Here is a 63,118-nt window from a genome sequence, read left to right on the forward strand (position 1 = left end):
AGTTGCTGTCTATTTACTTCCATCATTGCTGATGCTTCTCCAACAACATGCACGACAAGCTTTTGTCTTGATACTGTATCATGCTCATCAATGCAAACAACTACAACAACGTTTAAATGAAAACTGACGCATAGCCTATGGCGTAGGTCCGACACAGAATTCAAAATCGCCCTTTAAAAGAGTAATATTTAGAGCTTGCTGCTAGAGGGCGCCAAAACAATCAAAACAATAACAATGACGTAGATTAATGACGCTCCGAAGCAGCGTGGAAAAACCCTTCTTGGGTCATTTGGTTGGCCCATACGCTTACTGGAGCTGTCTTTGCTGACACAACCAGCGGCAGACGAGTAATTGTAGTCCATAAACAAGCGCGTAGCCCCATAGGCGCTATACACTAACTTCCGCATTTGTCCACCACACTGTTGTCATGTGGTTTTTACGTCAGTTAAAGCGGTAACAAAGGGTAACATGGATATTAAAGCAACACTAAAAAGTTTTTTTTTACCTTAAAATAAAATTTTTCAAAAAAGTTTCAGTCGTTCATCCACTCGAAACAGGGTGAACGGCACTTTCACATTCTCTTTGCAGCCCTCTATCGGCCAAAACCGCACTAGTTTCCAGCCATCGGGTCGCGGTCCTGTAGTTTGAGTGAAAACTACAGAAACTTGCTTTACGGCAGACCTACAACCCAATCAGAGCCAGCTTTGCTGAAGTAGGCTAAATTATTTACGACAGTGGTAATGGACAATTCCGCTTCCAACCTGTAGGGGGAGCAAAGGGCAAAAACTCTTTAGTGTTGCTTTAACGTCATTGACAGGTGACTGCACTGCCCCATGTCACTGTTTAGAATGGCAATTTTCTCACGATTTACAAGTAGTTGAAAACATTATTGATATTGATAGTAATCAGCTGGACAAAATATATAACACTGGCCCAGTGGTTTTTGGATATTTTACTGCAAATATCTTACAAATTGCACCTTTAATCTAGACATTCAGATTAGCTGGGATATAGTGAGCAATCATGTGTGTGCCAAAGCACAACTTAGAAAAGATTAGAAAAAAAGATTAAAATGTCTAACTTTACCAAATCACAGAAAAATACCAAGAGCTTTTAAAGAGCTTTGAAAACATTGAAATTGATTAAATGCCCAGTAGAGCCCCTGCAGTTAAGATTGTGGAGATTTCACTAAGCTAGCAGATAAAACATCAATTCACCAGATGAGATGTGAACAAAGTACCATTTAAATAATTTGGAACTTTACTAGTTTAACTGAACCTTATTGTACAGTACACACATTTAAAGATAAGGAAAGCTGAAAACATACCTTATTTTAGTAAAAATAAGGAATATTAAAGATGGAGATCTCCTTAATATGCCAAACAGCCACTCCAATGTAAGTCTGTTATATGCTACGAAAACTAGTGAATGCTTTATATATTTCAATATATGCATTTGTGTTCCTTTAGAGCTGTGCATCCATATGACCTTCCAGAAATCATCAGTTTTCCCATTGAGGATGGAAGCCTGCACTATTTGAAGTGGATAGAAGATGCAGTCACTGATATTTGAAATGTGAATGTTTGTATTCAAACGGAGAAGCACCTTTAAACTTCGGGGTGCAAAATAACAAATTGGGGTTGTGGTTAAATGTGTAGTTTTCTCAGCTTAATGAGAATTGTGGTCCAAGAATAAATAACAAGTGGATTTGTTTGGAAGGCAGTTTGTTGTACCCATACCAGAAAGCAAAAATTAGAAATCATCCTGAGATTTTAAAGGATCATTTGCTTCCAAACTGGCCTTTATGATCAACTGGATTAGACTTTGTTCAGATCTGTTTTAGTGACCTTAGGTGTTACAGCATAGTAACTATGCTCAATAGCATATGTTTAAATGTATATATTTATTGACCTTTTATTGACTTGAATAACTTATTTTGAAGAGTATCACAATTTCTAATATGAATTAAATAATTTGTTCAAATAACTTATTTGGTTAGTCATGTTTAAATGGTGATTGGGTCATTTACATGTTTTTGTTTTAAAAATCTGTACTACATTCATTTCAAAATAAAGAATGAAACCATTTTACCTTTGACAGCATTACTTCAGCCTAACACATTCATCTGATGCATCAAATCTACTCACTCATTTTATAGAAATGCACAGATCTGATACAGTGTGCTTACTAGTAAGTCATCTCATAAATTGTGTGAAATATTCATTATCATACTTTGCAAACCAATTTCTTGTGTTGAGCAAACAGGGCTAAACAAAGATTAGGTGAATTTTTTCCCTGTGGACCGAGCTTTAGTAGAGCACCAAGACAAACATTCATGTTCCAGACGTTGCATGTAACAGTCTCTGGACAGTGTATGAGTGCCTACACGTTACAATAATTTTTTTAGGTAAATTAGGGCTTTTTATTTCTACATATACACTTTAAGCACTCCATGCATTCATTTAAACAAATTTTTTTTGATTTAGTAAAATTGCAGTAAAAGGTTGTGGCTTCCATGGGGTAAAATAAATACCTTGTAATGCACTGTAAGTCCCTTAGGATAAAAGTGTCTACCGTACAGTAAATGTACAATGCGAATTGAAATATTAACAATAAAACCATGTCACGTATATTGGAAGCAGGATTATTTAAGAGGTCTAAATCGAAAAAACTTTGAAAAACTTTTTCAATATAAAACAGAAAAATGCATCAAATTTTATAGCTGCACAAAATATTGCAGTTAGTTGAGCTGACATAAAAGGTTCTGAGTCTTTCTGTCCTATCATCATTAAAAAGCGGTTAAATTTTTACTGTGTGTAGCTGAAGGGGAAATTGGTTTGCTGAATGGGTTCACATTTGCTTTGGTCTGGTTTTTGCAGTCGTGTTTCAGACTGTGGAACAACAATTGAAGTGCCGATGTGTGGAAGTGCTTTTGTGTGCCTGGGGATTAAATACAATACAGTCACAATAAAGTCATTAATCTGACCACCCATCCAACCAGCGACACATAGTAACCTACAATGACATACTATCTCTTGTTTTGAAAGTGTCAGGCTTCTGTGTTCTTTCATGTCTTTTCATTTGAATAATTTATTTTGTAATGTGCATTATGTCACTTTTAATTGTAGTCCTTAGTTCATGTATTTTCTAAATAGCCCCCATACCTTTATACACTAATCCCTACATTACTTCACTAATATAGTTCACTCAATTAAGTTAATGAAACTAGTAAGTGAAATCGGACACTTGAGCTCGCTGGAAGTGCCGCTGTGTGGGTGCCATCTTCCATTTCAGTGGACGAGTGTGGCCCTGTCCCAAATAAAACACTTCATGTGGACTTTCGGTCTCGTGGCTTTAAATTGCGTGTGCTCGCTTACAGGGGCAGATCTAGAAAATTATTTATGGGGTGGCAAGGGGGTGGCATGAGAACTACGAGGGGTGGCAATGAAGTAAGCATCCTTGCATGGTTGTCGTGGATACAAAAAATTATATACTGTATATACTATATGCGGTGTATAGACTGGACCTCAAATTTTTATAACATAAAAACAGGCAACAACAAATGTTCCTATAAGTACCCAAGCAGCTACCTTTAGCATCTCTACTGTAGCACCCTTTGTCTTAATACACACTGTTGGAGAAAATGATTTTATTATCATTTATAGATGTGTTTCTTTCTAATAGATGTATTTTTATTAAGGTTTTCTCTGTAATAGAAAACAAACTATGTTTTACATTCTTTCTCTTAGCCACATAGATAGGAGAAGAGCACAAGCTGTACTTTGTGGTTTTGACACCTCCACCTCCAGTTCAGGGTGGTGGAAAGTTGTTTATCTGTTTCAAACTCAGCTCTTACCTATGTCTGTTTTTTTGGATGTTTTCAGATGTGTGTGTGTATGTGTTAAAAATCCATGACATATGTTGTCTTGCACTTATCTTTTTGGGTGTCAACCCATCTTATAAAAAGAGCTTGCAGACAAAGAATCGGAGAGAGACAGCTTGAGTATTTCTTGATGAGAAATCTCTCTGGTTCTTTCCCTCGCGAGTGATTTAAACCTGAATTCTTGGTCTGACGTGTCTTAATTGTTGTTAAGGTAATTTAAATAAACCTAACATTTTGGTCCTTCGAGCCGGATTCCAACATACCCGGAGATCAGCAGTGGAGGAGACAAGCCGAAGCCCGACGTCGGCCGAATTCGTCTAAGAGTTCGAAGCAAAGCCCTGGGAGGTGAGAATTCCTCGCCAGGCCGGCATTTAGGTTTCCTCTGCTGATGATCCCGGATTGACAGAATTCGAAGCAAGACACAAATCAGGCGCAGTGAATTGGGTAAGTTGCTTTATTGGTATTTTAATTGGTGGTTAGAGGCCCCAATAATCGTGGGTTAGAGGCCCCGGGAACTGTTGAACAGCTGAGGGTTAGAGGCCCCAGAAGCTGGATTGGTGGTTAGAGTCCCCAATTTGTATGGGTTAGAGTCCCAGATAACAGTCGAATAGCCAAAAGAGGGTTAGAGGCCCCAAGAGCTAAAATCCCGAAATTCAAATTTACTGAAGAAGTGTTTATCCAATAATCGTGGGTTAGAGGCCCCGGGAACTGTTGAACAGCTGAGGGTTAGATGCCCAAGATGCTGAATTGGTGGTTAGAGTCCCCAATGTTTCTGGGTTAGAGTCCCAAATAACAGTCGAACAGCCAGAGGGTTAGAGTCCCCAAGAGCTAAAATCCCGAAATTTTTTATTTTACTGTAGTGAAGTGGTTATTCTGTTTTTTTTTATTGATTTTGTTTTGAAATAAGACTAGGGGATCCTGAAGTATTGCCCCAAAAGTAAACCCTAAAGTGTTTACTGAAAGAATATACCCTGAAGTGATTATTATGTTTTTTTTTTAAGGGAATCCTGAAGTATTACCATGTTGATAGTAAATCCTGAAGTATTTACTGAGTGTTTTAAACCCAGAAGTGTTTACTGAGAAATTGTTGAGAATAAAAGTGTTTATTCTACTGTATTTTTGCTGTGTTTTTGCTGCGTTATTTGCTGTGTATATGTTTGTGATGCGCTCAGTGTGCTGGAAATCTAGCGGTGTTAACAAACCAGTTGTACGCTGAAGTAGGCACATTGAGTGATTTTTTTATCTGTGAATCGAAAGTTGTATTGCAATTTGAATCCCCGGGGATCGCTAATTGTATGTGTTTGATCGAATAATAGGTTATGATTCTGAATAATTTAGGATCGCTAATGATTTTAGATTGAGTAATAATTTGTGATTGCTAAGAATTTATGATTGCTAATAATTTGTGACTGCGTGGATCGAGTAATAATTTGAGAAAATTAGAAATTGTTGTGGATGTTTTAAGAATGATAAATAATTAATATAGTGTATACTAATATATAATATATAGTATAGAATATTTCAGAATGTAAAATCAGAATGTGAGGTATATGAAGAAGTGCAAAAAGTTTGTTGAAAATTTAGAGATGAAAGCAATGTTTAAAACAGGAAAAGTCAAACCAGAACGAGAAATATTAAGTGCAAGAGAATGGTTTGAAGGAAGTGTTAGAAGACAAGAAGGTATAAACAGAAAAAAGTATAGAATAATGCATAAAAGTTTAAAAATTATGGTGGTGTGTAGACAGGAAAATAATAAAACAACCCCTGTAGTACGCACAACGGCGATGGAGCCAGATCCAATCCCGTCCCCTGAAGCCTTAGCACATGTTATATATCAATCATATGCAGGGGCAAGAGCAGATTTAGACAAAATGATTTATAGAGCTCCCCAGTATTATAATAACATAACAGCGTGGCTCAGCAGAAGAGTAACATGATCAACACCTTTAAAGATGTGAGAAATCTAGAGGAAGCACAAGATCTTTTGCAAATAGTTGCATTAAAAGAGGAAGTTCAGTGGACAATGAAAGCGAATGGTGCTTTCGATAAGATCTAACAAGAATTAGTTTCTTCCACTGTGTTTAGCTTTAATTGATTGCACTAAACAATTTGTTCAAACCGTAGTTTGAAAAATGAAATTAATGGCTTCCATGTTGTTACAAAAACATGGCACAAAGTTAGGACCTGTAGATTTTTATTCTAAGAAGTTAAATATGGTATGGTATACCAGCACTACCACCCTGTACAAGCAGTTTGTGCAGCAGCAATGGGTGTAGAAGTATTAGCTGAAATAATTTTATTTCACCATTTGACATTTTTAATTACATATGTTGTAGATATTTTACTTTTAAAAACCTAAACTGAAGTTCCCTTTCAGTCGGTCACTACGACGTCACGTCGTGACCGACGAATTGGGAACCGCTTCGCGGGTGACCTATCTACTTCGAGAACTATCAAAAACGCCAATGAACTTGGCATGCAGGTATTTGCATAATGCCGGCGCCGCCCCGCCAGGTGCGTATATAAGGCACAGGTGCATAATACCAAATCAGCTTTATTGCTTCGAAGCCGGCAGACATCTGCTCTCGAGAAGCTGTTACTGATCTTCGTAGATCCTGTGCTGTGTGGGAAAAGAATATCTCAGCTTGCTGAAGTTGGTTGGGCAAAGACACCTCAGTGGAGGCTCGCAGTGTTTTTTCCACCCTTTCTCTCTCTCTCTGTCTCTTTAATTTAGGACTTGAGTTCGAGTGAGTGCGTTTGCCTCTCCCTGTGTGTTTCACCAGCTCGCACAAAAGAGTGATTTCCCTAAAAGAGCAGCACGTTTGAGCTTTGTGTCTTTTTAAAGACAGCCACTCATTCGTGTCACGGTCGGGGTCGTCTTTTTAAAGATGGATTTCCGTCCGTGCTCCGTTTCTGGATGCGGTGTGTTTATCGCCCCCCAGGATGGCCACAAGCGTTGTCTCTCGTGTCTGGGGCTCCAGCACGCAGAGGCAGCGTTGCGTGATAGTTCATGCCCCGTCTGCGAGGGCATGACTATAGCGGATTTGCGGAGACGGGTGTCGTTCCTCCGGCAACGGCCCCCGCCTTCCCAGTCTGGTGCTGCTAAGGGCGCAGCTACCAGATTGGCGAAGGATGACCTCCGTATAACGGTGCTGGGTCGGTCTGCTGGTTCGTCCAGTAGCTCCCAGCGCCCTGATCCGTTGCCAGCGGAGGTCCCGATGGAGACGAGTGGCCCGTGTTCTACGGCGTCCTCGCGCTCTGTCGAGCCTCCACCTGACGCGATATCCACCGTAACGTCGGAGGGGGGGTTGTCAGCCTCAGACGTCGATCCGGATCCGCTCCCGCCTTCGGGCCAGGTTGCGGCTTCTGCGTTCGACCCTGAGATGGCAGCCATGCTCGCTCGGGCGGCGGAGGCGGTCGGCTTGGAGTGGACTAAACCTCCCCCACCTGAACCGTCCCGCCTCGATGATTGGTTCTTCGGGGGTGCCAGGGCTTCTCAGTCCTCGCCCCCGGTGCCTTTCTTCCCCGAGGTGCATGAAGAGCTGACGCGGTCGTGGAAAACCCCGTTTTCCGCCCGGAACCGGCCGTATCAGCCTTCACCTCTCACCTCTCTCGAGGGTGGAGATGCCAAGGGGTACACTGGTATCCCGTCAGTGGAGCGCCCGGTCGCGATGCAGTTGTGTCCGGCCGGTGTCGCTTCCTCCTGGCGGGACCAGCCTACTCTCCCCTCACGGGCCTGTAAGCAGTCTTCGGCGCTGTCCGGTGCTGCTTACAAGGCTTGTGGGGAGGCAGCCTCTGCCCTGCATGCCATGGCATTGCTGCAGGTTCATCAGGCTAAGGCTCTGAGGGATCTGCACGCGGGAGGTCACGACTCGGCGGAGTTCTCTGAACTACGTGCGGCTACAGATCTGGCGCTTCGTGCGACCAAGGTCACCGCACGCGCCGTCGGGCGTGCGATGTCTACCCTGGTAGTCCAGGAACGCCATCTCTGGCTGTGTCTGGCGGACATGAAGGACGCCGATAAAACCCGGCTCCTGAATGCTCCGGTTTCCCAGACCGGCCTGTTCGGCGAGACGGTCGAGGAGTTTGCCCAGCAATTCTCCGCGGCCAAGAAGCAGACTGAGGCCATCGCTCAGATCATGCCACGTCGGAAGCGTCCTGCGCCTGCCCCATCCACGTCGGCGCCTCAGCCTGCTCCTCGCCGAGGGCGTCCTGCGGCGGCCGCCTCCGTTCCTCCCCGGGGCTCTTCTAAGAAGCGAGGAACCGGTCGTCAGCAGCCCGCCCCGCCCGCTCAGCCCGCTGCAAAGGGTGGTAAAAGAAGATCAAAGCGGCCCTGAGACGGGCGACCTAGAGATGGAGGGGATCGCTCTTCGGGAGATGGTGAAGGCACCACTCCCCCCACCGGAGGAGGGCCGGTTGGGGAATCTTTTGTTTCATTTTTCTGTTCCGCCGACTTTTCAGTCGGCACCCACAAATCCACAAAAAGAGCGAATTCCACTTCCATCTCTAGGTCTTCAGATGAGCTCCGGAGATACGAGAGGGCTCATAACCCCCCCTCGTTCTCCGACTCATCAGAGGAGAACGAGAGCGACGCACGGGCTCATAACCCCACCGCGCTCTCAGCCGGTGGGAGACAGCTACGGGCTCATAACCCATCGTCTCCCTCCTCCTTCGCCAGAGGGTGCATCGAGTGGTGTGAGGTGTCTTCAGCAGAGCCTCCCTTACTCAACCACCCAGCAACGGACTCAGGTGAGTGTTATCACACACAACACTGCTGTCGGTGCGGCCGTTACGCACACACCGGCGATCACCTCCGTTGCGCCCGCCGCGGGTACACCGATCGTGCCTTTAGTCCCTCTCGCACGGTATCTGGGGGCGTGGGAACAGCTTCCCAGCCCGTCGCGTTGGCTTTTACGCACGATTCGTCTCGGCTATGCGATCCAATTTGCCCGGCGTCCCCCCAAATTCTCCGGCGTTCGGTTCACTACGGTGAGAGCTGCCGATGCGCACGTCCTCCGTGCGGAGATCGCTGTCTTATTGGCGAAAGACGCGATTCAGCCGGTCCCTCCAGCCGAGATGAGGTCGGGGTTTTTCAGCCCTTACTTTATTGTACCCAAGAAAAGCGGCGGCTTGCGACCGATCCTGGACCTGCGTTCGCTGAACCGTGCACTTCACAGAATGCCGTTCAAAATGCTGACGCCCAAACGCATATTTCCATGCATTCGTCCAAACGATTGGTTCGCATCTATCGACCTGAAGGACGCGTACTTTCACGTATCGATTCTCCCCCGACACAGGCCGTTTCTCCGCTTTGCGTTCGAGGGGCGAGCATACCAGTACAAAGTCCTCCCATTCGGGCTCTCTCTGTCGCCCCGTGTATTCACCAAAGTAGTGGAGGGGGCTTTAAAACCCCTGAGAGAGAGAGGTGTGCGCATTCTCGCGTATCTGGACGATTGGCTAATAATAGCTCAAACACGTCAGACGCTGTGCGATCACAGAGATTTAACTTTAAAACACCTCGCTCGTTTGGGTCTTCGGGTCAACTGGGAAAAGAGCAAGCTTTGCCCCGTGCAGAGAATCTCTTTTCTCGGTATGGAACTGGACTCGATCGATTTGACAGCTCGTCTAACAGAAGCGCGTGTACAGTCGATTCTGACTTGCCTGAATACATTCAAGAGCAAGAGCGCGGTCCCGCTGAAACAATTTCAGAGGCTTTTGGGGCATATGGCAGCAGCCGCAGCTGTAACTCCGCTCGGACTGCTTCATATGCGACCGCTTCAGCGTTGGCTTCACGATCGAGTCCCGAGGAGAGCGTGGTTGCGCGGCATTCACCGTGTTATCATTACACCTGCGTGTCGTCGCACTTTCACTCCGTGGTCAGACCGTGCGTTTCTCCGAGCCGGTGTGCCTCTGAGACAGGTCTCCAGGCACGCGATAGTATGCACAGATGCGTCAGACACGGGGTGCGGGGCCACGTACGATGGGCTTGCGGCTTCGGGGGTCTGGACGACACCCCAGCTGCATTGGCACATAAACTGCCGGGAAATGTGGGCTGTATATCTTGCGCTCGTCCGTTTCAGCAACGAGTTACGGGGCAAAGATGTATTAGTTCGTACAGACAACACTGCGACCGTGGCGTACATCAATCGTCAAGGCGGTTTACGCTCGCGTCACCTGTCGCATCTCGCCCGTCACCTCCTCACTTGGAGTCAGAAGAATTTGAGGTCTCTTCGTGCCATTTACATCCCGGGCACGCTCAATGTAGAGGCGGATGCGCTCTCTCGGGCTGCGCGTCCCGGCGAATGGCGACTCCACCCCATTGCGGTTCAGCAAATTTGGAGACGTTTCGGCAAAGCGCAGATAGATCTGTTTGCTTCCCCAGAGACGACCCATTGTCGCCTGTTCTATTCACTAGCCGACGACTCGCTCGGCGTGGATGCATTGGCACACAGCTGGCCGCGAAACATGCGCAAATACGCGTTCCCTCCGGTGAGCCTCATTGCGCAAACCTTATGCAAAATCCGGGAGGACGAGGAGAGCGTGCTGTTGGTGGCACCGTATTGGACAACCAGGAGCTGGTTTCCAGAACTCTCTCTCCTCGCGACAGCCCCTCCGTGGAAGATTCCCCTGAGGAAGGACCTTCTTTCTCAACAAGAGGGCACATTATGGCACCCGCGCCCCGACCTGTGGAACCTCCATGTGTGGTCTCTGGACGGGGCACGGAGGATATGAGTGATTTACCGCAAGAGGTATCTAACACTATTGCTGCTGCGCGAGCGCCGTCTACGAGACAGGCTTACGCGCTTAAATGGAACCTGTTTGTCGACTGGTGTTCTTCCCGAAGTGAAAACCCCCGAGAATGCCCGATTAGTGTTGTGCTTTTATATCTCCAGCGTCGCTTGGAGAATAGGCTGTCACCATCCACTATTAAAGTCGATATAGCTGCGATATCAGCTCACCATTCACCCGTAAACGGTAGAACAGTGGGTCAGCACGACCTAGTTATTAGATTTCTCAGAGGCGCTCGAAGACTGAATCCTTCGCGTCCCCCCTCTATTCCTCCTTGGGACCTGTCCTTGGTGCTGAAATCACTCCAGGAAGCCCCATTCGAGCCTCTGCATAGTGTGAGTGTTAAGTTTCTTACAATGAAAACTTTAACTCTCCTTGCTTTGGCTTCTGTTAAGAGGATAGGGGATATTCATGCATTTTCGGTCGATGAATCGTGCCTTCAGTTCGGGCCGGCTGCATCCAGCGTAACACTGAGACCCCGGCCCGGCTTTGTGCCCAAAGTTCCCACCACTCCTTTTAGAGATCAAGTGGTGAATCTCCAAGCACTGCCTTTGGAGGAGGCAGAACCAGCCATGGCTTTGTTATGTCCTGTTCGTGCACTACGTGTGTATATAGACAGAACGCAAAGTTTTAGGACCTCAGATCAGCTCTTTGTTTGTTACGGTGGTCAGCAGAAAGGAAAAGCTGTCACCAAGCAGAGGATGTCCCATTGGATTGTGGATACTATAGCCCTTGCATATCAAAAGCAGAATGTGCCTTGTCCATTTAATTTACGTGCCCACTCTACTCGCAGTGTGGCATCATCTTGGGCACTGGCTCGCGGTTCCTCGCTAACAGATATTTGTAGAGCTGCAGGCTGGGCGACACCTAATACGTTCACAAGATTCTATAGTGTTCGTGTCGAACCGGTTTCCACTCGGGTTCTTTCTACTAACTAGTTAAGAATGCCGAGGGTCGGCTCGTGTGTCGGCTTGGAGCCTCTATTTTGGTGCTGCACATTTGCACCATTATGGAAGGCCATCGGGGCAAAAACGTCTAAAAAACTGTTTTTGCCTCTCCTCCACCGCCCTGATAGCTGGTGTTGCGGAGCATCCGCTGTCAACCTATCACTGATGTATTCTCTGTAAACCTGTGTAGGCTAGGCATCCACATTTGTCCCCTACGTGGGGTTCATTTGTGTGTATAGTCCGTGGGGTTCTAATCCTCCACGTTTTTCCTTAGCAGAGCCTGCTCTGCATCTCTCAACATACCATGTATTGTTCAGAGACTTTATTTGAGCAACCTGTCGGTTGTTTCATATATTTTATGTCATCCATTTAACCTTCTTAGGGGATGGCTTCCGCAGTGTTCTAGCTCCGCTCAGTTTAGACGCTTCTCCCAGGTCGCTGCTTCACTATCGTGGGTTAAGGAACAGGTAGTGACCGGCCTTCTGCATTTCGCCTTAGGTTCCGCCCCTTATGTGGAGGGCGGAGGGCTTTTGCAGGCACTGGAAGGGTTCAGCTGCAGTGGCGTTTTGGTAGGGATTCCCAATTCGTCGGTCACGACGTGACGTCGTAGTGACCGACTGAAAGGGAACGTCTCGGTTACGTATGTAACCCTCGTTCCCTGAAGGAAGGGAACGGAGACGTCACGTCCCGTCGCCACAGTTTGCTGTTCCATTGCTGTTCAGGCCGGGCACTGTTGCTCGGCTTCTCAGCAATAATATAGCTGATTTGGTATTATGCACCTGTGCCTTATATACGCACCTGGCGGGGCGGCGCCGGCATTATGCAAATACCTGCATGCCAAGTTCATTGGCGTTTTTGATAGTTCTCGAAGTAGATAGGTCACCCGCGAAGCGGTTCCCAATTCGTCGGTCACGACGTGACGTCTCCGTTCCCTTCCTTCAGGGAACGAGGGTTACATACGTAACCGAGACGTTCTTATCACCTGCTCGACATATGTCTTGTATCACCGTGCTAATCTCACAACCACACATTCCCATTCAGAGGTGTAATACACTAAACCCAGCAATTGTAGGAGAACCTCGTTGTTGTATTGAACTAACAGATCAATTGGTTTTGGCCAGACCAGATCTAAAAGACCAACCATTAGAAGAAGGAGAAGTGTGGTTTGTAGATGGTTCGTGTTATAAAGATAGAGCAGGCAAAACTATCACAGGATATGCTGTGGTTAGCTCAGACCGAATTATAAAAGCCAGACAGTTGCTAAATACACATTCAGCACAAGCTGCAGAGAAATAATAGCTTTGAAAAAGAGCATGTCTTTTGGGAAAAAGGAAAATCATTAACTGTCCAACCAGTTGTGAGTAAGCATTTTTAAATTTTTTTGTTTAAATTTTTGTTGTTGTTGTTTTTGTTTGGTTGTGTATTTGTTGTTTTTGATTTGAAAAACAATGGGAACTGAGAGGTAAGAAGACCTCTACGGGAAAGTCAATAACTGATAATTAATTGTTTGAGCCATGGGCTTTGCCAATGTCTCAACAGGAGGGAGTATAAAGTAAAAGATGAACATTTTATAATCTATGGATTTAATTACTACTAAAAAAAATTTTTGTAAAGCATGTACCATATGCATAAAGCATAATGCACAAGGAAATGTTAGAGTACTCAGAGGTAAATTCCCGGAACCAGAATACCCTTTTCAGAATTTTTGTATGGAATACTGATTGCATTCCTGAGAAAATATATAGTAACAATGGTGCCCATTTTGTGAATGAGGTAATAAAGAGCAACAACCTAGATATCATTTTAAAGAATCATTGTGCATATCATCCACAAATTGCAGGACTGGTGAAATAAATAAATGTCACGGTAAAAGAATAGGGAAAAAATAAATAAATAAAATAAATGTATGGATGAAACTGTATTGTTTTAGTGAAGTTATATATCAGAATAACTCTAACTGTGAAATGACGTACTCCATTAGAGATAAGTTTTGGAATGTCCCTGCTAACCTCCCCTTTGCAGAAGAATGAAGAAGAATAAAACTTTAGTGATTATTTAAAAGCAATTTTTTCTAAATGAGAAGTGTTACAAGCAAACATACTGCCAGATTTTCTCCTCTCTCTGTGATACAGGAAGCAGCTGTCCAGCAAGGTGACTACATCTTAATCAAAGTAATCAAACGAAAAACTGGTACAGCTCGAAGTGGGAAGGATCTTATCAAGTTCTTATAACCACACCAACAGCAGTAAAGATTGCAGAAAGACCTTCGTGGATACATCTCAGCCACATCAAGAAACAGTTGGTTTGTTCTGTTCAGGACAGTGAAGTTGTTGTTTAGTTAATCTAGGTAAGAGAAGTGTGGGTAAGTGAGTGGACCCGGAAGACTGTTTTTGTGACCCCTGTTTATTTTTCACGGGAGCAAGGGAAGTTTAACCTAGAAGATATTGTAGGTAAAATTAGTTAGCACTGTCCTGTCTACACAGAACAGAAGAAATGGCTGATTTTCTGAAAATAATCATTGTGTGTGATTCTAGCAACCATGCTGGTGTGTGAGACCCCGCCTGGCTGGATGAAGCAAGAGAAGCAGGATGAGCTTAAGAGGAAGGAGAGAGGCAAGTGGCAGCAGATGAAAGAAGGAAAGTATCAGAACACCTACGAGATCAACACAGAAATCACACAAACTGTTATGTCTGTTCAAAAAAGCCCAAGTCAGGAATGAATCTGCATGTAGTTCCTGAACCCGTGATAGATGTTTCTGGCCGGTTTCCTGAATGTCTGGTATCAGCTTATTCACTGCAGTTTCTTAACATGACTTTGCAAAACCGCCTGCCACCTCCTGTGGATATTAAGAAACTGACTTTTAAGAACTTTATGAGCCTACCGTTTAATGTTAGTGATAAAATGTACGTTCCAGTCTACGTTCCTCCAAGTGCACAATTTATTTGTTATGAGAACACTGTGACTTTGGGAGATGAGATTTATCTTGGAAAAGTGCCCAAACAGAACTGTAAGCGCATATTCATGCCTTGTACTAAAAATCAAACAGGACATTTTAGACAATCGAAGCTAACAGAGGAGTTGTGTGTACAAATTATTTCAACGTACCCAATGCCATGGGAACCACCCCACAGATGAACTTTGTGTGGTTGTGTGGCTTAGACATTTATTATCATCTTTCTACTGGGTGGAAGGGCCGGTGTGCCCCGCCCTACCAACAGATCACTCTTTCATCATCACCGCGAAGGACGCTCAACATCGCACCAAACGAGATCTCTACAAGAAACAGGACTCCCTGTGGGGAATGGATGTACCCAACGACCACAAGCTATGGTCCAACGGTCAGAAAGTTGGACTTGCGCTTTTTCCTTGGCTAGGAACTGGAAAACTTATGCTGAGAATGGAAACCATTGACTGTCGATTTGAGGTATTTCTTAATAGTACCACAGCAGCATTGAAAGATATCAAAGAAGAATTAACAGCCTACGTATGATGGACAAACGGGCCATTAACAACCTCACCATGCTTCGTGAAGCTGTTGAAAAAGACTATGATACAGCTGATGGTGTCTCCAAATGGTTGTTTGGAGGGTTGTCGGGTAAACGCCTTTTGAAAGTGTGTGTTGTTCCTGATTTGCATGTATCTGAGCTGTGTGCTACCCTGTGTTATGAAATTAATGAAAAAATTATTCATTCTATGTTTTCAGACATGTTTTTTATGGGAAACTTTGCAATGGATGATGATTATAAAGTATTTTCACGAGTCATTACTTCTAAAAAGAACTTGCAGACAAAGAATCGGAGAGAGACAGCTTGTGTATTTCTTGATGAGAAATCTCTCTGGTTCTTTCCCTCGCGAGTGATTTAAACCTGAATTCTTGGTCTGACGTGTCTTAATTATTGTTACGGTAATTTGAATAAACCTAACACACACATCTTACCAATATCTAAAAACACTGACTGTAACCATGATGAGCAAGGTTGAACATAATGGTATAAAGACTGTTATATGAATAAAATAGGTTTGCCTAGTTTATATTAATGTAAAACATATTTAAAAGGCACAAATCTCTTTCTCTCATAACCCTCTTCTTTAATCCTTTCACTCACTTCATGATGGATTTCTGTCTTTTCACTTCTTTTAGCTATTTGCCATCCATATGTTTCATTCTTTCATGACTTCATCTACTCCTTTCCCCACAACATATTTTTGTGTTTTATTTGTACCTTCCACTCCCATAGTATTTGATTTTTCTATTATTTTTGGTTAAAAAATGGATATCAGCCTTCTTTTCATAGTATCATTAAGTTTTGTCTTTCAAGCTTTCTAAACATACACAACACTGAATAGTTTTGTCTCCTTAATGAAGACTAAATCATAACGAGTGATTTCATATATGCACGTATGGAATATTTTGATTGCTGCACTAGCTAACAAGACATGACGGGCTAACTAGAAAGAACTGCTTAAAAGATATTTACTGCTTACACAAACGTGCAGTTCAGTTGTTTTTATATATTAATATTAAACAATCAACAGTTTAACTTTTATATTTTTATCCTGATGCAACATTTATCTGTAAAATATGACCGTATTCAGTACTCTGATTTGCTGATGTGATGCTCAACTTAATCACTTAAAGACACTAAAGAGAAACCACTAATGTTTTGCCAGCATGTGATGGTGTGAGGTGCTTTATTAGATCAGAATTACTTGCCCCAGACGTGAAGAGACTCTCTCTTCATGGGCATAAGTTGCACGTTACATACACATTCTTCACCTCAACGATGGAAAAGTAACGTTTGTGCTTTTTATACTTTGTTCTTGCGTCCGCTACCTTTGTTTTGAGCTCGTTGTATTTTCCATCGCTCTGTTGTCGCGGGTTTGTGCGACTCGGATCACGGATGGACTGCAGCGCGAGAACCGGGCTGCATGTGAGTGCCTTGGATGGGGTGATGCATGCTTTCACGGCAGTTTCCAAAAGTTTCCAACCACGCCAGAAAAGATCGCTAGATTTGTCCTAGTCGTTTTAAATAAAGTCGCTAAAGGGGTCTAAAAAGTTTCTTAATATAGCGACCAAGTTGACAAGACTGCACGGACTTTTTTTACACTGTAAAAGACTTTCTGCTCTGACTGACTGTTCATGCTTGTATATGAACTCTGCTGCCTCTGGTTGGCTAACGATGGAAATTAAGCCAATCACAATCAGCTATGTGGTTGTCCCATGCACCCCCTCTAAGACACACACACCAATCATCGTCAGATATGTGTCTCCCACCCCTAAACACACGCAGAGAAAAACTACATTGCCTTTCTGGTTAAAAGAGCCTACTCGGGTATATATTATATATATTCGGATACCAGGCTGGGGTGGCATATGGGGTGGCAATGCTTTTATTTAGGGTGGCAACTGCCACCCCGGTAGATCCGCCCCTGCTCGCTTAGTCTAAGAGTCCGTAGGGTGTCCCATGTGTTATTTTATGCTTCAAAGTGTGCTCAACAGTGCCCCATTGCACCCTTGTTGCGGTCTTCTGTGAAGCTGTCTCCTTAATGAAGACTAAATCATAACGAGTAGTGCAGACTTTAGGGACCCTTAACGCGAGTCCACAAGGGCACACCAGAGTTGTATCTTGGGACCGATTTGAGCGTCATGCCGGAAGACAAGTTGCCCATCAGTGTAAACTCCTTTCATCCATCATCTGATTGGTCTGATTCGTCTGATTGCTGTTTTGCAAGGAATTCTGGGTTGGTAAAATGGGTGAAGCCTGTAGCAGTGCAGGCTTCGTTGAGGACCGCATCAGGGGTGCAGTGGGGGTGCTGATGGGCACACTTCGGAGCTTAAGGGCGACAGATGGGACACCCTACGGACTCGCAGACTATAGCGAGCACACGCAATGTAAGGCCATGAGACCGAAAGTCCTGAAGTGTGCCATTTGGGACAGGGCCAATAATGTGCACTATTATTTTAGACATTAGTAAAAGTGGATGTTCCCTAAAATAGTGCAATAGGGGGCTTATTCTGGACAAAGCCATGAGCTGTCTCATTTTAGAAGGCATCCTTCATGTCCTGTACTGCCAATGCATATTGGGATAAAAGTTCGAAATGGTGCTGATGGATTATTAAGGCTGAGAAAATAAAAATCAAATCTCTTACTTCTTATATGGTAGCCTACTCATACCATAAAGCTAATTACTGCAAAATGTGTGCATAAACAGATGATCATAAATATAGCATGAAAAAAGGAAAGTTACAGTGAGGGACAAGACGTTCTGCCCCTGTCTTCTATAACACTGATGAAATTATGTTGGGTTTACATTTACTGATTATTACAGACTGTACTACACATTTGTAAAACGTGATGTTTTTGTAGATACCACAATCTATAGCCTGGGTTTTTATTTACTGTAAAAATTTGAAATAAATTCTTAAAAAAATTACTAAAATGTTATTAAAAAACACTAACTTTATCCAGTTGTGTTTAATGAGGTGCTGCACAAACCGACAGGCTTATGACGTCAAAATACCGCGAGAGCGATTTGAGGGTAGACTGTTCGTTTGATTTTGAATCGCACTCGCGCCACTTGACTTGATCTCATGTCATGCCTGTCGATTGTTGCTGCCCCTGATGGAGGACGTTGCTATAGTCAAACTCTGAAACATATGATATTTTCAAAGAGCTCACGTCGTCTTTTTAAAAAATTTGACTTAAACGGCGACATGTTCGAAAAATGTGATGATGGATTTGAGTGGTCGGTCGTGTTCACGCAGCAGGATGAACCACAAAATGTAACGAGATAACCGGTTAGTTTGCAATAAAACTTTACATTGAGAGCATTCATTTTTTAACAGCACTTAATCTACACTGGAAATTATTAAAAATAATCAAAATAACAATACAATCTCTAATATATCCTTATCCTCTCACGCTGTCTCTGTCTCACGCTCTCTCTCTCTCTCGCTCTCTCTCTCCAAATGTACTGCAGCTGAGCGCGCGGAGAGCGGAGGACAGATGGATGCGCGATTCTCTCAATACAGTACATTATCCTGACGCATATTGCATATTCAGGCTTCAGGTTACTTACTACAATCATGCAGAAAAGAAGAAACACAATGGAGAACCCTTTATACTGTTCATCTCAAAACCAACACCATGGATGGATTCAAGTCTCAGGTAGGACTGTCCCGTAAAAGAGGTAGAAAGGCTGCGCTTACTTACAGAATGATATCAGGATGAGGAAAACGATACTTAAACAAAAACATTTGGTCGTCATTTTTATGTACTTTTCTTACTGCTTTGCCTTTGTTATAGAATAATGCTTTGGTTTCATGAATAAAGTGCCAGCTAGTCAACTTATATGCATGATGAGAAGGCAGGTAAAAAGATTTATAGGCATTAGCCTATACTGTTGTCTGTTCTATATTGGAAAGATAAGGATCGGTTGAATGAATGAAATTCACAATGCCATAGCAACAAATTTTAAAGCGATTTTAGAACAGACTTGTTAATTGAGGCATGTCTTTTAATGGCACCTGTTGATAGACTTTTTGAGCTAATGTGCTACCAACATGAACTAAAAACACACAAAAAAGAATTTACTGAAGGATTTTGTGATATAAGCCACAGAAAACAGCTGCTTAGCAAGTCTGGGCTTATTTTTCCACTTCTGTTCAGTAATGCATACAGTACGAATAAGACCTTAAATACCAATTTGTCTATTTAATCCTGTGCACATTAATATAAATAACAAATGCTTGTTATTTCAGAATTAGTTGTCATTGCATACTGATATTGTAACTGAGGTATTGTTTGATATGTGTTTTGTGTCAATGCTATAGCACAAAGAGTGATAAAGTTGTTGAGTGTCTTCAAATAGAAGTCATTCCCTGCCACAGACAGAGCTCTTCCTCTTTCATACAGTATTAGTGGCATTTACAGCCAGACTCACTAACACAGTCATCTGCTGTGACTCTCACATACGCTGCTATACAGAACATGTCACATGATCATTTAGTAATACGTGCACATGATTTACTCATGTTGTGCTATAAAATATAGCCTAAGGGCTTTTCATTATGGGTTTCTGTGTACTGTACATTCTCATCATTTAAAATGTGAAAGATTCATAAAGATGCCCTTTAAAATACAGTATTTGAGTGTTCAGATTTGCATTTGCTTGTTAGCATTTTTGTTGATGTTTAAAATATCTGATGGCAGTGAACTTGGTAAAGAGATTGTATTTTACAATATATATTTTATAGTGCATCCTGTAATGGTGAGCCATTCAAGAGACTGTAATTTCAAAAGGATGATCAAAAGGAATCACATGATCAACCAAGCAATTTTGCTTTTAGTGTGGGAATATGTGACTTTCAGGAACAAAATAAGTCTTGGCCACTTAATAGCTTTATTTTTTTAGGTTTACCTTCCAAGATATACCAATTTGATTTCACAAAACTAATTCTGAGAGTCTGAGAAAGCAATCATGTTTTTATGAAAGTGGCAGCTTTGTTTCAGTTGAATTCCATCCTTATTTTTCTTCCTCTTTTCGTTGTTATTCTGTGTTTGATATATCACTGCTCTTCAGGCTTCAAAAAAATTCTTAGTCTTCAATTATAGATCCCCTTTAATTTTCTAAACAGTAGCACATGAATGAATGTACGTATAGGCGTGGGTCAGGATGTGTTTTATTTGTCTGAGATCTTTAATGCGTCTGGTTGAATAGTGATGTGCGCGTGTGTGCCTGCGCATGCATTTTGCTGTGATTTCTCAGTTACAGTTTAGTGCCTGGGGACTCAGTCACACACGGCCTATCTTTAATACCCTGCTAATTGATTTGTCCTCTGGAAAATGTCAGTGGGTGTGAATGGAGCTCTTATTCCCCTCGGCCCCTTTAGGTGCTTCCCCAGAGCAGCCTTCCCTTCTCTTTAAACTAAATGGGCCATGGGCCATCATAAATATCCCAGTATTCTGTTCTTTGCTCAGGTGAACATGCCAATGAATTCCACTTCTGGTTAAATGTCACTGCCACCAAATATTAAAGAATGGGGCTATATTTCCAAATCTGAAAACCTCTTTTCTTTTGATGTTTAGGGGGTATTTATCACTTGGTCACTTTTTTTGTTTTTACTAGTCATATAGCTGGCTGATCATGAAAGCGCCAACTCCAAGCATAAATGCCTTCCTTAATGGATTTTAGATAGATAGGAGGTGATTTGATAAGCATGTACACTCTAAAAATGGCTGGGTTATTTTTGACCCATAATGGGTAATATTGGACAGAAAACGTGCTGGGTTAAAAAATGACCCAATGCTGGGTTATTTTAACTCAACTGCTGGGTTATTATACCCCATGGTTGCATAACAACAACCCAACATTGGGTCATTTTTGACCCAGCATAATTTTTATCCCAACACGTATTCTGTCCAATATTTACCCAATGTTTACCCAGGAACCTAGCCTGGGTTTCCCCATGCTGCCTTTGTTGCAAATTTATTCACGCTGCAAGTCTAGCCTGAAAACTATGGACCTTTTTTGCCCCTGAATTAGCGAACCAATCACAGAACGGGGAGGGGGCAGCAAGACTCTGGAAGACTCTTTTCTTTAAATAAAATGAATACATAATAATTCTACAATGAACATTAACTGAATTTAAAGATTATCTACACTTATCTGAAACTTTCAGAAGCATAATTCTTTGCACCTGTAAAAACTAATGTTAAACTAATGTTCAGGGGTTGTACATCAAAGGGCCTTTTTACACCTGGTTACTTCATGTGTTTTCTCTGATCGGATAGCTATCTGATTTGTTAAAACTGTTCCATTTACATTTGGCCACATAAATGCATCTTGGCAAAACAGATATGAATCCGATCTTTTACCTCCGCCCAAAATGCAAATACACTATTTATTACTCCGCCTTAAAAAACTTAAGATGACGTTTATGCAACAATAGGCGGCACTTGTATGTTGTACTGTATGTTAGGCAGGGGACGCGCGCAGTACAGCGCAGCAGGAGAGTGACAGCGCGGTGATTTCATGTACAGGTCCATGACGGGAAAAGCATTCACAAAACTCTCTCTTAACGTTTATTTCTTTGTTTAATATCATTTGAGTTTGTCATTAGACTCTTGTAAAGCTTCTATGAAGCTTTTTTACCCGCTGTCATCACTCCATAAAGCAATAGGCGTGTCATCTTTGTTTGTTTGGCGCTCTTCCAGCTTACTTGCGCGTGACGTGTTTACGTTTGGGAGGAGTAAAGCGCGACGTATGTGGTTTCATCAACCAGATGCATTTACACTTCTCTGAAATGCGTCCCAGACCACCTTCTGAAGTGGTTTGAGTGATCGGATTTAAATCTGTCTCGAAATCGTTTCAGAGGGCGTTTACACCTGGTCTTTTTACGATCAGATAGCTATCCGATCAGAGAAAACGCATGAAGTGACCAGGTGTAAAAAGCCCCTAATTAACAAAGTTCTTGAGAATCGTGAGAGAATCGTGATCTTAATGCTCCACTGTGTAGGATCTACTCCCATCTAGCGGTGAAAGTCTATATGACAACCAACTGAATATTACTTTCTAGCCCCCCCCATTCGGAACGCCTTTTAACTCGTAAGGTTAACATGGCTTCCAGTAGCTACAAAGCAAAAGCAATGAAAAAAATGAACAATTTGCAATGTCCTTTGCCTGTGATCCATCAAAGCACACAGATTTATGTTTAACATGGAAAAAGTCTGATTGTCATGATATGTCCGCTTAAAATCACATACAAAAAGCAACCATAAACGTAGCTTAGACACTCCTTTTTTTATCGATGCGAGGAAAAATATCACAGGGGCTGTTAAACTTGGTATTAAGATGTGTTTTCTTCGATCAGATCACAAGTGGACGAGAGAGACACAGTACGTTTACACTTGGTGTTTAAATCCGTCTCTTTTTGTCCATTTTCGACCGCTTCTCTCCAGATTACTGAGGAGATGGTCTATGGACGAATCCCTCTCCTGTCATTTAATCATGAGCGGGAGTAATGACGGGTTTAAATGGACGCAAACTAATATTATGTCAAAGTCCAATGCTTATGTTTTAAGTAAACGTTACATGTCCGTGTATATGTAAGAGCTTTCTCTGATATTGGTGAAGTAAGATCGCTCAACTTTCACACGCTTGTAAAATGAAACGAAAGACGCGCAGATCAGACGCTTTTATCAATGAAAGGCTAAAAATAGCGCTGTACACCGTGTCTTTCTGTTAGAGGTCAGAAAAGATGAAAAACATTTATCTCAGTACCTCAGATTATATAAATGGGCGGAGACACGGCGTGTGGCTGTTCGAACACATTAAACCACATGCGTGGTTACACTAACAAGTGTTATGCATAACCATGCTATAGTTAGCCAAAGAACTATAAAACTTTAAGTTTACAACATAGACTGTATATAGATGTAAACGAATACCTGTGGAGAAGATAGAAAGTATGCAACTTCGGTGTCCCTTGAGCCTCATGATCTTGGTAAACTAACATTAACTTACTCCAATATTGACTTTGGTCTTGATGTTTTTCCTGTCGCGTTGTCGTTTTAAATCCCTGTTTAGCTTCCTTGGCGACGTGTTCTAATGTCCTCGAGAATAGTTCTTCAACAGGCTTTCAAAACTGCCTCAAATCAAAGCATTAGATCGCGGGATCATCACGGTGTGCGGCTGTTGTAAAATCCGAAGGATTCCGTCTACGCAGGTCGCATATCCGGGCTGCATACGTCATCAAGCCTGGTTTATTTAAATTAACTGAGCCTTACATTCGCAAGTCATAAGCATATTACATCAATTTACAATTAACTTAGAATAATTGTCAGCTTTATGTAACACTGTAACACTGTACAAAGAAGAATAACTGAATTTGTACTCAAGAGTTCACAGGTGAATTAGGTTCGACTCAAGGAGGATAGAATGACACTGAGCCAAGTTATAAATGAAATTTAACAGCCGGCATTTTAATTGAAAATTCTGAAAAAACTTTAGAGATAACTATTCCCACAATTTAACAGATACTCTTAATACCACAATTAAGAGTGGGAGAGAGTGCTTGATATTGAGCTCAAATTAGAATAAAGAGGAAATAAAAATAAAATTAAATGTCCCAAAGTCTCTTGTATCCTGTGTATATATACGGTCCTCAGATATCCATGTGTGTTGAAACAGTTCTCAAGTATCCATGTGTGTAAATATAGTTCTCAAGGTGAATGTGTGTAAAGGCCTTTTTGTAAATTTTCTACCCGGGTAGTGTGTACAAAGTGTGTGAGATCACAGCTTAGCTGTTATATCCCGTAAATCCACAAGGGGGCGTGGGTTCACTCCACGTGTGTAGATCAAAAAGGGCTCTGGCTCGCCAATCAAAAGTAGGTCACGATGCAGAATCAAATTCCACTCATAAAACCCAATCTGCACAAAATAATGCAGATAACATTAAGCAGATCTCTTCATTTTAACATTTAAACATATATTTACCTTAAGCAACATGAAATGCTCACCAGTACAAATATAAACGCAATGTATGACAATGTGAACACTTAAAACAGCTAAAAGTATACAAATATGTGACAATATTGTTATATAACAACTTTCTTTCTCTCATTTCCGTGTATATACTCATAAATGATGAAATCATTTAACCAACACAGACTTATTAGATTCGTTCACAAATTTAACTCTCTTAATATACATAAAAAATGCTCCTCAAACTTCATAGGTAACTCTGATTGGGTTTTAAAACACATATAGAGAAGGATTGATATTAGATTAACTAAAATAGTTAATAAACAACAAACTCACCAGAGTTCTCATAAAGAAAGATGGTAAATCAACCGAAAAAATCAAATCTTTCATCAGATCTGGGATGCATTTCCAACCTGAATGATTTATAACATACTTAAGTAGAGAATTAACACATTTTAACATAAAAAATATCAAGATTAAATGATTTTTTTTTCTGGAACATCACTCCGACCTCATGGATGCATGTCCAGCTGGCTTCTTCATCTGAACTGAACGCAGCCAGTTCACTCAATACACTTAAGTCAACTGCCCTCTAGTGGGCGGGAATGGTACTGCACCAATTACATGAGTCTCTTTGAAAATGTACAAATAAAAAATGTTTCACAATTAAATTACACATGAAAGTAGTGTTCAATTTAAAGGGGTTACATTTATAATTGTTAATATTCTGAAATAAGACTGTCTCGATGACGTTTACCGCCTACACATGCAACCTCCGGAGGCTTCAGCTAGCGGCTAGCGTGAGTGACTGAAAGCACGAAAGGCGAGGCTTGAATTTCAGGAATGTCCCTCGTCGGCGAATGTATTTCAAAGATGGAGGCACAAAATGGAAGCGACTCGACCGTATGTATTTTAAATAGCAGATTCTACACTTACGAGAATACTTTGATTAGTGGGGTGGAAGTAATTACACATGAATGAGCACATACTTTTGAAAGAAAACATGGGTTTTTGCTAAGAATTAACTCAAAAAAGTACACAGTGGAGCTTTAATTTTAGGCAAAAGAATCGTGATTCTCATTCTATACAGAATCGTGCAGCTCTAACGTCTATGCGACACACCGAAGCAGTTTTGTTTATCCAACACAGCAAACGCAAAGTTACTTTTCAATGCAGCCGTAGATAGTGTTCTAAGTAGTTTTGCAACTTTTGGCATTAAACAATTTCATATCCAAGAAGGATATTTGGATATGGCAAGACATGATATTTAGGACCAACCTGCTAGGCACCATCGTCGACGAAGTACATTTAACTTATAAATGGTAATTGGTATTTTTTAATATCATATTGTCATTATGCCTGTACTGTGGTTGTCACAGTGCCACTAAAATATGTTGCTTTTAAAAACAATATACAGCTACCGGTTTAGTTGCATAGCCTTCAGCTGTGTGCACACGAACCGATAAAAGTTGTTTACATTTGAATTGATGTCGCTTTACATACGTCATCTGGTATAATTGAAATGATTTGCTACGAGCTATGTACAGACGCATTTGATAGACATTCGTAGCGCCCAATAAACGGCTCTGGGCATGAGGAGTTTTTTCAGCCAATGGAATCACGCGGGGGTCCTAAGGGGGCAGAATTGCCAGGGGGGACCGAATTGGTCATGACACCGGCGTATGTTTTCAATTGTTTCCAATGAAAGCTTTGCGTTTTTTCTGCTCTGAAAGCCGGCGCTTGGCGTTTTTTTTTTGGGCTGAGCACCGAGAGTTAAAAAAAATTCTACTTTTGGTGAAACGCTCAGCTCGTTAATGTCACTTCTCACTCAGCCGTCCAATCACAGTGGAGGAGGGGCGGGACAAATATTACAACAACCAACAGGCGCATCGTTCAATGACGGATAAACAAAGCAGAAGTATCATAGCATCCAAAGCGTTCAGCTAAAACAAAGCTGCCAGTTGGTTCATCTTGTGGACAATATTAAACTGAGCCAGAATCAGGGATCATTTTACATTTTATTAAATTAAGGTGTGGTATTCAGAAAGCTAAGGCACTTGTTGAAATACATGCAAGAGCAGTGAATTCATTGAATTGTCTCCCACAACATGAACATTTCTTGGTGCTTGTATGCATCAACACATATGCTTGTTGCAATAAGGTACTGTACACTGGACTAAGTATTAGAGATTACTAGTGTACTTTAAATGCCACATAATCTGAATAATGACTTATGTCATTTAGTAGAGGACACAGCAAATATCTGTAGCCATCAATCATTAATCAAAATGCTTGACAATTGAGAAATAGCAAATTAAATAGCAAACGATTAATACTCCAGTTGTTGTGAATGAGCCTTGTCGTTCAAGGGCATAAGTGTATGCATCTGCATACATCAGTGTGCATATATCAAAAGTGTTATTGATCCATAATTCATAATCTTGCTGTTGAATTACTGTTGAGACAAAGCGTGTGCATGTAACCGTGTGATTAATTTCTGCTCCAGATGCCCGTTTAAATTGTGTGCTTGCAAACATGTACATGCGCAGCGCTGAAACAGCATCAGATTTATTACTTGAATTGTCAGGTTGTAAAGTAAAGCCATACTGTATGTCAGCTCTTAACACAATGAGGATTGGAGACCTTCATCATAGTAAAGGGCAATGACTGTTATAAAAAAGCAATTTATTAACACGGCCATCGGCAGGATATAACTGTAGATGCTCTTCGGGCTAAAACAACAACAAAAACGTTATAAACAATACAGTAGGTCTGTTACAGTTTTTTTTTATACAGTTTTTTAAATCAAATATAGTTTTCACATAACATCAGTATGTTTCTTTTAATGTCTATGGCCGTAGCAAGGCAAATTCACAACCTGATCCTGATCAAGAAATACTGTAAGCATAACAACCATCAATACTATTCTGTTTTAAATATGCTGCATTGCGTAACCTGGCAACTGAACTAATCTTGTACTTAAAGTTTGAAGCCACCAAATATAGCCAAATCTTTAAAACTTCTCCAAATCTGTGACAGTATGTTTTATTCATGTATCTTTCTTTCGCATTTGTCACTGTTTAGGATGTCACTTTCACTATACCAAAGCAAAAGTTGTCTCCCTGAGACATTAATCAAATCTGACAATAGAAGAGTAATATCCCTTCAGCCTTGATCTTCAGATATAACCTGGTGATGGAGAGCTACACTTTTCTCCCCTAGAATTCACATAGCTGTCAGAGAAGACGTCTTGATCAATGCACGAGTCAAGGTTGTTACACACATTGGAAAGAAAGATAAAGTAGAGGCAAACAGCCCGGTGCTCGCTCACACACACCATCAGAGCTGGTGTATATCTGAGATGTTGTGGTCACAGCGAAAGGACAGAGCCTTAATTTAAAATTGGATAATCAAAGTGAGCAAGAGAGCGAGTTGAAGAACCTGATAAAGAGCTGAAAAGAAAAATGAAGATAGAGAAGCGGTGGGATGCAATGAAAGTCATGAGAAATTGATCATGTCAGTGCACTCTGAAATGAGTAAGTCAAGTGTGCATAATACAGTATAGTGCTAATGGGTCAATGACATGACATGAATAGTTTTGTATCTGGGAGCATTATGTAATAAAAATTATTTGAGACATTTAGGACATGTGTCACTTTATTCTATAAAACTTGTAAAGTGGCAGGCATGGCAACTGTTCTTACAAATTAACAGTTTAAGGCACCTGTTAAAAATGGTGTTTAAAGTTGGAGCCACTGGTGTAGTTGGCAGTAGCGCAGACCCGAGTTCAAGTCCCGTTTAGGGGTGCGTTTCCCAAAAGCATTGTTGCTTACCTGTTAGGAACGTACTTGGTTGGCAATGGGAAATTGCATTGCAACCAACAAAGTTGCTAACTTAGTTAGCAACAATGTTTTTGGGAAACGCACCCCAGTTCAGTTCCCTTCTCTCTACCCTGTAAGTTTCCTGTCTTCTCTGTCCATTACTTTCTGTCCATTAAAATGAAAAATGACCCAAATAAACTTAAAATAGGTGTTAAAATTATTACAAATTCAAAATAAAATACTTTGGCATTATTTTATGTTCGAAACCTTTCATATATAAAAAATTCAGGAATACCAGTAGTAGTTGAAAATGGAAATTTATTAGGATGTTCTAATGTCAAGGTAGTACAACTGCAATCATGGGCCTTTTATAAAGAAGTTAACAAATATAAACCGTATAAATGATATTACATCGTTCAGTAAACCTCAGGTGGTCTTTATGGGTGAATAAATATTTTTTATTGGAAAGTTATCACATAGCTGTTTAGAAGTCATATCTTTTGTCAGAATTATTGTGTAAATCTAACAATAGCAACTCATATTAAGGCTATAATCGAGGATATATTTGGGTATAGGAGCTTTTATTGTAAATTCAATGTAAATGGCTGGAGCAAAAAAGTAGGAATTAGCCTGCCAAACGGTATTGGGTATTAGATAAATAAATATTAGGTAAACAAATAGTAATGAATGCACTTCTATTCATTGTACGTTCATTCATTGTGCATTCGATTTTATATTCTTAAATCTACTTTTGAGGTCATGCCATTAATAGAGGACAATACCTCTCGTTGTTACACGGTAGCTGATGACTCCAGGTGCATGTTTAGGATTATTAAATATTATTAAACATTATTACAGTCAGTGTTTTAACTTCAATTGCTTAAAGATGCAGTAATTATCATTATTATTATTATTATTATGTTAATGTAAATGCATCTGTGCAGTGCTGATGAACACTTGAGGAATTTTGATGCAAAACCCTCTAAGTGCATCTAACATATGAGCATTTTATAAGGCTCTTATGTTTAGGATGAGTAATTTTACTTTAATGGCAATTAGATTATTACTCACTTGTTTTCACAAAAGTCACTTCATTTCATTTGTAACAAATCTGACACTCAGTGTCTTTCACTGCAAAAAAGTTAGGTTAGGTGCATGCAAGCTTTTTTGGCAAAAAACTCAACATCTATAAAAATCTACTTCTTTGGACAAGACATAGTAAACAGTAGCAAAATCACTAAAGATGCAACTAAAAACATTGCAAGTGATAAAAGTCAGAATGTAAAAATAAATAAACTGTGCTGTGATCTATATGACTGCCACATTGGTGTGTTTAAAGAGTAACTTAACCCTAATCCAACTTTTTTTAGTTACTGATCTGTAAGAATGATGCTTTATTAGTGCTGTTCATTGATTTCAGTAAGTTTTTTGACATTTGAATATAAAGTGTTTCAATACTATATGGTGTAAAAACGTCTGAGTGCTGCCCTCTTTAGGTTGAACGGTGGCTACTGCAGTTGAATTTTCCTATTGGATGTTGGGTCCAAAAAATGACTCGTGACGTAAGAAGGTTCAAGCTCACCACGCCCTTGTTACAATCTCACTACACACTTGGTACGAGCTTAGTTCGTCCCCTCTATCTCCGTTGGGATCTGCCCACTTTTCTTGCATTTTTCAAATATTGCCAGTGGGTGGAGTCAGGCTCTGACCAGGGGTTTAGTTACGCTTTAAGTAAATTTAAAGCAAATGTATTTGATGAACATATCAGTCATGTCGAGAGTATTGGGTTAATATTATTATCTAATTTTTTTGAGTTGACGTTTAGCGGCTTTTGCATCTTAGCTCCTCAATTTTAATGGCAGTTGAGAAAATTAACCACAAATTTATCAACCGTGTGTAATGTCCACCCCGTTCTTTTATATTAGTCGACCTTAAAGGAATGCTTCACTGAATTTAAATATGAATATATTATTAAACGGGGTCACCTATGTAGTAGAAATGTGAAGTTTTTTTAGAAATTGGTGCCTTCTAGGCCGAGAAAAGCTAGAAAATGTGTTTGTGGCTCATGTAGTTGAAAAACACCAAATCCTAGAATGCATTGCTTCGCTGCTACCGGTTCGAGAGGGCAGGAGGGGGGGACATTCAACTAGGCTAGCTACTAGCAAGTTGACTCGAAAACTGAAATGACACCGGTTAGCGTGAGTCTCTATGACGAGTTAGGTGATAGATTGTTTTAAATACTACCTATTTTTCCATCGAAATTGTGATAAGTTGCTTTGTACCGTGATGTAGAGTCAAAACAAGGAAAGGAAAAGTAGTACGTTTCCATCATTTGCCGGTTTTGACGGTTTATAGATGTAAACATAACAACCATAGCTTAGCTGACAGACGTGAAAAACAAACAAAATACTCACTTTATACTCTGGCCTTCGTTTCTCCCTTTTTTGTATATCATTATGTCAGTATCAATATTTTCTTTCTACCATTCACAAATAAAAATGTCACTGAACTTTTGCGGTGTAATTGTAACAATGAGAACTCAAACACACCAAACCAACAATTACTAAAAACACACACAAAACCAGATTATCCACAGGCACTGGACTAGTTCATAACCTGTATTATGAAACAGCACGTCAGTCAAAACCAAAGGCAAGTTCACGTTGCTGAAATGTCCATGCTAAGCGTTCACAATATAACATCAATTTGTGTATTATATAAATTAATCAGTACGCTCCAGCTCGAGTCTGCCCGGGCTCTGGCCATTCTTCCTGACTGCCAGGCTCGCTCCTCGGCAAAAGCAGCTGCTCCGGCATCCTCTTGTTTCTCGCTGTATTGCGGCTCGTACGTGTAGCCACAAGCATCAGATTTGCACACCAGATTTTCAAAATCCCCTTCTGCCATATCGTCTTCAAAACTAAGATAGCTGACACTGTTTATTGCCTGTTGTTATAAATGTTTACTGCTGAAAAGAGAAAACCTTAGCGAAGATTCAAGATGGCTGACTTTCATTTTGATTCATACTTTCCGAATGGACTCGGCAGTCCAACCCCTATTGGCGGGTTGAAAACATGCAGAAATAGCTCCTACTACTGGCTGTAGTCTTTGCCTCTGGCCAAAAAGTCCTCCGATGACGCAAAAACCGTCATTTTGTGTCATCAGAGGATTTTTTCCAGAACCAAAATACAGATATCTCTCCTCTCAGGGGGACATGAGGGAGGGAAACACGTGCTGAGTCCCAATTCGCATACTATCCGTCCTAAATAGTATTCGAAACGAGAATTAGTACGCCCCAAATCATAGTATGTTGAAATGAGTATTGCAAAAATTCCGGTATTTCCGGTTAGAATTCGAAGTGCAGATCAATGCACACTCTAACGGCTAATTTTGCCCACAACCCATTGCGTGCGGGAGGAAGGAGCTTAACCACACTGACCCTCTTGCTTGTAGTAATACTGTGGCTGTACAAATGTTAACTTTATTAGTCCAACAAAAGAAACATGGTTACTACACTTTTACTATAGTAAAAGCATGGTTCATTTTCATCTGGGTATCTTTGAGTTATATACATGCGTATAAGATTAAATAAAAATAGGTTAAACAATAGTTATACTATAAACTTTAAATATTTTGACTTTAAAATAAGTAGCTTTTATTACACACATTGCACATGAACGTCAGAACCAGCCGCCTCACAAACAACCTGCGTTTGGTTCTACGATGACGCTCTGCTTCACTCCTCAACTTGGTAGAACACATTGTAAAATGTATTGTGAAAAAAAACGATGAGAAAAAAAGATGGGAATAGTAAAAAAAAAATTATATTGGACATAAGTTATAAGAATGAATTAAATATTGTTAACAGTCGTGGTGTGCGTAACTAGGCAACTACGTATTCGTTCACGTTGCATGACGTCATCCAAGTATGTCCCAGAACGTGCATACTCTTTTGCTACACACTCAAAAGTACGTACATTTTCCTCACAAAAACAGTACATACTTTTAGGTCGTAGTATAAGTAGGCGAATTGGGACTCAGCAACGGTCATTCAGAAATACAAAGCTAAATGCTAAATCGATGAAGTATCCCTTTAAATCTTGAACTGAATTGGATGCATTTGATGTGTGTTTGTAAGAGGCTATGCTTGATGTTTACTGGTTATTATGGTTCATTCATGTGTGTGCATTAGTGCAGTGATAGAGTTCAGCGCACACACAGAGAAAGAAAACTGTGGGGGCACAGTGATTGGCTAACAGAGGAGACCAGTGGTGATCCTCTGGAGATTGTAGAGCTTGCAAAGATCTCAAGGCAAGATGTAATGAATTTGAACTGACAAACACACTCACCAATACACAACCAATTCTGCTCCTTCTCTATCATTCATAATGTACTCTCTCTCTCTCTCTCTCTCTCTCTCTCTCTCTTGAGGTTGCCATTGAATCTGTGTCTATTTTTGAAGCATTGTAAAGCTCAAATAGCAAACCGCTAAGGATCGAAATCGATCGAAATTAAGTCACAACCTTAAACTTTGAATTAAAAAATGGAATCGTCAATGCTGCCACGCCCCCATGTCACGTCCAGTCGGCTTGCCAAGTGGGAAAAAACACATGTGTTGAGTGCTGCGAGTCAACCTTCTCTAACTTCGCTAGCTACAGCCAGTTAAAAGATAGCATGGCAAGATGCAGCGGACACCATGCGAGCTGCTCTTTACATGGGAAACAAAAAACAGCAAGCGTCTCCCGCCTTCAGCTGAACTCAATCAGACCAAAGCACGCACGCGTGCACAGCAAAACAGCGTCTGTGCCAGGACCGGTCGTTTCTCTGAACTGAGATCTGTTTAAGTTTCACAACAACTTATTTCAGTTGCTTAAGAGTTATGAAAACCGCATTTAAACATAACTTTTTGGGGTATAGTCTCACAATCTTCTCTGACGGTAATAAAAGCGCGTTTTTAAGGGGCAAAGTACTGACAGGAATGTTCATCTGACAGGAAGTTTCGTTTTATCAGGTATGTGCGTGTCCGTGTACCATATATTTCCACTGGCAGCACGACTTACATGGCAGGGCATTTCCGGGTTCAAGGTCAGATATTATATTTCATAAAAGTCTAGTCTAAAAATGGCATCACATTTTTTTTGTGCTTTAAATTAAAAAACAAAAACAAGAATCAAATCGTGCCATTAGAATCGAAAATGTAATCGAATCGAGGATTTGGAGAATCGTGACACTTCTACAAACCGCTAACAGAGACAAATGGTTATATAGACGGTTTCAGCAGTAACAACAAAAACACGCAGCTTTCGTGGTCATCACGTAACTTTCGAAGAATAAGTAACAACAAAGTCCTTTAATTCAACAACTAGTCAGACCATTAAAAAACAGAAACCGCAAGTAAAGTTATGGTGTTATGGTCACCGATAAGGTCATGTTATGATAGGAAATTCTACATATACTGTAGCCCCAAGCGTGCCGCACAAGCCCTGAAAAGTGAAGCCAAAACGTCTCGATCGCCCCCCAGTGACTGGTCCCAGTATAGGTCATAAACCCGCCTCCCCATGTTATTCAATGGGACTTGAGACCAACTAAACAATTTCATTACACTTCAATTAACTTTTTTCTGAATCTGGTTTCTGTCAGTCACTATAGTTTTTATCACGCTGATGTAAATTCAAATGTTTGTTTTTAAAATAAGTTTGTGTTTAGTTGGTTATTTAATGATATAAAAATGGCGGTGTCACGTCATGATTGACAGCTGTGATATCGTGTGATATGCGCATTATGCAAGGGCGGGGTCTTGATTTTGTGGCTTTACTTCCTGCTGACTACTGTGCAGGACTGGTTTCGAAATCGCTACTGCGCAGACTCAAGACCCAAGATGTCAGCGCTGTATCGGGACACTGGTGGCTTCATTTTTCACCAATGGAAGAGAGCGAACAGGCGTCGTCCATCTTTTTTTACAGTCTATGTGTAGCCCTCACAAATAGTAGACTTGTTAGGACCCCCCTCCTCTCTCTCTCTCTCTCTCTCTCTCTCTCTCTCTCTCTCTCTCTTTTAAATGTAGGTTTGCTCTAATGCATGTAGTCATATTCTTCTCGTCTTTCTTCTCCTTCTGCTTGTCCAGTTTCATCTTTTCATTGCACAATTCGCATCTTTTCCTCCAATCCGGGAGAATTAGAAATTAAAAAGTAATTCATAGCCTTTTGATTGTCTTTTTATACGCCAAAAGAGAACAAGACAGTGGGAAAGAAAGAAGGTGTCAGTGAAAGCTGAACTCTGTTTCAGTTCACTGCATATTCAGAAGCTCTACAACACAAACGCATGGCAACAGTATGTCCTCACACACACTCTCTCTCGCTCTGAAGGAGTAACTACAGTAGAAACCGGCAATGAACAGACAAGATAACATTCACCGACATTTCCTCTCAGGTAAACATCTCTGCCTTACTCTCATATATTTTGTCTTTATATTCTTCTTCATCATTGCTTTGTATGGACTGTTTGTAAGGAATGTTTAGTGGAACTGGCTAAGCTTTCCAGGCAGAGCATGTGCGTATGTTAATTTTTGCGTGTTGGTTTAACACTCTACATGCTGGATGGTTGTATGGTGTACATGCTTTGAATGTCGTGCTACAGAATCCCAACAGGTGTGTGTTCTCTATATAATGTGTATAAATATAATACATTCTTTGCAGACTATTTAAATAAAGTGATTCTGGTTCACTTGAGTTATAAAAAGCAGGCAACCATATGAATAAGTTGATAATTTTGTTTAGACAGCAAATCTTCAACATTCACTTTGATTCTGTTCATGGGAAACTGTAAATGATGCAGTTGGGGCAGCTAAGTGTATGTGTACTGTAGGTCTAAATGGGTGCATGACAAGTGGGGTTAATGTTTTTCTAAAGACACATATATGTTATTTATTATATTCAATCAAAAAACAAATTTAATAGCGAACATAGTACAATATGAGTGTGTGTGTACATGATGTTTCTCCATATGTTATGTAGGGAAATGTTTCTGATCATTAGAGCCTGAAATACAGTAGAGCAAAACACATGCAGACCTGAGCAGCTGGACACAAACACACACAGAGAGAGAGAGAGAATAGATCAGTCACTGTATTACTCGCTGACCTACTTCCTTTTGGGCTTTTATTTATCTGTTGGTTACATACTAAGATGTAGGTAAGCAATTAACCTTTGGGTCTTTCCTACAGTATGTGTGGTCAGCTTGATTAGAAAAAATATGATTTTGGTGTTTTCTTAAGATTTTGGTGTTTTCTTGATACTTTTTAACAGAATATTTAAAAGCAGAATGCAATCCTAAATGCATCCATATATCCACCTTATTTTCGAATGCAGAAGTAAGTGAAGTGACGTATTTCCCTTCTTTGAGCGAGAAGTCCGTTTCAGTAGCCAGCCGGTAGAAAACAGTGTCGTGGGAGCACGCATAAAACCTGATTTAAACAGTTATGGTAAATATTTACTACACCTGCCATGTATGAACCAGTGTCAGGATGAAATTAAGAAGTGGCCTAATATATCTTATGAAGATATATTCAATCATTTCATGTTGTTGGTTGGGTGACGGGTTGGTTGGGTGCAAATATAAAAGCACATGACATACCAGTATCTTTACAATTGGAAAGTCAGTCGAGTGTTTGAACATGGTTTTTAACCTTTCAGGCGATGTTTTAAAATGTCACAACTGTCCCTCTGATGTGAGTTTTTTTAAACAGCAATTTTTAATGGACTTGTTTGAGTTTTTATGGGGACACATCAAGCTTCACGCGATCCGACAGTCATCTGTTTCATTCAACACATTGTAAGTTATTTGAACAAACCATAATAAACATATTAAGCTATTACATGTATTCAGTATTGTTTTTGTTTTATGAAAATATTATTACATTACTTCTTACGCACTAGATTGAGACATGAGCTTATGAAATTATTTGCTTATTTTAAAATGATTACAAAAGTAAACATTATAAACTATTACAACATTATGAACTATTATAACATTATGAACTATTTTAAACATTAACTAATCAGATTATGGTATATATTCTGTATTGTAATTACATTTTTGTAATAATATATAGTAGCAGAATAAATAAACCAGCTAAATTTTATCCGCATAATATTAGTTGTTTTTAAACAATTATTTAGTGCTGCCTCACGATTAGTCGCGACTAATCGTTTGCAGAATAAAAGTTTTTGTTTACATAATATATGTTGGTGTACTATGTATAATAATTATGTATAAATAAATACATACACATGCATGTATAATTTAAAGAAAAATATATATTTATATAATAAATATTTATATTTATATATATTTATATATAATATAAATTATATAAAAATATAAAACTTTATATACACATGCAAATATTTATTAAATATATACATGCATGTGTGTGTTTGAATTTATACATAATTATTATACACAGTACACCAACATATATTATGTAAACAAAAACTTGAATTCTGCAAACGATTAGTCGCGACTAATCGTGAGGCAGCACTACAATTATTGTATTTATTGTTCACTGTTAGTTTCTATGAAAAGTTTTACTGGATAGATGTGTGGATACAGATCATGGGTGCACGTGAGCCACATACACATTCAGTTCTTGTACTTGTATTATGGTTAAAACAAATGTTTTGTAGAGATTTATTGAATTTTTACCAGCTATTATGGCAACCCCCTAACTGCACAAATTATGTCGGTCTTCCTGGATTTCTTAATAAACATTAAAAAGCCAGTCAAAACAGCACACTCGTGTCCCTCTCAAAACGACTACCTTTAGCTTTAGCGGCTCACCGGAAGTCTTACACAAAAAAGCTAAAAGATGGCGGACACCACATTTACGTCAAAAATAAGGTGGATAGGTACATACTGTAGCATAACATTGAATTCAGTGCAGTGTCATTATTTTTTATGGATTTGTAGATTTCGTCATTTTAAGCAGCAACACATTATTTTGAGCTAAGAGTGTTTGTTGTTTAATGTTCTTCTCTGTGTGATCATACTTGCCTTCGTAACTCGATCAGAGAATGTTTGCAGGCAAATTAATTTGTATCATTTTCATTATTTTTGACACAGCATTGCAAAATGTATCCCTGCCATCTGTACCAGATGTTATTACCTCTCATAATCACAAATCTCTGTGATTTGGATGCTTCACAAATTTCTAAATACTGTAAATCTAATCCAAATGTAAACAGTTCATTTTGGTATAGGTCTTTGCCAACAATGCAGTGTACAGCTTGTGCACTGATTGTTATAATTTGTGTTTACTGAAGACAAAAAGGCACATAATTGATCTGTATTACCCTAAGAAGTTTGGAAATTATCTTTGTTTTGCCACAGATTTCTGTTGTATATTTCTTGAACCTGAGACACATTAGCAGCTGCAGACCTGAATGTGCTTGAAAACACATTTTTGTATAACATATTTGTGTCACGTCTCTCTAGTTTCCATACTCAAATTGCCCAGTTACTTTTGCATGCAGTCTGTCTTTGTCCAGTACTGAATCAAATGCTGGAATCTCATTTGTATCAGAACAAAGTCCTTGAATGTACAGTTGCATTTTTGCTTTTGCCAGTAGCACAAGTTTATTTATTTTTATAACAGCTGTGTACAGCAGAGAGCAAGCATCAGAAATATATGTCTTGCATGAAAAACATTTGAAAGAACGGGTAGCCTGTAATCATCATAGACAGGATCCCACATAGTTACTGCCGGGTTACAGTCAGCAAGGACAAGAGACACACCTCTTTATCTCCTTCATTTCACTCTTCAAATAAATCTCCCTCTTTCTGTCTCTGTGCATGTTTTTTGTGCATGTGTTTTTCACTTCCCCTCCCCTGTGTGCATGTTATTGCACTGATAAGGGCTTCAATTTGGCAGTGGAATAAAGTAATCTTCTCTTTAATGTTACCACACTGCAATGAATTCTGCAGATTAAAAGGCAATAACTCTAAAATAATTTACATCTTGTAACAGAAAATGATATAAGTAATTTGATACAATCATAGTGGTGGTAATGTTTTGAACAGCAGAAGTAACAAGGAATGAGACAGGCCCTTATTTCCTGACATGAGAAGGAATACACATCCTGCTGTACTGTTTAGTTTAAGCTATAACATCCTGCCATGGTTAAAGGAGTTACAGGACCTGAGATCATTTGATCGTAACCTTTATAAAACGTGTAAACTTGCATATTAGATAGCAAAATGCCATACAGCAACTAATTTTAAATTTTCCCCTGGATGCTGGACATAGGGGTGGTTTCCCGAACAGGGATTAGACTAGTCCTAGACTAAAATAAATGAGACCCAAACTGAAAGCAACTTGCACTGACATATCTTAAAATATATCAGTGCCCTTTGTTTTGCCTCAAAATGCACACAAGTAATGTTTTTAGTAAGGCATGTTTGTTAAAACTACTTTATTTCCTAATTAAATGGAGTCCTAGTCCTGTTTTAAGGTAGTCCCTATCCGGGAAACCACCCCTTAGACTTGTAAATGTCATGTTCCTGCCTGTCTGTCATAGTTATTCATGGTCATGTGGCAGGATGGTGGCGGTACCCATGTTTTGTGTTGTAGCACATGGCCTTTTGTTTGTGTAGTGTGCTGCAGTGTCTTGTCTCTGGCCCCGCCCCCTTGTTTCCTTGTTAGTTATTCATTATTGGTTAACTCCCCGCACCTGAACTTCCCTCGTTATCTTGTTTAGTTTTCCCTATTTAAGGCCCCAGTGTTTCTTGTCCTGTGCTGAATCGTTTTGTATCTTTTGGATGTTTGGTGTCTTTGACATAGTCAATTCAATTCAAGTCAAGTCTGTCCTGTGAAGTTTGGTCTTAGTGTGTCATCTAGTCTTAGTCTTGTGAATCTTTGTGAATGTTTTGTCTTTTGCCCCCACGTGGGCTCTTTTGTTAATAAACCCTTTTGAGTTCACCTTCCCTGCACTTGGGTCCCGTTCCTCTCCGTGAGTCATGACAGAACGATTCAGCCAGTCAGGGACCCAGCAGGGTTTGTCGGACTTCGATCGGACCATGATGGACCAGCTGCTAAGGAGGGCCAGAGCTCCATGGCGCCTGCAGCCGTCTGCGCTGCCCCAGCCGTCTGTTCAGCCACATCTACAGCAGTCTGAACAGCCACATCTACAGCAGTCTGAACAGCCACAGCCCCTGCAGTCTGCACAGCTACAGCAGTCTGCACAGCTTCAGCCCCTGCAGTTTGCTCAGCCACAGCGGTTTGCCCCACCACAGCTCCTGCAGCTGCCGCAGCCACTACAGCCGTCTGCGCACCAGCAGCCACTACAGCTGTCTGCACAGCCGCAGCAGCCTTCTACGCAGCAGCCACTACAGCCGTCTGCGCAGCCGCAGCCACTACAGCCACTGCTCCAGTGTAGGCCTTTGCCCAAGCCTCCTTGGACTTTTCTCCAGACCCTTAGTCATGTTTACCCTTATGAACTTTAATTTCCTGTGTTTAGTTTATTAAGCATCACCATTGGACTTTGTTTTTCTAGTTTATTTTATTAATCTGTTGTCATTTTGTCATAGTCTTTGTCCCTGTCTTGTCCATTGTCTTGTGTACCTTCTTGAGGAACGCCTGGAGGCGTCCCTTTAAGGGGAGGGTACTGTCATGTTCCTGCCTGTCTGTCATAGTTATTCATGGTCATGTGGCAGGATGGTGGCGGTACCCATGTTTTGTGTTGTAGCACATGGCCTTTTGTTTGTGTAGTGTGCTGCAGTGTCTTGTCTCTGGCCCCGCCCCCTTGTTTCCTTGTTAGTTATTCATTATTGGTTAACTCCCCGCACCTGAACTTCCCTCGTTATCTTGTTTAGTTTTCCCTATTTAAGGCCCCAGTGTTTCTTGTCCTGTGCTGAATCGTTTTGTATCTTTTGGATGTTTGGTGTCTTTGACATAGTCAATTCAATTCAAGTCAAGTCTGTCCTGTGAAGTTTGGTCTTAGTGTGTCATCTAGTCTTAGTCTTGTGAATCTTTGTGAATGTTTTGTCTTTTGCCCCCACGTGGGCTCTTTTGTTAATAAACCCTTTTGAGTTCACCTTCCCTGCACTTGGGTCCCGTTCCTCTCCGTGAGTCATGACAGTAAAGTAGTGTAGCACATGTGCAATAATATATAATTTTCAATCCCTCTATCTAGTCTCTGCAGGGTAATGGGGGGTTAGAGCCTATCCCAGCATCTTGGGGAGGGGATATTATTTAAAGCAACACTATGTAGTTTCCATGTAAAAATTACTTACAGCTCCCACATGTGGTTGAAAAGCGCAACAGTGCCTGGTATCAGACACTCTTCTGCAGGCAGAGGGAGGGGCGGGGCTGTGTGCTCTACCCTCCACCGCCACTTTCAGAGTGTGCTTGAAGCAGCTAGGAGGCTGCTCAGGTTGCAGCAACAGTACAATTTGTCAGTTAAAAGTTGTTCTATCACTGAAATAATTTTAGAGGCATTATTTAAAGGTAAAAAACTACTACATAGTGTTGCTTTAAAAATATGAAAATTATTAGGGATGCACCGATAGGATTTTTTTGGGCCGATACCGATTCCGATTTAAACATACAACTTCTGGCCGATGCCGATACCGATATTAAACACTTGTATACAATACTATACAGTTGGTCTATTAGCTAGTTTATTTCTGCATCAAATTATTTTTACTGAACATGGATTGGATCTAATTAACATTCAACTGACCAACATAATAAGAGAGGCACAAATTAAGCTAAAACAAATATAATAAGACAGCATGACAACCTTCAAAGGTGGTTTTTGCTATTCAGCATTTATTTTATTAACAACATCAACTCATTTTTTTACATATAATGGATTTCTTTATGCAGTTAATTAATAAACAATCGGTATCGGCCTTTCTCGTGCTATTGCCGATATGCCGATGTTTCAAATTCATCAAAAATCGGCCGATAAATATCGGTGGCCGATACATCGGTGCATCACTAAAAATTATGTTTAGGATAAAAGCAAGCCTAATTCCTGTGTTAAATGCACCTTACATTTTCACAATAGACAAGCTGTTTTGATTCTCTTGTTAATGTGATGTCACACTTACAAAGCCCTGCCCATAGCCACACTGTAAAAAATGCTTGTGAAATCTACAGTAATTAACTGTGTTCATGCACAGCAAATAACTGTAATAAAGTTCACAGTGGATTACAGTGCATTCAGTGTGAAATCACAGTAGTGTTTTAAAACTGTAAAAATCACAGTAAAAAGGTATGTGCTGTAGAAAGTCACAGTGAATAAAATATCCTGCAAAGATTCACAGTAACCAGCAATGTACTGTAGAGACTCACAGTAACCAACATTCTACTGTAGAGACTCATAATAGGGGTGAGCAGGGGCGAAAGTACCATTTTCCAGAAAAACTTAATTTTAAAAGATAATGTTTTAGACAGATATATTTTTGCTGTGATCAGTAACTCAAGTGTGGACTATGAATTCCAGGTGAAATTTTGTAAACAAAATGGCCTTAGACTCTGTCAGCAGGGACGAAAGTAACACACAGGTGGCTCAAAAGTAACAGAACAGAACAAGATAGATTTTTGTGTTACACTTGTTTTTAGTAAATAAACATGACTATGATCTTGTTTATATGTATTTTCGGTTAAATGTTGGTTTCATCAAATGTTTCTAAAGGAACCTGACAGTACAAACTTGAATTGTTGAAAAGAACAAACATTTTTAACAGTTTGAACGCAAAAAATTAAATCAAATAAAAAAATATACATTTTCAACATAACGCAACAGTATTGGCAGTGGGAGAAGAGTAACAAGTGTTACTTTCATCCCGACAGGAACTCCTGACATTTAAACCCGATTGACTTTTATTTAGAAAAACTCTGAGAAATCAAACTTCATGATGTGTTACAGCACATTTTACAACAATTTTTGTTAGCAACATGCTGATGTCTAATCTTATTCAGGATACACAAAATTAATTGAAGAAAATAATTTCTTCAATAATCTTTGTTGGGAAAACATTTTAAAGTATATTTGATTTTGTATTATTTTAAGTATTATGCTAGTAATGACAAATTAGATTTATTTTCTATTTCTATAAAGGAGAAAGTTCACAATGATTATTGTTTTGTCTACAATATGGTACACACAACATTCCATTTAATATGTTACCACACTGAAATAAATTGTAGGTTACACTTAATACTTATACAACTATAAATAACTTTTCAACTATGTCAACCAACTTTCACTAATTTGCAACTATATTTCAACTAACTGTCTAACTGTCCTTAGAGTGTTAGTAGACTGTTAGGGTTAGTGGAATAAGTTGACATGCACCTGCAAAGATACTTATAGTCAGTTGAATGTCTGTTGAGGGATCATCACAATAAAGTGTGAATAGATATTAAGCAGACAGTCTACTAATACTGTAAAGATTGGTAGGATAAGTAGTTGCAAAGTTACTTATAATTAGTAAAATCTCTAAAGTGGACTATCGAAATAAAGTGTTACCTAATTGTATTGGCTGACTTGTCATGTTGCTTTGAGTATAATTGGTTAATATGACTGTCATTCAGTAAACTGGCCAATGACTGCTATGTGAGCACTGGTTTAGTTTGAGCAAACTGAGGGTGCATCCCAATTCACGGACTTTGAAGGCAAGGCTCAATATTTGAAGGCAACAGCCTCTAAACACCACGAAGTGAAATGAAATGAGAAAGTCTAGCCTACGGGGGCATCACTTGCTTTTCCCGCCAACTACGCTTGTCACTGGGACACAAAAGCTGAGACCTGTCAGACTTTTAAAAATAAATATGGTGGCAGATTTTTTTATTTTACTTTAGAAAATATAACACATTGATGCAGATTAAACTATCCAACAGTATGTTAAATTCACCAACCTTAGAAATATACAAATGCAAAACGCAACACACAACATTGCAGCAATAATATTAATTTACATCACTAAAACATCATTTATAATAGTAAAACAGACACAAGGACCTTTAATTAGCAAAATGTACACTTTTATTTAACTACAGTTTTGAATGTTTATTTCAAAATACCCAGACTTCATATTGAATTTTGGGATAGCCAAGGCTGTAAAGGATACATTTATGGATCCTCGGTGGGGCTGTAAAGATTTATCGTGCAAATGCGCGTTTTCTCAATTAATGAATTTGCATGAATTACGGTGCAATGCCGCCACATCCAAATGCCAGGGGGCGCTCTCGTGCAGAAACTCCCTTTGTGCCACAGAAGAAGTAGGCTAGCATTGCAAACGCTATTCCAGAAAATGTCTACAGGAATATTTATATTGCTGTTCTTCAAATAGTTTCAGGTATTTTCATGATAATAAAGAATATTTTGAATGATTTTGTTTAACGAGCGTTGCTTTTTAAAATGCACATTATAAACGACTCCGACTCATAATGATTTTAGATTGATAAGGACTTCTTACTGACCAAAACGCCAAAGTACACACACAAGCTGCGCATGAAACACTGAATCGCGATGCCGCGATGCATAATCAGGCAGGTCTTTTTAATGGGACAATATCGTTACAGCCCAAACTCGGTTTCAGGGGGGAAAAGGCCACACTAAGAGGCTTTTATATGAAGGAGCCTTCGAATTGAGACAGCCTTCGTCACGGCCCGGTGATGTCATTTGCCTTCAGATACGGCCTTGGAAGGCCACAGCCCCTGAATTGGGATGCACCCAACCCAGTATGTCTGTTTAAGTGCCACACACAAGTACGGTTTTAATAGTGTTGATTGTAGCTGTTTTTGTTAATCTGCCTGTCAAAAGCTTGTTTTAACAATAAACTGGAATATGGACACAGATGATGGCTTAGATAGGATCTGTTTAGCCACCTAAGAGTGTTGTTGGCGATATTATGTAAGAAAATATTTTTCTTGTACAAAGTGTTTATGTCCTTAATTTATGAAAAACAATCTTAAATATTTAATTTTAGAGAAAATACACATGGTAGGCTAATAGATACTTTAAACAGTATTACACTGAAATCATCTTACTGGCCATATGCTGGTGAGACATGAAAACACATAAGCCCTCTGAATGGAGAGCAGTCATGCCCATTAGAGTTTTACCAGTGGCTAAACCTGCACACAGAAAATAAAATTGCACAGTTTCATCAAAGTGAAATGTGTATAAATAACGTAATAAATAACTTTGTTCACATATATGATATAAAATCTATAGGAAAAGGTCCATTGTTTGGAGTCATGTTTTGGTGATTCACTTAAACATCTGATAACTAGTCCACTCAAATCTGATATTATTTAATACTTAAATGTCAATACAGGCACGTTTAATGTAAATTAAACAATAATGTGTTTAAGCATGTTGAATAGAACTAAAACATGAATTCTAACTTTTAGTAAATCTTGTAAACATGTTTATTCATACTGTATGATCCAGTAGATTACTAGCAATTTAAATGAAAATAGCTTTTCAATCTCTTAACATTGTCTGTTGTGGGTTTCACTGACCTTTTTGGGCATGTTTTAATGTTACTTATACACTGTAAAATTAGGATTCTGAATTTAGACTCATTTTTAGAATCAATGGTTGTGTTGTGCACTAGAACTATTCATTTTGGAGTGAAAATATTGTAGACATAAACTTGTTTTGCATTTCAGTTATTATACTTCACAGTAATATTGTGTTTAATAAGAATTGGAGGAAACTTACAGTTTACTTGCAGTGTACTTTTGATTGATAATTAATTATTTTGTTTTATTTACAGATTGTCCTGTATATCTACAAAACTGAATTATATTTAGTTATTTTTAGATTGTAACAAAAGTTTAAGATGTTTTAAGATGCATTTCTTGGGAATTCATACTTTTTCATGCAAATTAAAATGTTATTGAATGTATTTGACTGTAAAAAAAAATTATTTAGTACATATCTGTGAAACAGTAGCATTTTCCCTCAAATCAGAAAACTTATTGTATTGTTTTGTAATTTAGCATATTAAATTAGATCATTAACGTTGTGACGTGATCAAACAAGATACATGTTTTACCACTCATTATATTGTGACTTATGTATATTTGAGTTTAAATTAGTTTTACATGTTTTCTTAGCCAATTTATCCTTTTGCTATTTTATGTGTGTATGTCTTTTATTTTGCCTCGTCTGCCTGTCATGTGAGGGGTCACATGACATGGAACTTTGTATAAAAGGAAGGAGCAGGAGCACATGGTTAGCTGATGCTATAGCTAAAACAAGCGGTTGCTGGTGTGTGGAGTTTGTGTATTTGGGCTTACCTGTCCAGTTACATTTTATGGATATCACTTTCTTGGATTTTATATACACGCTGGAAACTTTGCAAATTTGGACTTTTAACACGCTTGGACTTGTAAATTGTTTTAGATTTGTTTTTTGTATTTCCTTCATTTAACAGTCATGAGTTTTTAAATAATTGTAACTCAACCTTTAAGGGTGACCATTACAACTTTATTTTAACATTGATGAATGTTTACAGAAAATAACTAACCAATCAAATGCTGTAGGGAAAACCACAATGAACTATATATTAAAAATATATAATCTCTGCTTAGTTACTTGTCAATGACTGCCAGTAAATTACTGTGGAACAAAATCACAGTAGTTACCTGGCAGCCATTGACAATAGTAATTAACTGTAGAAAATAAATCACAGTAGTTAACTGGCAGCCATTGACAAGTAACTTACTGTGGAAAAGAAATCACAGTATTTAACTGGCAGCCATTGACAAGTAACTTACTGTACGGAAAAGTCACAGTATTTAACTGGCAGCCATTGACAAGTAACTTACAGTACGGCATAATCACAGTAGTTAACTGGCAGCCATTGACAAGTAACTTACTGTATGAAAAAAATCACAGTATTTAACTGGCAGCAATTGACAAGTAACTTACTATAGAAAAAAAACACAGTATTTAACTGGCAGCCATTGACAAGTAGCTTACTATAGAAAAAAAACACAGTAGTTAACTGGCAGCAATTGACAAGTAACTTACTATAGAAAAAAAAACACAGTAGTTAACTGGCAGCAATTGACAAGTAACTTACTATAGAAAAAAAACACAGTATTTAACTGGCAGCCATTGACAAGTAACTTACTATAGAAAAAAAAACACAGTAGTTAACTGGCAGCAATTGACAAGTAACTTACTATAGAAAAAAAACACAGTAGTTAACTGGCAGCAATTGACAAGTAACTTACTATAGAAAAAAATCACAGTATTTAACTGGCAGCAATTGACAAGTAACTTACTGTGCTTTTTCTAAAGTAAGTTACTTGTCAATTGCTGCCAGTTAATTACTGTAAATTTCACAATATGTTTTTTACAGTGCACTGACTGACTGGTTAACTTTAGCTTTTCTAAATGTGTTTGTTAGCACATTGTAGCACTAATGCAGCTAAATATACTATTTTCCCAGGCAAGAATCATATCTTTTATAACCAAAAGCAGTAGCTCATTTGCATTTAAAAGTACACACATAAAAACAACAATTTTTTGCTCCCGCCCAAATATGGGCATTTTAGACATGCAATAACAAATGATCTTTGGAGTCTTTTAAGCTAAAACTTTACAGACACATTCTAGGGACACCATTTGCTGCCTACTGGACGTGTAAAGTATGGAGCATAAACATCCCTGCTTAATGTTATTAGTCTTTCTAAAACATTCACCCTGTTTCAAAACCTAGCCATATTTTTAAAGTATTATAGACATGAACTCTCTTCCAACAGGGTATGTATACCTCTTGGCAAGACAGTCCCAGAATGCAGTGTGTAGGTGTCTACTGTATGTAAATCAATCTGTTACTTTATGAGCTTTCAATTTAGTTAGGATGTATGTATGCAGTAGACAGCAAGATAGTTTCTTCAAGTTTAAAACATAGCGTAGAATAAGTCCAGCAACATTATTTGTAATTTTTAAAAAGTAAAGCAAGTTAAAGTATATTGTACTAGTTGACATATAGACAGTTGTCTATCACGAAGCTAACTACGATCTGCGCTTGTATATTGGTCTGGCTAGTCACTAAACTGACCTCTGGAACAAATACCTTTGTAGAAAATAAAAATTCTTTGGTTTGCAAAAGACGAGGGTAGACAGTGGGCATGAATCACAGATTTAGACCGATTTTGGGCATGAATCACCGATTTAAGGATCTGTACATTCATTTTACACATGTAACGTCAGTGTTTCCCACAGGATTTTGAGGAGACTGTGGTGGTGATGACGTCACCCACTAATTAGCATATATGTAACGTCATCATGTCGTGTTTGCGTTTGATCTAGTGTTGGCACCTGAAATATGTTTCACTCCTACTCTTTCAAATTATATTTTAATCCGAATTAAGCTGTTTTAAATAGTGAAATAAAAATGTAAATGGGAATCATGAAAATTCTATTTGTGGGGGCCAGTGTTGATTCTGTGGTGGGCCACCACAAATAAATCAATGTATGGGAAACACTGAACGTTAACTTAGTGTAATGGTTGATATGCTTTAGCTATGATTTTGAACTAGATAATTTACTGGTTATTTATTTTGCTTGTTATTAACAATAATATAGAAAAAAATCTCTAGAGAGGGATTCTGTTGTTATTGATTTTTTACTTAAGTCTACCAGAATTTAAGTTTGGTCCAAAAAAGCAGTTTTGTAATGGCTATACACTCACCTAAAGGATTATTAGGAAAACCTGTTCAATTTCTCATTAATGCAATTATCTAATCAACCAAGGTATTTGGAAGTTGCATTTAGGGGTGTGGTCCTGGTCAAGACAATCTCCCGAACCCCAGAATGGGAAAGAAAGATGATTAAAGCAATTTTGAGCGTGGCATGCTTGCTGGTGCCAGATGGGGCCGGACTGAGTATTTCACAATCTGTTCAGTTACTAGGATTTTCACGCACAACCATTTCTAAAGAATGGTTTGAAAAGGGAAAAACATCCAGTATGCGGCAGCCCTGTGGGCTAAAATGTCTTGTTGATGCTAGAGGTCAGAGGAGAATGGGCCGACTGATTCAAGCTGATAGAAGAGCAAATTTGACTGAAATAAGCACTCGTTACAACCGAGGTATGCAGCAAAGCATTTATGAAGCCACAACACGCACAACCTTGAGGCGGATGGGCTACAACAGCAGAAGACCCCACCAGGTACCACTCATCTCCACTACAAATAGGAAAAAGAGGCTACAATTTGCACGAGCTCAACAACATTGGACAGTTGAAGACTGGAAAAATGTTGCCTGGGCTGATGAGTCTCGATTTCTGTTGAGACATTCAGATGGTAGAGTCAGAATTTGGCGTAAACAGAATGAGAACATGGATCCATCATGCCTTGTTACCACTGTGCAGGCTGGTGGTGGTGGTGTAATGGTGTGGGGGATGTTTTCTTGGCACAGTTTAGACCCCTTAGTGCCAGTTGGGCATTGTTTAAATGCCACGGCCTACCTAAGCATTGTTTTTGACCATGTCCATCCCTTTATGACCACCATGTACCCATCCATTCACAAAGCTTGAATCGTTTCAAATTGGTTTCTTGAACATGACAATGAGTTCACTGTACTACAATGGCCCCCACAGTCACCAGATCTCAACCTAATAGAGCATCTTTGGGATGTGGTGGAACGGGAACTTTGTGCCCTGGATGTGCATCCAACAAATCTCCATCAACTGCAAGATGCTATCCTATCAATATGGGCCAACATTTCTAAAGAATGCTTTCAGCACCTTGTTAAATCAATGCCACGTAAAAGTAAGGCAGTTCAGAAGGCGAAAGGGGGTCAAACACAGTATTAGATGGTGTTCCTAACAATCCTTTAGGTGATTGTTACTTTGGAGGGATGTAAGCTGTACAGGTGTTCACAATTTGTGATTTGTCTTTCTCCATGTGAGTGTTTGTGTGAACTTGCTTTGAGAAATCACTGCATCTAAAAATCTGTACCTGGCCATGCTGTTCTTCTGTGTGTGTGTGTGTGTGTGGGGGGGGGGGGGTTGTTGCGTGCATGATGGCTGACTTAATTGTTCAAATCTCAGGTTGTGTGCATTTGTGTGTGTTGCTTCAAGAAGGCAATGAAATGTAATGCTCATTATCTAGCCAGCATTGATTTCGCACAGTCAGAGTGCACAACAGCATTCAAAAGGCCACTACAATGCTAATTATGCGTTATCACATTAAATTAAAATATAAGACTTTCTTCAGGCACTACAGGATGTAATAGTGTTGTATGAATTTTCTAACACACACCCACCCACAAAAATCACACAGTATTGCTTGAGGAACTACTAGATATGGGTAATGAAATTGACCAAACACTATAGAAATAGAAATAAAAATAATTTGTCTTGCATTTATGCATTTGGCAAATGCTTTTATGCAATGCAACTTATATATTTTTTCATTAAATTTGTTCCCTGGGTGTTGAACCCATAACCTTTGCGCTACTAATGCAGTACTATACCAGTTGAGCTACATGAACCCTGTTGACTATACAAAGTGATACGTTTTGCACAGGTGACACTTTCATATACAGACCACATCTGGACAACACCAAGAGGTCATATGACATCATTCATGTGACAACCATTGATTTCCACAATTGCATTTTTGGATGTTACCAAAAAATCTCTCTCTCTCTTTCTTTCTCTCTCTCTCTCTCCTTCAAATATAATTGCTCACTCATGTAAAAGGAAGTGCTAGCGATCACACACTGGTGTTGAGGAAGTGGATGATTGGCTGATGTGCTCTCCAAACCCCATTAAGTGTGTGTTTCTGGCCACCTGCTTCTTAAAGACATCTCCAAACATGAGAAACATGGAAATTCATACTGTTCTCAACAGAAAAAAGGTTATGCAGTGGTTCTTTTATTATAGCAACCTCTCAACAGGACAAATGGGAGTATTTACCCAAGAGGAACATTTTACTGCTCAGATATTACTCTTTCATTGAGCAGGAGACATAATCCTATGTTTTATCTATGCAATAACTTGGACCTCTCATATGTTGCTCTTCCTATGTTCCTCCATATGTCCCTTTATAAGAGAATAAGTACGAAACAACAGAGTTGCTGGAACAAAGTGAAAGTATATTCTTCAGCTGAGCACTTTTGTAGCTCTGATACTTCAGCTGTGAGCCAGTTGGTTGTTGTGATACTTGTCACGCCCCTCCTCCACTGTGATTGGACGGCTGTGTGAGAACTGACATTGACGAGCGGAGATTTTCAACCAAAGTTGAATATTTTCATCTCTCGGCGCTCAGCGCTGGGCGCGAGAAGAAAACCGCTAGCTGCTGGCTTATTTGAAAAACGCAGAGCTTCCATTGGAAACAATTGAAAAACATGTGCCGGTTGCGGGCATAAAAGATTTGGGGCCCTATCTTGCACCCAGCGCAATTGACTTTGTCAGTGACGCATGTATCATTCGTATTTTGCACCGGCGCACAGCGGGGTTTTCCCTCCACAGACGCACGTCGACAAACTAGGGAATGAACTTGAGCTCCCTGGGCGGTTCAGCGCAAAAAAGGAGGCGTGTTCTGGCGCAAACCATCCCTGATGCTATTTTGCAGTTTCAAAAAACAATTGCGCCACTCACCAGAAAAAACTAGTCTAAAGTCAGTAGCGCGTTGCGCGTGGTTCATTATGCTATTTTAAGGGCGCGTGCTTGACCATAATGTATAGCATGCACAACGCGCACACACTTTGCTTATTTAATCTACACAGATGCAACAGTTATTTTTGCAAATCATAAATTGTTACAATAAAAAATATTAACACATGGGATAAGGGAAATCATAGTGGTGAGCATTGTGGTGATAGTTTTTATTTATTGTGTGGCTGCGTTAAAAAATTATAATGCAAATAACGATTAAAATATTTTCATAAGTTTGTTGTGTGGCTGTATTACATTTATTTTATGTAAATAATAATTAAAATGTTTTCATAAGAAACCTTAATGTATGTGAACTTGATTTGTAAGTTTACTTTGGGGTTGGACTGCTGCTTGCGTTTCTTGGCTTTCAACGGTGAGGGTGGACGCAGCGATGTCCTCTGCTGGCGTCAGGTCCTGTGTAGACGCAGATCCACCTCCCGTTACGCGGCATGCCCGATTTATGCTGGCAAGCTTGGGATTCCCCCGTCTCCTGACATCATTGTAGCGCTTGTGGCACAACGTCCTAGGGATGCCAGCTGATGAGACAATTGTGGCTATTTCCTCCCACGCCTGTTGAACCGACACTGATTTGGGTGGGTTTCTCCCATCCCCATACAAAACAACTTCTCTGTCTTTGACTGCTCTTACAAGAACGTCAGTCTCCTCGGCTGTGAACCGCTCCTGGCGTGCACCTGGTAAATCCGTCATAATACTAGCAACCCGCCATGGAACTTGCGCACTTCCGTTTAAAGGGAATGTTGGATGACGTTCTGATTGGTTTATTTGACGTTACGCCCAAACCACACCTATGAATAATGAACCTACTTCAGACCAACCCATATTGATTTGCGCCTGGCGCAAGAGTTATTTCTCCCGCCGGGAAAATAGCAACAGCGCCCAAGATCCGCCCACAAAGTCACTTGCGCTTCGCACTTGCGTTAAAATAGGACCCTAGGTGTGCATGCCCCCTTAATAATTACTTTACTGGGAAAAGCTTTTATGCCTTAATTTATCATGAGATCTGGGCGTTGAGAAGAGAATAAGAAGCCTTGTTCAATATTCTGAAGCAAGATGATATTTACATAACATGCACCACATCTCCATATGGGATGTCCGCGCATAAGCAACAGTGTGCTGTAATTCACTTCACACACACACTTTCCATATTAAACCCAAATTAAAATGACATGTTTTCTTGCCCACTTGGCGAAATGTTTGAAAATCTTGTCGCGAGAGCTCACGGGCAGGGCCTCATTACCATATAAATGTGCTCTGGTGCTTGTGTTTCATTTGGAAGATGTATTTGCTACAGGTTCAGGAGCTGTTTGTCTTTGCAGAGCTTTCAAGGTTTTGTTCGACCTTTATAAACAGAGACAGTAAATGGAAAGCCCAGCTTTGTCTGTAAATACAAGGTGATGTTGTACAATATAAACAATGAGACAAGGCAATATTTTTAATCTTTGTTTGTTCAGGTGCTTTTCCTCTGATTTCCATATTTCTCTAATTCTGGTCCTTTTATCTTTCAGATATGAGCGGTCCTCCAGGGCACTGGATGTCATGTGGCCACCCGTGTGCTGAATATACAGTGTGGAACCCCAAGTTCTGTGTGGTCACAGACTATCAGATGCTACTGCTGGATAAGGAGGAGGTATCAATACAAAATGCTCACATTCAAACTGCAAACTCACTGTATATTACAAACTTTACTGTATATTACTGGATTTGATATTTTTCTTGGGTAAATCAGGTTGCATTGTACAGCATGCACAGGAAAAACCAAGTGTAAGTGATGTACAATTTTTTGCACCTTGAAAATTCAGAAAAAACAATAACAAGGTGGACGTTTTATTCCTATGTGTGCTAGTTGCAAGACTGAACAATGTATGCGTACAGGAGCGAATAGCATGTTATCTGCATGTAGTTTGTCATCGTGACATGTGCAGAAGTGTGGTACATCAGCAGGCTCTTTAAAGTCCCTGAGCTCATGCTTTGCCACGGCAGCCTAGGCATGCAGTGTCTCACGGGGACAATCAATAAATGGCCCGCAATTGCAAAGGATTCATGTTGTATGGCATGGTCGATATAGATTTCCCCATAGCTCACAGTGTATGTCAAAGCCTCTGTTATCAGCCAGAGAACAGCCCTGAAATTAGTCTCCCCTCCTCTGTTACTGAGCAAGTGTTGAATGGCTCTCTGCGCAGGAAGGAGTAAGGCACAGTTTGAGCATATTTTCAGAAATATTTTATATTTTATCTCTAATTAAAAAATTCAAAACTATGTACGATTTGTTGGAATCTGACATACAATGACAGAGCTACACTTGTTTGAAGTTGATAGAGTCAGCAAAGTCAATTTTGAGAAAAAAAAGGATTAAAAGATTTTTGAAGGTTCAAAAACAAAATCACAGCATTCATACCTTACAATTACTGGTATAACAAATAGATTTGGCATATGCAGTCAAAAGCATCTATAGGAAAAATATATATGTTCAAGTTTTTTCTTCTTTTATTGTTCGATTCACATCAAATTACTGTAATGCATCTAATATAATTGAACACATCAGATATTTTCCCCAGCAGTGAAACAAACATTCATTTAAGACATAACAGATTATATCTGCGTGAATTCTTGTCAAAACAGATATTTTAAAAACTGTAATTCTGTGTATATATCGGGTCGGATGCTCACGCATGTGCAGGCTTTGGATTTATCAGTCAACGTGATTTAAATCTTGTCAATCTTATTAACTCTTTTAACAACCAACTTTTTCTCTCTTAAAGGCGAGGTGCATGATTTTTGAAAAACACTAGAAAAGGGAGTCGGGCCGTCTACCAAAACACATTTTTAGCCAATCAGCAGTAAGGGCCGTCTACTAACCGGCATCGTTGCCTGGTTTGGGTATTATGCGGAGCGGGTCTATCAAGGTCCAGATTAGGGCTGCAGCTATCGATTCTTTTTGTAATCGATTAATCTAGCACTGAATCGATCGATTAATCGAGTAATCGGATATTTTTTTTTTTGTGTTTTTAAACAACCAAAACAAATAATGCATAACGAAAATGACTTGGCTGTAAAATGTTCAAGCATTTGGCTTTTATTTCTAAAAAAAAAACAGAGGTATTTGGCTCCAAGAAATAAGCCTATTTATTTCAATTTTTTACCCATTTAGTGTTTATAAGTGCCAGTGCCAACAATTAAACACTTTAATTTATTAATATGCACAACAGGTTTCATGCTGTAATCTAGCCCTGACATCAAAGTAAATATCTGGTTTATGTACATTTCTACACCTGCAGCATTTACCATTAGGCTTTTAACATATAATATATCATTTCTGGGGTGAGCCTATTTGCTATGGTAACAACCTGTGTGTATGCGCGCACGTGCACTTGTGTTTGTGCGTGTGCACGCGTTCTGTGCGTGAGGAAGAGTTACACCCCAGTCAGACGTTCAGTTGCTTCATTGCATTTTGGTACTGCAGAAATACATACATTACTTTTCAATAGAACGCTGCATTTGGTTTGCATCACTTGCATTGCGGTGCATTTTAGGTTAAGAATCCGTTCGAAAAATCACAACATCACCTCCCGCTGTATACAGTGAGTGAATGCATGCTGAAATTATTGTTGCGTGGCTACATAAGTTTAAGCATATGTGATGCATTGCGCGATCGGTCTGACTCGCGTGAGAGAGAATAACTTCCTTATGCTAAACTCCAATAAAACAGAGATTATTATTATTGAACAAAATATGTCAGATTACAAGTTGCCCATATATGATTGCACTGTGGTGCCGTTTTTTGGTACACACACCTGTAGTGCATGCGTGTGTGTCAAGGGGTTCTTTTTTAATCTATACTGTCCTGCAATTGAACGTGACGTTTACTCCTTAAAAACATCAAAGCTAAACATCATATCTAGTCAAACCGCATAACGACATCGCTACAAATACAGTATGGGATTAAAATCAGCGGAAGCTACGTTACCTTGTTTCATCGACGCTTGGTGAAACAACAGTGGATGTTTTCAGTTCAGATGCTGAATGTAATGATCCCAAACTTTAGACAGTCTCTCTCTGCCGTTTATGGACATATTCGCTCCGCCATCGCGCCAACTAAATTCAAAATGAACCACGCGCTATGATGTGCTTCCTGAACATTGAACAACGGTCCGTGTGAATCAGATCTTGGCGCGTGTAGTGCGCGTCATAGGAATTTAACGAGGCTTCGAGGCAGAATTTTTGCCTCGAGGAATTTTTTGAATCGAGTAAATCGAGTAACTCGATGAATCGTTTCAGCCCTAGTCCAGATTTTATTGTGGTGGGGCATGTTTGTTTAGGTCATTTTAAATGTCAACATTGGCTTTCAGAGATAACGCACTCTGCCTTTAAAGGTAGGGTATAACATTTTTAAAAATGCTAACGGTAGCCGATAGAGGTGCGCGGATGGGCTTTTTTCATCTGCAACCGCATCACAAAACTCATCATCCGTTTGCCATTCATCCGCACCAACGTTTCTGACCAGTTTTCAAAACCGCAACCCCTGCCATCCGCTGACTGGGCGATGCAAGGCGCTGCTCATATGGGCGCTGCTGATAACAGCTGCGAGACTAGAAATCTCTAGAATATCAGCAGTGAACTCCGTCTCCGATAGGAGAAATTAAACGCACATATTACATAGTCTGCACTGGTGTCATCCCGATTTACCACTTTGTAAAACTTATTCCAGACAACCCTTTTCTGACCTTCTATTTCCTTTGTTTTTAATTCTCATTTTTGAGTTTGCCACGTACCTCCTTCGCCGGTGTTGATAAGAGCTGTGTCAAAATGCGTCCTCATTTCTCCGCGCTGTTAATGAAAGAACGAATGGATCCTTAACATGCCGATGGTATCCCAAACAATTATAACCTTTATTAAATAAAAGTGTGTATTTATTAGAAAACTTTTTCTTGTCACTGTTTTAGTATTATAAGTTATGTTTTGTGTTATTATTATTCCGTTTATGTTGCGTATATTTCTAAGGTTGATTATTTGATATACTGTTGAATAGTTTAATCTACATCAATGTGTCATATTTTCTAAAATAAATTAATATTTTTCTGATTACATATTTATTTTAATAATTCAGAAATGTCTCCGCTATTTTCTGCTGAAAGGCGCGGTGGGCACTACTGGGGGCGCGTGCAACAGGTGACGCAAATTATGGGTCCTCAGAAGGCTAAACCGTCTCATTTCAGTTCTTTTCGCGAACTTCTGAGGCTGCCACCTTGAAAGACAGAGTGCTCACCTTTTTAGGTTGCATGCTTAGAAGGACACAGCTAATAACAAGCAGTCGATCCGCCACCCGCCCGAATTTAATTAAAATATTATTTTTCGTCACGTCATCTGCCCAATCCGCGGTTTATCCGCGGAGTCTGCGGCTGTAACCAACAACCGCGCATCTCTAGTAGCCAACTAGCAATGAAATCACAATCCCACCCTCCATTCAAATCGCTATCCAAAATCACGCCTCTTTCAAAACACATGAACCCTCACAGATCAGATGTCCACATCTCATGTCTCATTCACCAGTGAGAAAACTTTGCAGATCAAAGTGAATAACATAATAACCAAAATAACCAACATAAACAACTGGTTCACATCAGAATAAGTTAAAGGCTCTCTAAGCGAATCTGCGAGACGTTAGTTATTGTTGACGTTTGAAATTGTTTTCAAACAGATGGAGCGTAGCTAACTCCTTCCCCTCCCTTCCGTGCTTTTATGAACGCGCCCAACCCCCACCCCCAAATCCTTTTTGTCGTTTATTGGCTGGAATACTTTGTTTTGTTTTGTGATGCTAGGTTTGGCCATTTGTTGATATTGCCGTTTGTGAAGCCTGGGCTGTCTACAGAGATCGCGTTTTTTTACAGTTTGATCAGCGGACAGGCAGCAAGCAGATAGTGAGGAGATGTTTCCGGTATCTAACAAAAATGTTTTATGGTCTAAAACGCTTCAATTCGCTTAGAGCGCCTTTAAAGCACACCTTTGGTTGTGGAGACGTAGTATCTATATTGTTACAGCAGCCATATCACCCTGTGGCCCAAGACAGCTTGCCCACTCAAGCTAAGGAGGATTGTGCCTGGTCAGTACTTGGATGGGAGACCTCCTGGGAAAGCCAGGTTGCTGCTGGTAGAGGTGTTATTGAGACCAGCAGGGGGTGCTTACCCTGTCGTCTTTGTGGGTCCTAACACCCCAGTATAGTGACAGAGACACTATACTGTCAAAAAGCACCGTCCTTCGGATGAGACGTTAAACCGAGGTCCTGACTTTCTGTAGTCATTAAAAATCCTAGGATGTAATTCGAAAAAGAGTAGGGGTGTGCCCTGGCATCGTGGCCAAACTTGCCCATTGGCCTACTAATCATCCCCATATCTACTAATAAATACTAATTTAACTCGGTCTCCTCTTCACTAATAAACTGGTGTGTGGTGGGCGTTCTGGCGCAATATGGCTGCCGTCGTATCATCCAGTTGGATGCTGCACGTTGGTGGTGGTTGAGGAGATTCCCCCATTCATATGTAAAGCGCTTTGAGGTCTGCAGAAAAGAGCTATATAAAATGTAACAAATTATTATTAGTATTATTAATCCGTAAATTAACACAAATTTCATAAGCAACACAATGTTTAATTAAAGTAGAATATCTGAATCCATCTCAATACAAACATATCGCGTACCTACCAAAATAAACAACGACCCTTTCAGACCGTTTCCCTTCTGCAGCTGTTTGCATCTCGTGGTAAAGCAGTAAAGTTACCGATGTTCATTTGGGTTTTTGCTATTTGCAGTTTTTGCTGTTGTTGTTTTAAAAGATGTCTTTCGTTTTGTGGGTCCTGTGCAGTTTGTCAATTCAGCAGGAAAGTTTGCCATTTTCCCTCTGTTTACAGACGAGAGGTGAGCTCACATGAACACGCCAATGACGTGTGGTGTCTGCGTGAACAAGCTGCGCTTCAGAATTTGAGTCTGATATCGCTCCATTGGGCTATGATTATGGGGCGTGTCTCAACTGAAAAGTGCCTCTGCACTCAGTTGGATAGACCTACGACCAATCAGAGCAACGGAGTGTGTATGTTGAAACGGCGTCTTTTGCAGCCTGACCGAACTGCTAGTTATTTCGCTACAATGACACTAACATTATGATTATACTAAGTCTGAGTTAGCGAACGTACATCAACACCTACTATGTTTACAACATTTCATTTATATCACAACATTAAGTATTTTCTATCTCTTACCATTTGTACGTTAGGTGAACTTCATCCACGACAATACCCATTAGGTTGGCTTGAAAAATATCGGAGCCTAGCATGTCCCTACACTTCTTTTTCAGCAGCCACGATTCCGGGCTTCCGAAAAGAAGCAAATTATGCATGCCGAGTTGCATCGCCGTGATACCCATTTCAGTTACTTCTTTAACTTGGTCCTCCATAAGTGCGACCAAAGGAGAAACAACAATGACAATAGGGTTTTCATGTCCCGATTTCATAGCGACCATCAGAGCTAGCTGATAAATGAAACTTTTGCCGAATCCCATAGGGATTCTCTGTTCCTCTTTTAAAATCAATGCTCTGTCGATATCTTTTAGTACAGACTCAATGGTAGAATCCACACATCTGAATTATCCTGCGGCAGCCATTTCGTTGTAAACAGATTCAACACACGCGCTCTTTGGTGACGTGGTTGATTACATTACTGTTGATCATCTGTCCATTATCGTATAAAGCCCGCCCTGACAATTTGATTGGTCGACCAGCTTTGGGTCTTGCATAGTAGCTCCTCAACGGAGAAACCCCAGACCGATCTTCCCGTTTTCAAAATGTTGTGGCCAGGCTAGTGCCCTGCCCTCATAATCTTAAATGAAATACACAAATCCCCTCGACAAAACAATCTCTCTTTACTTCCAGTCATATGGTATGGCAAGTGGGCAGAGACCGGGAAAAGGAGTGCAGCGATTAGCAATAAGCAACACGACCCAACTCCAAATAATCCAATTAGATCCCGATGAACAAATTCAAAGCCCTGAGTTATTTCATTTAAAAAGCCGGTTTCACTCGTATTTACGGCACCACGGCAATCGCTACTCCGTTTGAAACATCAATTTTAACTAAAATCAACCTTTTTACTCTCTTTTGCCTGTATAGCTCAAAATTAGAATGTGCATTCTGACTCATTTAGACAGCACAGGTCACATACTATATGTAAAATAACTGTATATTCTTGGCCTCTATTGAGAGATTAAACGTGCAAGTTTTAATCTGAAAGTATGCAACTTTTACTTCGCGTTAACTTCAAAAATATTTCTTGCATTTGGAAAACATATCTGTTGAAAATATAAAGTCAGTTTTTTATAGTAGTCTGGATTCTCAAGAATTGAGATTTCTGTGGCTGAAATTGTTTCTCGGCCATGAAAACACAGACACACTTTCTTTCTGTTTGAAGAGTAATGAGTGCTGAATGTGTGCGGGACTCTAGGGAAACATGATTCTGGGAAGCTAAACAAGGTTGTATCAACAGTCAGAGCTGCATAGATGGTGTTCTTTTTTTCTATATTAGAGTTGAGCTTCTTTCTTTTCTCTCTTACTGTCGTTATTTAAAAAAACTTTTACTGGTGTCATAAATGGGTTTTCGTTGCCACTTTATTACTATACGTGCTTATGCATGAACACATGTAACAATACTGCCATTTTGGAGGGTGAAGGAGAGGACAGAAGAGTGAACTTGGACGTATATGAGCAGACAGGAAGTTTACACACAAACACACGTTCAGTTAGCTTTTCAAATAGGGTCATACACCTCTATTGTTTTATGTACTGCTCATTGAAAATATGTAGACTAATAATATAATTATGGTAAAGATAAAACAGAAGATGGTTTCCATTTAGAAGAAAATTCAAATAAAAATGATTTACTTTATGTATTGTATTTACAAATGAGGACATTACTAATGTCTCAAAAGTATAGATACAATACACACACACAGACAAAATTCAATAAGTAATTCAAGTAAACACAAGGCTTTTATTTATCCTGTCTATCTAAATGCATGCATTTTATTGAATTCTTTCTATCTTGCCGCCTTATTGTCTTTCTGACTCCCATTCAGATGAAATGTATTAAACATTAGACGGGAAAGCAGCAAGAATAACAAATCAATGTTGTCTATCTTTCTTCTTCGTATCTCCACTCCAGATCCACCCTCTGCTCCTGCAGGAGAAAAAAACTGACACCTGCAGATCCAGACTGCTGCGCCGCACCATCAGCGTTCCTGTAGAGACACAATTCCCAGACTTCCAATGCCACCTGTCAGTGGACAACAGTGAGTGTACCTGCTGTAATCATTACATACTATAGCACTGTATAAAACAGCAAGAGCTCATTACAAAATTACAAAAAAGGTGAGCTTTAAACTTGGTTTATATATTCTTGATATCCCGAATAGCTGACAAACATAAATGTAGTGTGGACTGAATCGAGAAAATAAAAAAATGGATCTGCTTGCTTATAATAAAGTTTTTCCTGCTGCCGCCTCATTCTCAGTATAGTGTTAACTGTTGTCAGCAGAGGGCGATATTTGTTGCAGTTTGTTGTTGTGTTCTTGCAGTTGAGAGAGACATGTTTAGGTTTTGTTTAGCTTTTATTTTAAAAGGCTACTTTTGTCTTTTATGTGTGCGCATTTGACTGACTTACCATGCATGCACGTATGGGTGTATGAATTTCTCACATGGAAATGATGCCGCATTAGGAGTTGTACAATAGTTTTTGGTTAGCATCAGTGTCCTTTTTAAGACAGATAGTAAGTGTTTGGTACTGATTGTGGCTAAACATTCGGAAATATTATAAATATTTCAGAATTATGTTACGCGCTATTGTATAAATACAGTATGTTGGGAATACAACTCTTCATACAGTACTGACAATACTTTTTGTAGCTGTCTGAGATTTTTTTAATGCTATAGACAAAAACTACACAGGTACATTCACATTTGTGCTGTATGTGCATGAATTTGGTTCATCGATACATAAACCACACCCAATACACAAAAATAACATTTTGATGTCATGCTTTTGATTACGCGTTTGTATCAGACTTCGAAGTCAGACAATGTAAGAACTCTGCAGCTTTAAAGGGGACATTTTTCAAGTTTAAGTGCTACAATTGGGTCCCCACGAAGTCAGACAATGTAAGAACTCTGCAGCTTTAAAGGGGACATTTTTCAAGTTTAAGTGCTACAATTGGGTCCCCAGTGCTTCTATCAACCTAGAAAATGTGATAAAGATCAAGCCAGTAACTTAGTTATGGAAAACCATTCTTGGCAAGCATCTGAAAAAATAGCTCATTGAAATTTGGCTCCCCTTGTGATGTCAGAAGGGGATAATACCACCCCTTAATCTGCACTATCCAACCATGCACTGCCATTTAGTGCAGAGATCAGCTCATTTGCATTTAAAAGGACGCATCCAAAAACGGCACATTTTTATTCACACCTACAAAGTGGCAATTTTATGAAAAATTATTTATATGGTATTTTGAGCTAAAACTTCACATATGTACTCTGGGGACGGGATTTATTTTAAATCTTAAAAAAACTTTACTTTAAAACTTAAAAAATGCATTATTATGCATATTTTGCATATGTTACCAGCACTTAAACATATGTTTATAGAGGTTATTGAGGTAGATTACATCAATGCCAGTGGGATTGTACCTCCCAAACTTGACTCCTGTGTTAGCTTAATAGGTAGAGCACTAGTAACACAATAGCCATGGGTTTGATCACAAATACTGTTAAAAATGTATAGATTAAACGCACTGTAAGTTGCTTTGGATTTTCTTACCATATAATTTTTGAACTCTTTCCATATGCATTAAGATAAGGAGCTGATAGCAGATTAAAAACTAAATTATCTCTCCTTGCACACTCATTTGCTCTGAAGATTACATTGAATCTAATGTTTAGAGCATCTTCTGTTTGTGTTTTTGAAACGAAGGGAGAAAGCAGAAAGGCCTTTACTACCACATATATTCATAAACTAGATCTTACTAGAGTAGAAAAAGCGTCTCATTCTTTCTGTACTGCGGTTTACTTTCTTTCGTGGCACTTTGCAGTGCATTAAATGATAACTAACTAAATATACAAGTACTTAGATTATGACTGATGTATGGCATCCCATTAATGCTCCTACACACTAATATGGCAGTTTGGAGCTTTGTTCAGTACTGTGGCTACTTACTGTATGCCAAATGCTACAGAGAATTTCAGAATGAGCTCATAATGAATGTCAGCACATGACTTATTATAAACCATGGACACCTTTTATAAACACAATGTTAATGTTACATGGCTTCTTTTCTTTAGTGGTATAATAAATGTTGCACAATATTGGCCATTGCATTTGGCAACACCAAAAAGCATGAATCTGTTAAAATCTATGCAATTTATTAAAATGAGAGTGATGAAATAAGTAAAAGTCATGCAATTACTGTTTAAATGGGCCATGGCACAAGACTTTTTTAAGATGTCAAATAAATCTTTGGTGTCGCCAGAGCACACATGTGAACCATATAAATAATTTATTATAGCATGTTAAAATTGCCACTTTGTAGGTGTGTGCAAAAAATTGCCATTTTCGGTGTGTCCTTTAAAATGCAAATGAGCTGATGAAATTCAAACACTGATCACAATGATGGTGGTTTGTTGAAATAAAAACTTAATTGTGCTTTTCTCTGCACTAAATGGCAGTGCTGTGGTTGGATAGTGCAGATTAAGGGGTGGTATTATTATAATAAGAGCTCCTTATGACATCATAAGGAGAGCCAAATTTCAACAACCTATTTTTTCATGTGCTTGTAGAGAATTGTTTACCAAAACTAAGTTACTGGGTTGATCTTTTCACATTTTCTAGGTTGATAGAAGCACTGGGACCCAATCATAGCACTCAAACATGGAAAAAGTCAGATTTTCATGCCATGGCCCTTTAAGCACCAAGTTATTAGCTAATCTACTGACTCGTATTTGTCCACAGCCCCAGTGATTTAAAAATGTTGTTGCATTCAAATGCATTTAACAGCTGTGAAATGAACTAAATCATTCATACAAAAATTCCTAGTATAGGGATGGAGTTGATTCATATCATTACATGTTGTTAAGGGACTATAGAAATGTTACTGTAGATGGTAGTTAATCTCAGTCATTCTGAGTCCACAGACAGTCTGAGTAAAATCTCTAAGCTTGTAAGAAGTCATGACAGTGACACTGTGTCTTTAAGAAGTGAGAAGTAAGAGCAAAAGAAAGCAAATAACATAGTGGAATAGGCGATCTGCATTCACACCACATGCGTCCATTCTCTCTCTCTCTCTCTCTCTCTCTCTCTCTCTCTCTCTCTCTCAAACAGTAGAAAAGATATACTATAGAACAACAGTTGGGGCACCGTGCGGTTCTCCACGCTCTCTCTCGTTCTGTTCCCA

At 39.7% G+C, this 63,118-nt stretch overlaps 2 protein-coding genes across 3 annotated transcripts in view; both read left to right on the forward strand.

Moving 5' to 3' along the window:
- LOC129440332 (protein CutA homolog) overlaps positions 1-4,061 on the forward strand; it is a 17,434-nt gene extending 13,373 nt beyond the window's left edge. Inside the window, 1 exon segment of the mRNA XM_073860787.1 lies at positions 1,470-4,061. Coding sequence (XP_073716888.1) covers positions 1,470-1,572 — 103 coding nt within the window. The 3' untranslated portion in view covers positions 1,573-4,061.
- Positions 4,062-17,453: 13,392 nt separating this feature from the next.
- Positions 17,454-60,161, forward strand: LOC141358815 (ras/Rap GTPase-activating protein SynGAP). 2 transcript variants are annotated; one of them, XM_073860562.1, is made up of 4 exons: positions 17,454-18,418; positions 18,601-18,788; positions 52,145-52,266; positions 59,842-60,159. In XM_073860562.1, exons 2-4 carry the CDS (start codon positions 18,707-18,709, stop codon positions 60,001-60,003), a joined length of 366 nt encoding a protein of 121 aa, XP_073716663.1. In that variant the 5' UTR covers positions 17,454-18,418; positions 18,601-18,706; the 3' UTR covers positions 60,004-60,159. The 2 variants fall into 2 exon arrangements, with proteins under 2 accessions (XP_073716663.1, XP_073716664.1); XM_073860563.1 differs by lacking the exons at positions 17,454-18,418; positions 18,601-18,788 and adding an exon at positions 34,201-34,352 and having other exon boundaries at positions 59,842-60,161.
- The last annotated feature ends 2,957 nt before the right edge of the window (positions 60,162-63,118 follow it).

Source organism: Misgurnus anguillicaudatus, chromosome 22 (genome assembly GCF_027580225.2).
Source record: "Misgurnus anguillicaudatus chromosome 22, ASM2758022v2, whole genome shotgun sequence".
Lineage (NCBI taxonomy): Eukaryota > Metazoa > Chordata > Actinopteri > Cypriniformes > Cobitidae > Misgurnus > Misgurnus anguillicaudatus.

Coding starts and splice junctions, on each gene's coding strand:
- LOC141358815 (XM_073860562.1), top strand. CDS start 18,707: ATGCAGAAAAGAAGAAACACAATGGAGAACCCTTTATACTGTTCATCT. Junction 18,789..52,144: donor TGGATGGATTCAAGTCTCAG/GTAGGACTGTCC, acceptor TTTATCTTTCAG/ATATGAGCGGTCCTCCAGGG. Junction 52,267..59,841: donor TACTGCTGGATAAGGAGGAG/GTATCAATACAA, acceptor TCTCCACTCCAG/ATCCACCCTCTGCTCCTGCA.